This window comes from Carya illinoinensis, chromosome 5 (genome assembly GCF_018687715.1).
Source record: "Carya illinoinensis cultivar Pawnee chromosome 5, C.illinoinensisPawnee_v1, whole genome shotgun sequence".
Taxonomy (NCBI): domain Eukaryota; kingdom Viridiplantae; phylum Streptophyta; class Magnoliopsida; order Fagales; family Juglandaceae; genus Carya; species Carya illinoinensis.
In genome coordinates this window covers 30,066,100-30,138,188 of record NC_056756.1, presented here as the reverse complement: position 1 = coordinate 30,138,188, position 72,089 = coordinate 30,066,100, and the positions used below count along the sequence as shown (strand labels likewise).

At 36.6% G+C, this 72,089-nt stretch overlaps 2 protein-coding genes and 1 long non-coding RNA gene across 3 annotated transcripts; 2 read left to right on the top strand and 1 right to left on the bottom strand.

The window, feature by feature from the left end:
- Positions 1-45,233: 45,233 nt before the first annotated feature.
- On the bottom strand, positions 45,234-49,687 carry LOC122310253 (prohibitin-1, mitochondrial-like). The gene is made up of 2 exons (XM_043124134.1): positions 49,460-49,687; positions 45,234-45,512 (listed from the first exon to the last, which is right to left on the bottom strand). Exons 1-2 carry the CDS (start codon positions 49,685-49,687, stop codon positions 45,234-45,236), a joined length of 507 nt encoding a protein of 168 aa, XP_042980068.1.
- Positions 49,688-51,410: 1,723 nt separating this feature from the next.
- On the top strand, positions 51,411-53,042 carry LOC122309104 (stemmadenine O-acetyltransferase-like). The gene has a single exon (XM_043122473.1). It carries the CDS (start codon positions 51,550-51,552, stop codon positions 52,846-52,848), a length of 1,299 nt encoding a protein of 432 aa, XP_042978407.1. The 5' UTR covers positions 51,411-51,549; the 3' UTR covers positions 52,849-53,042.
- Positions 53,043-53,777: 735 nt separating this feature from the next.
- Positions 53,778-55,428, top strand: LOC122309219. The gene is made up of 2 exons (XR_006242378.1): positions 53,778-54,252; positions 54,431-55,428. It is a non-coding gene; the product is annotated as an uncharacterized LOC122309219 (long non-coding RNA).
- Positions 55,429-72,089: the final 16,661 nt, after the last annotated feature.

The window sequence follows — 72,089 nt, the reverse complement described above, 5'->3', positions numbered from 1 at the left end:
GTTTCTTCTAGAAGTGTCATAATTCTTTGTGGACTTAATACAACCAAGCCTTGTGTTGCTAATGCAGGCAATGCGCTTTAATGGCCTACTAAGTTCTCCATACTTAAAGACAAATATTAATAAAAGAAAAAAAATACCCTTTGAATACTGAACAATTTTCTATCTAGAAGTAGGTATCTAAATGTGGTGAAGCTATGCATTATTTTTGGCAAATGAGGGTGTGCTTGCAATCATAATGATAGTGAGGCTATACTAAATGCAATCATATCTTCCGATCCCCTTTGGCAGTTCAATAAGAATTATTTTTCTTGACAAGATTTTATTCTATTATATACATTCTTTATATACATATATTTATATATATATATATATATATATATAATCTTTGCACCCGACAATTCATTCCAAGACTTCATTAGTACTGATCACAGAATGGACATGTCTACTAACAAATGTATTTTTACTATATTTATGAATTCAATATGTCTAGTCCCACCTATTATCAAGAACCAAACAATATTAGTAGAAGTGACCTAAAAAGTAATATTAGAATTGTCTGGACAGAGTCACAAGCACTGAACTATTGGGTAGAATAAAAAAGAATTACTTCACCTTCTTTGCAGCCAAAAATTATGTATAGAAGGTTGTGGTAAGGATCATAGTGAGTACTTGATCTAGAGTTAGCATTGTTCATCCATAGGTTGATAGAAGCAATCACTCTTCCCTCCAAAAATACAGGCTGCAGAATTCCACCAATGTTAATTAGAAAAATAAAATTTGTGAAAAGGCTCCTTTGGTGACAGCAATAGAAATAGACAACAGAAACGGTGGAAAGAAATATACCAACCACCTCAATATCTTCCCTCAAAGATTCCAACTAGATCCTTTCCTCATTGTCAGCATTCATAATCAGTACCTGAATTACATGTCCTCAAATAATGATTCCACATTTCTTATTCCATTAGCTCCGTCAAAAGATAGTAAAAGGTTTGAACTTATATTAGTGTGATTAGAATTTCTGTATTTCAATGTCTATAACCGATCTGTATCTATTAGTATAACCAAAAGATAAAGTAATGGTGCCACTTCCTCCTAAAGAAGTGGAACTGTCACTATACTGGAGCTTAGATCATAATAAACATAAATTAAAAAAAATATGGTGCAACAATCTTGGTGATATTAGTGTCATTTGGTCTAAGATTGCTATCATCTCGTATTTCAATGTCTAAAAGACTGTAATGTCTATGTAGGCATCTTGAAGCTAATTAAGGGGAAGTGCCACTCAATCAATAATGCAGTTAAGGGACTAATCATGTCTACACATTGTAAACTCTTTAAATCTAAAACAACCAATTGATATAAGATATATATATGTATGTGTGAGTGCATTGACTAACTATATCTAATACCAATCAGCAATGCATGCAGTTTGCAATAAAAAACAACAATGGGTACTTTATGCATTGAATAACAAAATGTCCTTAGATTTGTCGGATATGCATTGAATAGCATGCAGTTGAGAAGAGTGTGTAGCCTTAATACACACTCAACACATGAAATGGGTAGTTTTACAAAAACAAAAATAAAACAAATATGATGCACTCAGAGTTGGAGCAATATTCTCATGCTCTTAAACATCATAACAATGATGTTTATAAAAAAAAATTATAAACAGAGATACATCATAACAGTGACTTATTTATTAAAAATAAATAAAAACATCATAACCATCACATCTCATGAGACAGAATAAGAACAGACCATCATTAACAAACCTGTAAGAACCTTATGAGTGAATCAAGCTTGACTGTAACATCAGAATGACATAAAGCTAAAACACGGCAGAGATATCCCTTTAGAGGACCTCCACAGATTCTCAAGGTTTGATCAATAGAGAACATTGCATATTTATAATCCCAATTGACTGCATAGAAAATATTTATTAATTGCCAAGGCAGAAAACGTTGGTTTCTAGATTCTCATTGTCCTTCCAAAATAACATACAACCATTGGGACATACTAAGATCTTCTCATATCCAAGACCTAACTCATTCATGTACTTCTTCACCTCGTACGTATTTTTAGGAAATGATGCTCCTGGTGGGAGCAACTCATTCACAAATTCAAGTAGTTCTGTGAATATGCTATTACTCAATCCACTCAAACACTTCATATTCCAGAGATGTACAATAGCACTAAACTTAGTATGTTTTGTGCACCTTTCATATAATGGCTCATCAGCATCTTTCAACATATTGTAAAATTTATTAACTCTTTTACTAGAACCTTGTCAATTTTCATTTTGCACTCCAGCCTCTCCAGCATCCACACCTATTTCAGGCCCACCCTCCACTATTTCAGGATCAAACATGGGGAAAACATCATGTAACATGGTTGTCATCCCACCAGAACCTTCATTTATTTGCTCATTATTATTTTGGGCATCAGTAGCATGGTAAGATGCCTCCCCTATTCTCTCCCCATGAGAATGCCAAATGGTGTAACCTTGAGAAATTCCATAGCTAATCAAATGATCATATACCATGTTGGACATGAACATCTTACGTAATCCACATTTTCTACATGGGCAACAAATCGGCGAATCTGTATCACAATTCTCGCATGCAAACTTCAAAAAGTCATTGACACCATCGACATACTCTTGTGTATGTTGAGGTTTTTTCATCCAACTTCTGTCCATAGCTTAACTATATAATAAATATGAAAACAAAATAGAATCAGAATGCAAGATCATCAATAATTTTAAACTTCGATTATAAATAGAATAAATTATAATACATGTAGAGATACAGATAAGAAGGATAAATTATAATACATGTAAAATAAATTATAATACATGTATTATAATTCATTATAATACATATAACACATTCAACTTTAACTACAAAAAAGAATGAAATGTATATTAGAGGGATAAAACATGTATTAATGTTCTAATACTATATTAATCTAGATTAATTCTCCCTCAACATTAATACAAAAGAGAATAAACATTTTTAGATATATTAGAGAGATATTATCTCAATTTATACCCCGTAAGCCACAATTTGTTTTTTTTTTTTCCCAAAAAACAAATATATCTAAAAATGTATATTTCTTTAATGATTTTTAAAAAGGATTTTTTTAAGTTTCTTTGTACAATATATATATATAATAACACAAAGGTTTCCTAGATACTGTGTTTTCTTGCAATTGTGATGAATATAGTGATCTTTTGTGGTTTTAAGAGAGAAATAAGATAGAACCATTGAGCACAAAATTTAACAGATTAACTCAGTTTCATATAAAGCCATGACCCATACTCTTTCCATGAGCTTTAGTGAAGAAGTATATTTATGTTTCATGCTTATAATTTCTTGTGCAATCTATTAGTAATAACTGATAAATTATCCAGTAGTTATTTCTTGTGCGAAACCCGAACTAGGAATACCATGCAGTATTTTAACAAAAGAAAATACACTGGTTTAGTGACGGATTTCTTGCATGGGCATGTAAACTCTTACCATCAGTACTTTGTTTTCCATTTTCACCAAATTTTTGTTGTGAATTGATTCGTACTAATTATATTTTTTTTTACAAATGAAAACAAAACTTTCAAAAGATTAAATGAAGGATCCTAGTATGGGAGAGAGAGAGAGATGAAAATCACGCAGTCCCTTAAAAAAATACTTAGAACTAACCATTTAATACGCTCCTATTAAACAAAACAAAACTCAAAGAACCATGAAAACTTGGGTTGTAATTGAGTTAGAGAATCTTACGTACGGTAGTGTTTGATGGTGGTGATCTGTTCTTCGATGCCCTCTACTGCAGTTGCTGGTGGCGGCGTGGGCCGTGGCTATCGGTTTGCACTATCGTTGAAGTGCTCTGTTTTGAGGGAGCAAAACAGAGCAAGATGCAGTGGTCGGCTGGTATTTAAGCAGATTGCAGTGAGCTTAAGGGAGGAAGGGTGGTGTTATTTAATTGCCGTGTAGGGACATTTCTATGTGGAGGAGGAGATGTGATCAGCCGGCACTGTGATCTTGTAGTGTGTGGAGGCGTTGCTGTTTGGGAATGTAAAACGTTCACAAAGTGAGAGTTTTCTTTCTTTCGGTAGCCCCAGCTATGTTAATGGTCGGGGAAGGTAAAACGCCAAACACATAACTGGGGTTATATGGGCCCGCAGGGATATTATTTGAAGAATATAAATTCGGCTGAAACTTTAACGCCAAACACATCAATTTGGTTGAAGGATATAAACGTCAAACACATATATGGGGTTATAATATTTTTAAGACTTTAAAACTTGAAAACAAAATGAATAACCGGGATTTAAAAAAAAAAAAAAAAAAAAAGGATCCAGTTACGGATAACCGGGTCTCAAAACCGGATCCGAGTTTATTTTATCCGCCCGGATGTAATATATAATAGTCTATGTATGGGCATATTGCATTGCTAGGATGAGCGCACTAGTAATGCACCTAGAGTTGTCATCCTCATGTATGGATTCTCAATCCATGGCCAAAAGGCAAAATTAAATTTTCAATATTTGCGAATCCTAACTTAAGGGGATCAACAATATTGAGTTAGATTGGCAATATTACAATTTTCAATATTTGAAAATCCTAGTTCAAATTTTCAATACTTGTGAATCCTAATTCAAGGTTTAGGTGGCCACAATTTGATTGCCAATATTGTTCGGTGTTGAAAAGAATCATTTAATAGTATGTTTAAATCATTAATAGTTTATAAGTATTACTATATCATTATAGTTAATAGTATCATAATTTTTTGTGATCATAAGGGTGTTGTTTTGTTTGTGCATGATTGCAGAGCATTTTATTTGACCAGTTTGTGATTCTAGAGGGTGCAAATTTTAACCTATGTGGGTTAAGCAGTCAAGTTCCTTATTATGATTATGCACTTGATTTGCTTTTAGATGTTAAAAATAACTATAAAGCCATTGTCAACCATGTGAAGCAATGAACATAGTGTCCATGAATTCCACAGTGAAACGTGAATGATACCAATGTAAATAGGGCTGTAAATGAACCAATCTATTCGATAGCCCGCCCGGTACTCGCTCAGTTAAACTCGAATCAAACTCAACTCGTGAAAAAAGAAAGCTCGACTCATGAAAAAAGAAAGCTCGTTCGTGAAAAAAAAAAGCTCGGTTAATAGAGGTTCTACTTGTTAGTTATATAAATTCAATATTAATTCTTTTTTTATTTATTTAATTTATTAATTATTAAATCTTATTCCAAAAAAAAAACAATTCAAGCTCGAGCTCGAGCTCGGCTCGACTCGAACTCTTTTGTGGGACGAGCTCAAGTTGAGATTTTAACTTATCGAGTCGAGCTTGAACAAAAATTTAATAAAAATCTTGAGCTCGGGCTCGAGTTCGAGCTTGAGTATTTTGAGTCGAGCCAAACTCGGCAAGCCAAAAACTGGCTCAGCTCAGTTCAATTACAACCCTAAACGTAAATGACAAGGAAATCATGGGTTGCGGTTCGTTTATGGTCATTGCCTCAAATATAAAGCATATGATCAAATAAATATGATAACATTATCATGTTTAAAATTGTAATACCATTATTATATATATCTTATATAGACATAAAATTATAATAACATTATCTTAATATATATAATAAAATAACATTATATATATTATATAATATAATTATATATAATATAAAAAACATTATATTATATATTTTAATTATAGAGAGGATTGAAATATTTGGACCAAATAATACTACTAACTAAGCATAATGTTAGTCAAGAAATTAGAAGGAAATAGGCCGAATAAGGAAATAGAAGACTAATAATAGCATTTGTGGTGGCGTGTTATTACATTTCCTTTTTAACCGTTCCCTCAAAATAGTTCCAAAACAAAAAAGTGAGAAAACTTAAGCGCCAACCTCACTGCCTCAAATTTTTAGGAAAGTTTAAATTTCCCTCTCAATGCTAATTAATACGCTGTCGTGGGATGGTATGTGTTTGGCATTTTATCTTCCCCATCAAGACGCTACAACTCGTCAAAAATTTAAACTCAAGCATTGGCCTCTTTTCCCTCAATGTTCGCACCAATTGTTAGCGCCTCTTTCGTTCGTGCTCTTCATTTCTTTCTATCAAGTTGGAGCTGCCTCACGTCAAAAATACCATGAAAACAGCCCAACCACAGCGTGTTGATACAACCCGACAACTTCCTCTGTCTTGCTATGCCAAAAACAGAGCACCCACCACCAGTTATACCTTAAACCGTAAATCCTTGTGTCAAGCGAACCCACCGCATGCTACCCAGTCCAACCGTAAATCACCTAGAACGGCAACCTTTCCTCAGCCATCGTGTGTTCCCACCTTTGCATCAAATGGTTGCTGCATCAACAACAACGGTCATATGTCATTTTGGATATTAAACAAGTGTATTTTATTTTATATTTCGTTTTCTAGATTTTGTTTCACAGAACAAGTTCCAGAAAGCAGCTATACCTTGTCTTCTTTGGCTTCACATCTGTTAAATCCCACCCTTTTGCAGTATCTTTGTTCTTCATTTTTCCTATTCTGTCTATTGCAGTTTCTCTTTTAATTTTTCTATTTTACATTCATTTTTTCCATCTTAACTGGTTTCAATCATACTTCTCTTCTTGTTCTAGATTGCTCAAGTTTGTACCAAATGTGGCATCAATATGGAGAATATTTCTGCTAAGTTTGCAAATTCTATGATAGCGCACTAGTTATGTTTCTCAGATTCAACTACCTGAATGGGAAAAATAAAGAACTTCATTTATTTTATTTGTATTCATAGCAATTAGATTAGATTTTGTGTTTTACTCGTACACTCCACATTTTGCTTATAGGCATGCTTACATGCTTTTAACTTAGTTTCTGAACTGCTCATATGATCAATCTGAAGTTCATATGTTTGAATGGTGAAAATAAGCTATGGCTACATGAACCTTAGTCTCATTGTTAATTGACCTCACTTGTCGAGTAAATCAAAAGTAACAACCGCATTCAAACTCGAAAGAGATCATGAACCAAATTTTCTCGTCTAGAAATTTTCCACTCAAATCACAACCAGGTGAATCAATACATGTTGGTAGCTTCTTTCAGAGTTAACAAAAAATTCTAATTTTGGAACTTTCTTGATTGAGACATGTTTCTTACTTTCTTGATTGAGACATGTTTCTTTGTGATTCATTGTGAGTTGCTTGTGAATCATTAATACATGTTTCTCTATAACTTAAATTGCCATAGATGCAGAGGCATCGGTTGAAGGAACTTCTTGATTCCATTAGAATTTTTATATAGTTATTGAATAGTCTGGACCTATGGTTCATCCCATGGTTCATAACTTAAAAAGTTTTGCCTATTTTGTTACTGCAGTGTTTCATTGTGAGCACAGTGTACGCTTTCCAGACACCAATGATCAAGGCTAGCATGGTAAGCTATTCAATTTACTTTTTAGGTTATTTCTATGTTTATTCTTAATGCTATTTCCCTGTATATTTTTTGTCCAAGTTCTTTGTGACATGCATTTTGGTGGGATTAACTACCCTGTTGGTGGGATTGCTAAGTCCTTGGCAAAAGGCCTGATTGATCAAGGCAATGAAATACTTTCGTTATTGTTGTTCTTGAGGAGATGATTCGATTTTGTGAATTTTATTTTGGAATTGACTTTCATTATTGTTGTTCTCTAGCATTCACACGTGCCCACGATATGACTGATTTTCATATCTCTTATCTGTCAAGCAGGATGTCACTTGAATTTTTGGTCTTTAAGTAGTGCTAAAGTTGGGTTCTTTCTTTCGACTAACACCTAACTCAATCTTTTTTCTTTTTGCAACACAATATCCGCTTTATTTCATTTAACATATATTACTCTTTAGGACCTCTAACATAATATATGTATTAAATTCTTTCCCAGTCGTATTTGCCACTTCATCTATTATTCCTTTAACATATATTACTCTCTTTATTAATCTAATACGACTTTTCTAATCTTTTTCAAGCTCAACAATTGTATAACAATTTCAACGCACTATTGGATAAATGTGAAGAAGAACTACCCTTGAAAGAAATGGTCCTACAGCCAATGACAAACACAATATGAAGAAGAAGAATTATCAATGAAGAACTTTCATGTGATTTGATATGTAATTTTTTTTATTATATAAATAATCACCCATTATATCATATTTATTATTAATTTATATACTGTATATTTTTTTGATTGTGGTATATCATATTATTAGAGCATTTTAAACGTCATTAATTAATGCAATGTGCTGGAAACATATTTGTAGTAACGTTTAAATTAATGACGTTAATTTAAAAAATGTGTTGGCGACAAACTAGTTGCGGTGTCTGCATTACGTCGTTAATTTATGCAATGTGGAAAAAAAAAACTCGTAGTGTCGTTTAGATAAACGTCGTTAATAAATTTGCCAAAGTACTATTAGTGGCATTTAAATAAATGCTACCAAATTATGTGATGAGCCGGCAGCGTATTAGTGGCGGCGTATAGATAATCGCCGTTAAATTAGGTCATTGGCCGTTTAGATCAACGCTATTAAATTACTCAATGTGCCGTCGCCAACATACTATTAGTGGCAGTTAAATAAATGTCGTTAATTAATATGATGCGTTGGCAAATAACTAGTAGCGGCATTTATCGTAACGCCACTATTTTAAAAGTGGCGGCGGTTAGAAAAATATCGTTAACAAATACAATATGCCGCCGCCAACATACTATTACTGGTATTTGAATAAATGCCACCAATTTATATGATGCGTTGGCAAATTACTATTAACGGCATTTATCGTAATGCCACTATTTAAAAATTTGCGGCAGTCAGTAAATGCCGTTAACAAATTCAATGTGTCGTCGCCAATGTAATATTAGTAGCATTTAAATAAATGCCGTCAATTTATACGATGAGTCAGCAATGTAGTAGCAGTGGCGTTTATGGTAACGCCGCTAGTATATGCTAGGGGATGACAACAATAAAGTGGCGGCGTTTAGAGAAACGCTGTTAATGTAAGTACTGTGGCGACGTTTCACGAAATGCTACTAAATTGTATATAAACGCCGCTAATGAGATTTACCAACACCGGCGTTTGTGCAAATACCGGAAACATGGAATTAGCGACCCTCCACTACCGGTGGACAGTTACGCTAGTGCAAAAACGCCGCAAATTAATTAGCGGCATTTTTTTGGATAGCTACCGGTGCATAACCGACGCCGGCAATTCTATCTTTTTTTGTAGTGGCGCTCAGAGCTTAAAAAACTGAACACCAAGACATACATTCATAGGATTGTTTAGTAGCAGGACTAGAGAGTTGAACGCAATTCTCAGGAAACTAGATAACTTGTGGAGCAGGCTACACTATCTCGGAACTCAAGGGACTATACCATCCCTAGGACTTAAGCTATTAATCTTTGGGAAAAGTGTTCTCAAAGTACATTCCCATGATCTACTAGTTTAACACATAGTCATAAAGGTTAAAGGCTCTCAAAACATTCATTCAAACTCAATATTAAAAATAGGAGCAAATCAATATTAAAAAGAGTAGAAATAAATATCAATATTCAATAAGCCTAGATTTGAAATGACAGCAATATTCATTGGAAGAGGAACCCATGCATTACCTGAAACTCAAGGAGCCCACATGAATTTAAGCATCAATTGAAATCCTCAATAGCCACTAGAGGTTGCCGGTTACCCCCTATCGTTTCTCCATCCTCGCAGATAATATTGAAATCACCTACAACCACCCATGGAACATTTCCATCATGACCCTCCAGTGCCTGCCAAAGATCTTGCCTCTTTTGATAATTACATTTAGCATAGAAACATTGGAAACCACTTCTGATTTGCAGACTCAAAGCATCCTGTCATAAAATTGATCCAAAATGTCAACAATATTAACAACAAATTCAACCTATCATAAAAGCCACACCGTACTCCTATCCACTCATTCGAAATATAGAACGGAAAACCAAGATAACTTGGCAGAATTGGCAATTTATCCTCTCCTACAAATGGTTCCATAATAGCAACAATAAGGACATTCCATTTGTTAACTAAACCTTTGAGTATCATCCGTGACGTACGTAAACCACCTACATTCCACAATAAGATTGAATCAAAAAATATATGAAATTTTGAGGAACGCGATAAAACCCAATGAGACTATCACCCACATGCTTTTGATGACCCATACCACTGTAACATGACCTCCATGCACCAACTTCTACATTAGACTCATACCCCCTTTAAACAACAAGCTGCTATAGTGAATCATCCTCCTCACAATCTGAAAGGTGACCATCTCAAACATCAATCTCATGCCCCCCACCCCTACCTTCTATTTCTAAAGCATCATCAATAATTCTCGAGTAACCTCCATTATCCTAAGCCATTCGGTTTTCCTCGTCCACTAGTAGAAAATCTACCATAGGAGAAGCCATCCCACCAGACGACATCCTTCTCTATATGGGTGTGAAAATCTACCACAGGAGAAGCAATCCCACCAAACGACATCCTTCTTCGTATGGGTGTCTCATCCTCTACTGCTTTGTCTTTGCTTTTACCCGCCACACTAACTAAAGAATTGCCTTTCACAAGACTCCCATCTGAGCCTACCTCCTCACACCCCTTCGACTCCACCAATAACAAAGCATCTATCACCAACGAATCTAGCTCCATCACCGCATTAGCCTCCACTTGGACATCACCCATAGGCTGGGCCCCCACCTCCTTAGCCTTCACTTGTTTGTGTATCCCCTTCTTGAACCTCAACAAGCTGGGCCACCACCAGAGGTGACACCTCAACAACTTGAGTATCATGAGCCTGAGAAGACTTGCAACAATTTTTCTTGTAACAAATCCTTGCTAGATGATTGAGCTGAAATATTGCATATTTTAGCTATTTAAAACCAATGTATTTTAAATTTATCATGACATTATTATTGGTTTTAAATGGAAAAATGGTTAAAGTGAATAAATCAAAGTTGTGATTTTAATTGATTAAAAGCATGAATTTCTGCTTGAATTCTACCAACTATTGATTACTGTGCATTCTAGTCCATAATTTTTCTTGCTTTCTATTATCATTTGTGTTTGTACCATTGTTCTCCTTGTTCTTCATGTTCATAAGGTTTCTTGAGCTATCTTTCCATCTTCAAAAGATAGAAGCACTTCTTGCCAACCCATTTTCCAATAAATATATCACATTCCTTGTGAAATCCTATGCTTCTCAAACCTTGGAAATTTAACTTAGGAGGATTCTGCGAGTTGTATATTTGATTGAATATTGCAACTACAAGAATTCCCTCTCCACGTTTGCACCAGCATTATAACTATGGCCCACTTGTGTTAGAATTTTGAAGAGTGTTGAAGTTTGCACATTTCACATTTCTTGGGTGGCTATATATCTTTGAATTGAGTCATTTGTCATTTACATTGGTTCAATCTGAACTGGGGTGCTGTGAATTAAGTGGCTAGGAGATCTTTAAATGAGATTTGAACTTCTTGAGGTGGATCTGAGATTGTTGAAAGGTTTGAGTTGTTTACAAAATCATTCTGCAAGTTTCATTATGGATGCGAGATCAAGAAAGGTTCCTGGCCCTCTGGTTGAAGGACTATATATCTCACTAGTTGGGGGGTAGCATGTGTGCACATATATATATATATATATATATATATAAATTTGAAATTTAAGATTTGTGAAATTTGAGCATCTTGGTAGAGTAGTTGAGCGGGATCATTTGTGAAAAATTTATTTTCAAGCTTAAACATAGAGCATGATTTTTGATGCATCATGTTTTGTTGATATGTGGCTTGAAACACTGGGATGTTATGCTTATTGAGATGAAACTTGATAAAATTTTTGTAGAACGAAAGGCAAATTTTGAATGACATTTTGCACATGCTTACGCTTGAAGTGTTCCTTATTTACCATTCATTGATTTAACACTGGAGAAGTAAACTGCAGGACTACCGAGCCATGCCAAAAAAAAAATGAAAAGATTAGAATAAAAAATAAAAATAAAAAAAAAAAAAAGAGAGAGAAAAGGAATAAAGGCAACTTAGTGAACTTTCCTAAGTAAAAAGGGCTAAAAACAGTTACCCAAGACTTTGGGAGTTGAGTATCCAACCTTTAAAAAACAGAGCTGGCGTGAAAACTGCTAGTCCCTTGGGCTTTGAGGTAGTTAGAATCAGCAACGATTAATCTTAAGGTTGAAAAATCCTATGACAAATCATGGCTAGTAATAAGGAACGCACAGCCAGTTTAGCTCCACACACACATTTGAATTATGAGAAATTTGCCTCAATTCTACGTGAAAGATTGTTGAGATAGTCTTGATGGGTATAGCCCCTGGTGGTTTAGTGGTAACATGTCACTTTTGTGAGAATTCAGAATTATGTTTGAATTTCGAGTTTTATGCAATGTTCATCTCAATTAATTTTCACTATTTTGCTCAAGGATTAGCAAAATGCTAGTTGGGGGGTGTGATTGAGCTTAAATATTGCATATTTTAGCTATTTAAAACCAATGTATTTTAAATTCATCATGACATTATTATTGGTTTTAAATGGAAAAATGGTTCAAGTGAATAAATCAAAGTTGTGATTTTAATTGATTAAAAGCATGAATTTCTGCTTGAATTCTACCAACTATTGATTACTGTGCATTCTAGTCCATAATTTTTCTTGCTTTCTATTATCATTTGTGTTTGTACCATTGTTCTCCTTGTTCTTCATGTTCATAAGGTTTCTTGAGCTATCTTTCCATCTTCAAAAGATAGAAGCACTTCTTTCCAAGCCATTTTCCAATAAATATATCACATTCCTTGTGAAATCCTATGCTTCTCAAACCTTGGAAATTTAACTTAGGAGGATTCTGCGAGTTGTATATTTGATTGAATATTGCAACTACAAGAATTCCCTCTCCACGTTTGCACCAACATTATAACTATGGCCCACTTGTGTTAGAATTTTGAAGAGTGTTGAAGTTTGCACATTTCACATTTCTTGGGTGGCTATATATCTTTGAATTGAGTCATTTGTCATTTACATTGGTTCAATCTGAACTGGGGTGCTGTGAATTAAGTGGCTAGGAGATCTTTAAATGAGATTTGAACATCCTGAGGTGGATCTGAGATTGTTGAAAGGTTTGAGTTGTTTACAAAATCATTCTGCAAGTTTCATTATGGATGCGAGATCAAGAAAGGTTCCTGGCCCTCTGGTTGAAGGAAAGAAGATAGAATGTCATCATCAAGGAAAGAAGATTGAATACCAACGCAGCCTGTCACATGGGAAGGGGAGCAGCAGAAGATTGTTGGCTTCAAGTTACTTCAGCTTAGAGTCATTGCTTTTGCTTACGACACGGACACCATGCAGCAACCACTCATTCGGACCACATGGACAACAACCATGCAGCAGAACAAACACAGCAGCAAAGCACTCACTCGGAACTGCACTTACACCAGCTCACACATGCAGAAAAGTGACTCACAACTTACACATGCAGACAGCAACTCATTCAGACCACATGGACATCAACCTGAACGTGCAGCAACCTGGACAGAAAGCATACAACACGTTGCAGACAAACACAGCAGCAAAGACACTCACACACCCTTCGGATAGCACTCACACATGCATGCACATGTGAAGTTAATCACATTTTTCAACAAGTTTAATTTTAAGTAACTTTCCCTGAGGAGACGATCTAGGAATTTATTCCTAATTATTACACGACATCCTCCTGCACTTGGGATAGCATTAGTGCTACTCATTTTTGAGTGAGTCAAGTTTTTGGCGCGGTTGCCGGGGAAAGTAGTTGAACTTAAATTTAAACTTGTTATTTTATTTTATTTTTCTGTACCATATTGTCTCTGGTTACTCATCTCATCTGCATCAACCACTCATTTCTACCATATTAAATTGATGTTTCATGTCATGGGTGAGAGACAGTTCAAATAGGTTGCTTAGAGTCACACCGAGTGTTGAGAGTAGTATACACAGCTTGGAGATAGATAGCTCGTCTATCTTTTCTTCGAGTGAGCCAGGTGACAAAATTGAAATCGAATCAGAAAACGTGGCTGCACCTGCACGACGCACTCTTAAGGACTATTTGCAACCCACTCGTACCACTACACCTTCATGCATTGTTTTACCAGAAAATGCACCTAATTTCTCTATCAAGCATGGCATGATGTCAGTGATACCTCAGTTCCACGGGATGGATTCTAAGAGTCCTTACCAACACTTGACAGATTTTGAGTTGGCTTGTGCTACTTTTATCACTAGGGCTATTACTAATGAATTCATTAGACTTCGTTTATTTCCTTTCTCTTTAAAGGATAAAGCGAAGATTTGGTTTAACTCTTTGAGACCTAATTCCATTTCTAGTTGGTCTGACATGCAGCGTGAATTCTTACAAAATTTTTTTCCTTTTCAGAGAACTCAGTTTTTGCAAGAGCAAATCAGCCAGTTCAATCAGAGACCTGATAAGACCTTTCAAGCCAGTTGGGAAAAGTTTAAGGATTTGGTGAACATTTGTCCACATCATGGTTTTGAATCTTGGAGGCTGGTGAGCTATTTTTACACTGGTCTCACTCCGGAATGCAAGCAGTTTGTTCAGACAATGTGCAATGGGGAGTTCTTCAGCAAAGAACCTGATGAAGCATTATCATTTTTTGACTACCTTGCTGAGAGCGCACAACAGTGGAACACTCGTGCTAATCGAGTTCCATTAGCAGCACAGCCACTAAGGGCTATTTCTGGAGGGGGCAGATATGAGTTAAAGAAGACACTGATGTTCAAGCCCGAATAGCTGCATTGACTAGAAGACTAGAAGTCATGGAAATAGAAAAAGTGAAGGCTGCGAAAGTAGTAGAAGCATGTTCTATATGTGCTGATTCAAACCATAAGACCCAAGACTGCTCGATTATGCCAGTATTTCAAGAAGGTGGGTCTGAGCCAATGCAATCAGCTAACTGGGTTAATAGAGCACAAAATCAGCCTTTCTCCAACACATATAATCCGGGGTGGAGGAATCACCCAAATTTCTCATGGAGGAATGATCAGCCTGGTCGATCCCCACCACCTCAGCAGCAGCCATTTAATCAGGGTGCTCCTCAGCACCAGTATCCACCATATCAGAATCCTCGGAGCTATCCTTATGTAGCTCCTCTTGGATTTCAACCTCATGTAGCTGCACAAAGTTCTCAGCCTTCATCATCTGTAAAGAAAACTCTAGATGACAGTATGGCACAGATGGCCAATACACTTCAGCAATTCATGCAAATTCAGGCCACCACAAATAATCAGAACACTCAGGCCATAAATGAGTTGCGTGACACTATTAATAAGATCAGCACAACCTTGAGCACCCTAGAGAAAGGGAAATTTCCAGCACAACCTCAGCCTAATCCTCAAGTATACAGACAACAACAACATCAAGTGCATAATGTCTCAGGAGACGTTATTGAGACAGCAAAAGCTGTTCTTACTTTGAGAAGTGGGAAGGAAGTTCCCCGACCTGAGATGACCATAGACACAGAGGTAGTTGCTCCAATGCCTAAAGATGCAGCAGAGACGGATGAAGTTGAAAAAGAACCAGAGGTAGTGAGACCAGAACTGAAAAAGCCTGTGAGTGCAGATGCTGAAACTAGTAAGGGATACCAACCGGTTGTTCCCTATCCTCAGAGATTGGCAGCTGGCCAAAAGAACAAGTATCACACAGAGATTCAAGAGATTTTCAAGCAAGTGAAGATCAATATTCCACTTTTGGATGCCATACAACAAATGCCTTCATATGCAAAGTTTTTGAAGGACTTGTGCAAGGTGAAGAGGAAGCTGAATGTAAAGAAGAAAGCTTTCCTAACGGAGCAAGTTAGTGCATTGATATTGAGCGAGACTCCTCAGAAGTTTGGAGATCCCGGCTCTCCCAACATTTCCATTATGATTGGTGAATCACGCATTGGGAGAGCTTTACTTGATTTGGGGAGTAGTGTGAACTTGCTACCGTTCTCAGTATATGAGCAGTTGGGATTGGGTGAGCTAAAAAAGACCTCCATCATGCTACAGTTGGCTGACAGATCAGTTAAGGTACCGAGGGGTATTGTAGAGGACGTGTTGGTCCAGGTGGACAAATTCTACTACCCAGTAGATTTTGTGGTTCTTGACATGCAGCAGCCGGTCTCCACTATTTACCAAGCTCCTGTCATCTTAGGAAAACCATTTCTAGCTACATCAAATGCATTGATCAATTGCAGAAGTGGAGTTTTGAAGCTTACCTTTGGGAACATTACACTGGAGTTGAACGTTTTTAACGCTTGCAAGATGCCAACACATTTTGATGACACAAGCGATTTGAATGCTGTGGAGAGTTTGACACCAACAGATTTTATTTGCTCAACTTCTCCCTTCTCTGATGATGACTATATCTTTCAGACACCTGAATTTTTACTTGATGAAAAAATTGATCATATCAATGAAGATGACTTTGATTTTTTTGATTGTTTTGCAGATTCTTCATTACCACTTGAAGTACAGTTTGCGGAAGCAAGATGGAAACCCCAGTTTGAAGCTCTACCACCACCAGACATGCTTAAATCTTTAGAGGAAGAAGTTCCCCAGTTGGAGCTGAAACCACTTCCTCAAGATTTAAAGTATGTGTTCCTTGGTCCTGAAGAAGGCACTTTTCCGGTGGTGATTTCCTCAAAGCTAAATCAGAAGGATGAAGCCCAGTTGATTGAAGTATTAAGGAAGCATCAAGGCACAATTGGTTGGACAATAGCTGACATCAAAGGCATTGATGCCGCTGTATGTACCCACAGAATCCATCTTGAAGACGATGCTAGACCAGTTCGTGATGCTCAACGTAGGCTCAATCCTACCATGAAGGAACTTGTGAAAGAGGAGGTGCTTAAGCTACTCGCAGTGGGTATCATTTATCCCATCTCAGACAGTAAGTGGGTAAGTCCAACTCAAGTGGTACCAAATAAATCTGGTTTGACTGTCATAAAAAATGATAAAAATGAGTTGATTCCAACTAGAATGGTTACTGGCTGGAGAATGTGCATTGACTATAGAAAACTTAACTCAGCCAGTAGGAAGGATCATTTTCCTTTACCATTCTTGGATCAAATTTTGGAAAGAGTAGCTGGTAATGCATATTATTGTTTCTTGGATGGCTATTTTGGTTATTATCAAATTGCTGTAGCACCTGAGGATCAGGAGAAAATCACTTTCACCTGTCCTTTTGGCACTTTTGCTTTTACTAGAATGCCTTTTGGTCTGTGTAATGCTCCAGCTACTTTTCAGAGATGCATGATGAGTATTTTTTCTGATATGATTGATGACATTTGTGAAATATTCATGGATGATTTCTCTATTTTTGGAAAATCCTTTGAGAGTTGTTTGCATAATTTGGCACGTATTCTCCAGAGAAGTGAGGAAAAAAATCTTTTACTTAATTGGGAGAAATGCCAATTTATGGTTACTCAGAGCATTGTATTGGGGCATATTGTTTCTTCTGAGGGTATAAAGGTTGACAAGGCAAAGATTGAATTAATATCTAAACTTCCTATCCCTAGGACAGTTAGGGATATTCGTTCTTTTCTTGGTCATGCTGGCTTTTATAGGCGGTTTATTCAAGGGTTTAGTTCTATTGCAAAACCTTTGTGCACTCTTTTACAAAATGATATTGAATTTGTTTGGACTGATGAGTGCCAAAAAGCTTTTGATACCTTGAAAAAGTCGCTTACCACTGCCCCTATTGTGCAACCCCCGCAGTGGGACCTTCCCTTTGAGATTATGACAGATGCTAGTGACTATGCCTTAGGAGCTATTTTGGGGCAGCGAGTGGATAACATACCTTTTGTGATTTATTATGCCAGTAGAACTTTGAATGATACCCAGAAAAATTATACCACTACTGAAAAAGAATTGCTTGCAGTGGTTTTTGCACTTGATAAATTCCGGGCTTATATTCTTGGTTCTCCTGTTACTATTTTCACTGATCACTCTGCTCTTAAGTATTTGTTGGCTAAGAAAGATGCAAAACCACGCTTGATTCGCTGGATTCTATTACTTCAAGAGTTCAACATCAACATTAAGGACAAGAAAGGAGTTGAAAATGTGGTAGCTAACCACCTCTCTAGATTGTCATCATCTCCTTCTTCACATGTCAGCCTTTCTCTTGATGATAGTTTCCCGGATGAGCAACTGTTTGTGGTTGATAGAGCTCCCTGGTATGCTGACATAGTCAATTATCTGGTGACTGAGCGAATGCCTTCTGAATGGTCAACCCAAGATAAGCGTCGGTTTCTATCTGAGGTAAAACATTTCTACTTTGATGACCCTTATCTTTTCAAATATTGTTCGGACCAATTGATTCGGAGATGCATTCCTGATGATGAGTTTTCCTCAGTATTGAGATTTTGTCATATGGGTGCATGTGGTGGTCATTTTTCAGCAAATAAAACAGTGGCAAAAATTTTGCAAAGCGGTTTTTATTGGCCTTCCATGTTTAAGGACGCTTACAATTTTTGTAAAGCATGTGAGTCTTGTCAAAAGTTTGGAGCCATTAGCAAAAGAAACATGATGCCCCTTTCCCCCATTCTTACTTTAGAAATCTTTGATTGTTGGGGAATAGACTTCATGGGACCTTTTCCCGTTTCCTTTGGAAACACATATATTTTATTGGCTGTGGACTATGTTTCAAAGTGGGTTGAGGCCATCGCTTGCAAAACCAATGACTATCATGTTGTACTAAAATTTTTACAATCTTTGTTTGCTCGATTTGGCATGCCCAAGGTTATCATTAGTGACGGGAGTTCTCATTTTTACAATAAACCATTTTCTACACTTATGAAGAAATATGGTATCACACACAGAGTTTCTACCCCTTATCACCCTCAAACAAATGGGCAAGCTGAATTGGCAAACAGAGAGATAAAAATCATTCTGGAGAAAACAGTAAATCCTAATAGGAAAGATTGGTCGATTAAGCTTATTGATGCTTTGTGGGCTTATAGGACAGCTTTTAAAACAAATCTAGGGATGTCTCCCTATCGATTAGTTTATGGTAAAGCTCGTCATTTACCTGTTGACATTCAGCATCGAGCTCTTTGGGCCATAAAACATGTTAACATGTCACTTGATGAAGTTTCAGGGTTGAGAAAATTGCAAATCAATGAATTGGATGAAACTCGTCGGAATGCTTACGACAACGCGCAACTGGCAAAGGAACGCATGAAAATTCTGCATGATCAGAAAATTCATCCAAAGCATTTCACACTTGGCCAGGAAGTTCTTCTTTACAACTCTCGCTTGCATATTTTTCTTGGAAAGTTGAAATCCCGATGGAGTAGGCCGTACATTGTAAAGACCGTTCATCCTCATGGCGCGGTAAATATTGTCAATCCGAATAATGGTAATAGCTTCATTGTCAACGGACAATGTCTAAAGTCATTTCTGAAGGTCTTTGATCCACATGAAGAGATCTTGCTTGTGCAAGACCCCAGCGGAGTGCTTTAAGTTGTTTTTCCTTCTTTACAGTTTTCTTTACTTGCTTTGTTTTTATTTGTTCTTTTGCTTTGATTTTATATTTCATGTTGATTGTTTGTTTTGCTTGCTTAGTTCTGTGCACTTTGTTTTCTTTCGTTCGATTCATTGAGGATTATATATCTCACTATTTGGGGGGTAGCATGTGTGCACATATATATATAAAAAAAAAATGAAATTTAAGATTTGTGAAATTTGAGTATCTTGGTGGAGTAGTTGAGCGGGATCATTTGTGAAAAATTTATTTTCAAGCTAAAACATAGAGCATGATTTTTGATGCATCATGTTTTGTTGATATGTGACTTGAAACACTGGGATGTTATGCTTATTGAGATGAAACTTGATAAAATTTTTGTAGAACGAAAGGCAAATTTTGAAGGACATTTTGCACATGCTTACGCTTGAAGTGTTCCTTATTTACCATTCATTGATTTAACACTGGAGAAGTAAACTGCAGGACAACCGAGCCATGCCAAAAAAAAAATGAAAAGATTAGAATAAAAAATAAAAATAAAAAAAAAGAGAGAAAAGGAATAAAGGCAACTTAGTGAACTTTCCTAAGTAAAAAGGGCTAGAAACAGTTACCCAAGACTTTGGGGGTTGAGTGTCCAACCTTTAAAACACAGAGCTGGGTGAAAACTGCTAGTCCCTTGGGCTTTGAGGTAGTTAGAATCAGCAACGATTAATCTTAAGGTTGAAAAATCCTATGACAAATCATGGCTAGTAATAAGGAACGCACAGCCAGTTTAGCTCCACACACACATTTGAGTTATGAGAAATTTGCCTCAATTCTACGTGAAAGATTGTTGAGATAGTCTTGATGGGTATAACCCCTGGTGGTTTAGTGGTAACATGTCACTTTTGTGAGAATTCAGAATTATGTTTTATTGCTTTTGTTTGAATTTCGAGTTTTATGCAATGTTCATCTCAATTAATTTTCACTATTTTGCTCAAGGATTAGCAAAATGCTAGTTGGGGGGTGTGATTGAGCTTAAATATTGCATATTTTAGCTATTTAAAACCAATGTATTTTAAATTCTTCATGACATTATTATTGGTTTTAAATGGAAAAATGGTTCAAGTGAATAAATCAAAGTTGTGATTTTAATTGATTAAAAGCATGAATTTCTGCTTGAATTCTACCAACTATTGATTACTGTGCATTCTAGTCCATAATTTTTCTTGCTTTCTATTATCATTTGTGTTTGTACCATTGTTCTCCTTGTTCTTCATGTTCATAAGGTTTCTTGAGCTATCTTTCCATTTTCAAAAGATAGAAGTACTTCTTGCCAACCCATTTTCCAATAAATATATCACATTCCTTGTGAAATCCTATGCTTCTCAAACCTTGGAAATTTAACTTAGGAGGATTCTGCGAGTTTTATATTTGATTGAATATTGCAACTACAAGAATTCCCTCTCCACGTTTGCACCAGCATTATAACTATGGCCCACTTGTGTTAGAATTTTGAAGAGTGTTGAAGTTTGCACATTTCACATTTCTTGGGTGGCTATATATCTTTGAATTGTGTCATTTGTTATTTACATTGGTTCAATCTGAACTGGGGTGCTGTGAATTAAGTGGCTAGGAGATCTTTAAATGAGATTTGAACTTCCTGAGGTGGATCTGAGATTGTTGAAAGGTTTGAGTTGTTTACAAAATCATTCTGCAAGTTTCATTATGGATGCGAGATCAAGAAAGGTTCCTGGCCCTCTGGTTGAAGGAAAGAAGATAGAATATCATCATCAAGGAAAGAAGATTGAATACCAACTCAGCCTGTCACATGGGAAGGGGAGCAGCAGAAGATTGTTGGCTTCAAGTTACTTCAGCTTAGAGTCATTGCTTTTGCTTACCACACGGACACCATGCAGCAACCACTCATTCGGACCACATGGACAACAACCATGCAGCAAAACAAACACAGCAGCAAAGCACTCACTCGGAACTGCACTTACACCAGCTCACACATGCAGAAAAGTGACTCACAACTTACACATGCAAACAGCAACTCATTCAGACCACATGGACAGCAACCTGAACGTGCAGCAACCTGGACAGAAAGCATACAGCACGTTGCAGACAAACACAGCAGCAAAGACACTCACACACCCTTCGGACAGCACTCACACATGCATGCACACATGTACACAACAGAAAGCATACAGCACGTTACAGCAGACCAGCCTCATTCAGATAGCACACAGCTGGACCCACAACAGCTCACACATGCAGACCTTTGGACAGCTGAAGCAGAAAACTCACATGTGCAGCAGCTACTACAGCAAGAGAAGAAGACTCACACATGCAGAAAAGTGCAAAACCAACAAAGCACATGCAAACCATTCGGACACATGCAGACCAACATGCACACATGCACATATGCAGCACGAAGGGCAGAAACAGAGAGTTATTTTTTTCCCTTCTTTCTTTTTCATTCGAGTAGTTGGAGCAGCTAGAGATCAGCTATTTATTAGCTGGTAGCAGCAGCAGGAGGGGGAGTTTTTTTTGGAATTGTTTTATTTTCATTTAGAAGACCAGCGGCAGCAGCAGATTAGTTCATAACTTTGAAGTTTTATTTTGTTTTCTTTCTTTAGTTTTAGACGTTGGGCAGCCAGCTTATCTTTCTTGCACTTTCTTTTGGTTTTTCATTCGGCTACAGTTGAGCAAATGAGTTCTTGAAGTTGCACTTGTTTTCCCGTTTGAATTTTTCTTTCCGTATATAGCAGTAGGGCAACCTTGAGTCTATTTTCCTTCTCTTCCGTTTAAGTAGCAGAATTTTCATTTCATTTTCTTTGACTTTTCTTTCTTAAAATAGATTGGGCAGTTTTTGTTTTTTCCTACAATGCTTTGTTGTTTTAAGAATTTTTATTAAGTATTAAGAATTGTTTTAGAATTTTATCTCATTAATTGTAATACCTTAATTTCTTTTAAGTGTGCTAGTTGGTTTCATGCAACAAGAGAATTGTTTTAGAAGTTTTTAATCAAGTATGCTAGTTTGTTTCATGAAATAAAGGAATTGTTTTAGAAGTTTTTAATTAAGTGTACCAGTTTAATTTATTGCAAGAAGGGTTTGGTAAAGAGCTTTTGTTTTTGTTTTAGTTGGGTAATTTAATTGTTGTTTACTTATTTCATGTTATTTATTTTTATTGTTTCATTAAGCTTTCATTTTAATAGTGATTATAATTGTTATGGTTTAATTTGAGAATTTGTGATTTAGATACAATGATAAACCCTAGAATATTGATTTTGAGGCTTTTCAATTTTCAATGCATGTTTTGTCAATTACTCTCTAATCTAGTTTAATTCTTAATTTAGTTTTATTAATTTCTGAATTTAATCTATTAGTCATTTACATTCCAATCCGACAATCAAAAATCTAAAAATATGAATCTAGTTCATGACTAGTAACCTCTTCCATCCATTGCACATATCATCCTCTTGTTTTCTCTTTGTGAAGTTTTTCACATTTTTCAACAAGTTTAATTTTAAGTAACTTTCCCTGAGAAGACGATCTAGGAATTTATTCCTAATTATTACACGACATCCTCCTGCACTTGGGATAGCATTAGTGCTACTCATTTTTGAGTGAGTCACTAGAAACCTGCTTACCACCCTCCTGTTTGTCTAGTACACAACAAGATCCTGCCATCCCATTATGCACACCACTTCTGTATCGCTTTGGCGCCGACATTTAGAACAGTATATGCCCATCTTCTCATAACGAACAGACTGCCAACATTTCTTGTTTACTACCACAATTAGAAATCCTTGGACCAATTTTGCAAATAAATCAACCTCCACACAAATCTGAGCACCAATCACCTGAATCTTATTCAACGTCACATTATTAGTAACAAGATATCTACCAAACCTGGTAGCTAGAATTTGAAGACATTCCTGACGATACAAATGCAGGGACAATCCTGGCAAAAAAATCTACAAAGCCACCATGGAAGGTTCATCAACCAGGGAAAAATCATTGGTCCAAAGAAAAATTCAGAAACTGCACCCCGCAATCACACACTCTTCTCGTGCCCAACCATGAACAAAATCCCACTCACTTGTCATATGCACCAGGATGTGATAATCATCCATGAAGCTAACTGTAGGAATCTTTGAAAGTCCCCATGTTTTGGCAATTGCTAAATGAACCGCATTAATGGAAGTTCTCACACGTAAGAATTTCAATACCAACGCAAACCAAAATTCCTCCGCCGCTTTAGACATCTCTACCTCTTTAAAAACAAACCCCAACTCACTATCTACATCAACTGGATACCTCATAGGTATCTTGAACCCCAAAGGATTGGTTGTCCGAGACAATGCCTGACTATAGGACCTCGTGGTAGCCCCACCATCCTTACCACTAATCTCAACCCTAGCACCACCAAAATCACCATCTGACTGAGACCCTCTTTTGGCACCAATGGGCCTAGAGGAGACACCATAGGCAAAACCCTAGGCAGAAACCTAACGCACGTCGCAATCGAGAGCATCGAGAAATACGGAGCAAAAAATAACTGAGAGCGTCCTCAATATTCACAAACTATCACACTATTTGCAATCACTTTCAAACAATCAATTTTGACATGAGTTCCCCTACATTAAAAAATAAATAAATTAAAATTCTCCTAACCCAAAAAAAATATCACCACTTTCTAAATTCATCAGTAACCGCTTAAAAATCATTGGAATGGTTTCTATAAAAATTGTAATCTCGCCCAAATTAATTCTAAAACACAAGTCCAAAACACCGAAAAGCATTACAACCAGCTTTTGAAATAAACCCAGCCTCAAAAACAATAAGCCCAACACTAGTTAAGCCCGATCCACTTAGGCCTTAACCAAGTCCAATTAAAAAGAAAACAACTTAAACCAGTCTAACAAAAATCAAGCCCACAAGAGTCCAAGTCTAGATGAAAACTAACCTAACTAACTATTGGAGGAAAAAACCGTAATTATACCAAAAACTTAAGGAGGCTTTACGGAGAAGAAAAAAGTATCGCACGGTTTAAAGGGCCTCTTTGTAATTTAATAACACCGGTATGTAGTAAAGGAGAACCTAAATCAACCTAACTTTCTAAAACCAGAGAGTAGTGCAGCCACTTACAAAAACAGAGACACTGTGAGACTCTGGGAGATAGGGCACCGTAAACTGTCATTCCAGGCGGCCAAACTAAGCCAACGACGGCGGCCCTTGCGTGTTGGCAAAGCTGAGAGAGAGAGAGAGAGAGAGAGAGGGACTCGACGTGGCTTACCGAAAGGCAAACAGCTGGGGTGACATGAGACGACGCGGAGGTGATGACGACGACTCTAGGCTTCAGCCGTGCAAGGGGCTGAGATCAAAACATGTGCTCTGTTTCAGGGTAGAAAAATAAAGGGTTACTGGGCAGTGGAGAGGGAATCGAGAAGGCTATTTAGTACATGTCTAAGACAACTCCGACGTTTCCGACGAGGTGTTTCCGACGTGTAGAGCTCTGTAGAGGAGGTTCGCGTTTGCTTTTGAGTGGATGACAACTGGGCTGCAGCGTGGGGTTGGGCAGGTGCTGGGGCCACGGAACGGCGAATCTGGGTTGACGTTAGCTTCGGAGGTGGAGGACTCTGGTCGATGGCTTTGACTGAGATGAGAAGGACAAGCAGCAACTTCGTCTAGGGTTGAGGATGATTAAAACATGTCTAAGACTGAGTGCTAACATGAGGTATAAATAGGTGAAAAGAAGACCAAAATAAAACCCTAGAAATGAGAGAAGGAGGCGTGCATGCAGTGGAAACTTATGTGATGGAGCCAGGCATGCAGTGAGAAAAATCGTATGCGAACCGTGATCAATAGTGTGTGAAAGGAAGTCTAGCATGGTTGGCTTGGGCTTTCTCTCCTAACTTCTTGGGCCCCGACAAATCCGAAAATATACTTGTTCCATATATACTTCTGCCCAAACCAAGATTTCTGTCCAACCCAAAAATATTTAATGAATTTAACTAAATTGACAAGCTTAAAAAAAAATTAATATCCACTAAAAATAAAATCTTACACCCATTGTCTCTTAAAAAAAAACAGCTCGCAATCAAAAGTGGACTTTCCATGCCTAAAAACCACAAAAAAATAAAATAAAATAAAAATAAAAAATAAAATTTGGAAAGCAAGCTTGGCTAGAACCGGGTGTTATAACAATAGAAAGACTTAGGTGTACCAATGTCAACTTGATCACTAGACTGTGTGTATATGAGTATTCAATACTTGATTGTTGGAGAAAACCTTGGCCATTATCTCGCTTTGTACCATTCAAGCTCACTATTTGCATTGCGTTTGATGCAAAAAACCCATTTGGAACCAATGACCTTGCGAGCGGCATGGGGTGGAACCAGAGGCCACATTCCATTTTCTAAAAATGCATCAAACTCCTTATTCATGGTGGCATACCACTTAAGTGATTTTGCCATTGTCTTGTAGCAAGTTGATTTGGTATTGGTAGGCGGCTGCGTTTGGGTACTGAGAGTACCTGAGGTACCCTCAACACTTCTCACTACTATTCATTACTTGATTATTACTTTTCACCTACTTTTACTTCTATTCAATACTTTTCACTTATTTTTTTATTACTATTCATTACTTTATTATTACTTTTCACATATTTTTTTACTATTATTCACAACTCTTCTCAACACTTCTCAATACCCAAACTCATCTCTAGAGGGTTATGAGCAATAGGCATCAGATAGAGCCATCAATATAGCTTTTGGATAGATATATATTGTCCCTAGAACGAGTGATCATGGAATGTCGAGTAGTGATTGGCATGGTAGTACTCGTGGGAGCTAAAGGTTTGAGGTCCGAGTCTTGTGTGGGTGGAGTGAAATTAGCAGGCCCAATGTGAGTTGTTGATTTGCTTGAGGATTTGCCTTGCAAAAGTCACATATGGCATGGGTTGAACATAGTTGCATGGGCCAGACCAATGGAATGGAGATGGGAGACGAATCAAGAGCTAGGCTAAAGTTATATTTTTAAGTTGTTAAGGGAAGTCAAACTGTTGAAAGACAATGTCTCTAAGAAGATTATAACATTTATAGGCTTTCCATTTCAAACTATACCCAAGAAAGACACAATGAGTCCTAAGTGGAATGAGGCTGGAGTTTGTGTTTATTGTATAGATTGAAGTTGAACCAACAAGCACAACCAACGACCCTTAGAAAAGAGTAGTTCGGAGAACACTTAAAGAAAAATTGAAATTAAGAGACATTCAACAAAGGCTTAGGCATATGATTGATGAGATAACAAGTGGTGTGAAAGGCATCATTCTAAAACTCAAGAGTATGGCTATGATAAAGAATGACAAGTCCCATCCCAATGATGTAAAGGCATCTGCATCTGATGGAACCATTTTGTTTATTTGTATATGGATAAGAGAAGCGATGGGAAATGCTAAGGGAGGTAAAAATTCTAGATAGAGGCCGAAACTCACCACACCAATCAAATTGAAGTCGTTTAATTTTGCAATTGAGAAAGCATTCTGCATAAGGTTAAAACTAAAGAAAAACATTGGTGAAATAACTTTGGTAAGAAATAGGGTAGAACAATGTATAGCGGCCATAGGAGTCCAAAAAAGTAACATAATAACTTAAGCCAGTTTTTGAGATTAGTGGACCCCGAATATCACTAAATATTTATGCAAGTGGGGTATAGGCTGCCCAATTACTTGACTCAAATAAAGAAAGTTGTTCACTTTTAGAACTTAAACATGCTGGACACGAAAAATTGTGACAATCCGATAAGGTGAGAAGAGAAAATTGAGACAAAACATAACAAACAACTCTAAACGCTGGATGGCCCATCCTTAAGTACTGTCCTTGAGAAAGAGAACTGTGCTCCTTGACAAAGGGAACGGGTGGACAATCTTTATTGGAGACTAATAATGTGTAAAGTCCATGTCTACTCAGTAGGCATGATAAAGTTTTCTCTGTTGCCTAGACATTCACAACAAAAAAAAAAAAAAATCCCTATGGATGAAATTCAAAAAATGTGTTAGTATCTATGGTAAGTCTCTAAGTAAGTTTTTCTTAATGTAAGGCACACAAAGAACATTATGGAGAAGGAAAGAAATTAGGTGTGCTCAAACAGGTTGTGCCAAAGTGTTTGATTGGAAAACCAATACCATTACTGATGTGAATCAACTTAGATCCATTGTGCTCTTCAAAGTTGACATTCAAATTGGCCAAATAGGATGTAAGTGGTGAGATGCATCAGAGCAGGGGTACCAATTGTTTTCTGAGTTCTACAAGGTAGCTATAAAATAGGCTTGGATGCTTGAAGAAGAATATCTTTGATAGGATTCATTGAAGTTGTGATAACTCCAAAGGGTTGTGTGCCCTATTTGGTTGCACGCTTGGCATATGGGCTTCGAATCAAAGAACGAAAGGTTCCATGACCATGCCCTCGACCTCGAGAGAGCCAGAGCCACGACCACTAGAGTTTGAGAATCAACTACCACGATCACCTCGAGAACCAATGGTGTAGGCAACAACATTGCCATCAGCAAGAGACAAATCAACATGCAATTGATAATGTTCAAAGTGAAGCTCATGAGCAAGCATATGACCATAAAGATGTTCCAATGAAGTCAGATGGTCTCTGGTGGTGACTAACATCACAAACGAGTTGTATTTTAGGTCCAAGATCTGCCAGCAAGAAGGAAATAAGTTTGAAGTCATTTAAGGGCTGATCTACAATAGCAAGAGTTTCGACCATGCTTGTGAATCTATGAAAATAGTGTGAGATAGAGGTGTTTCCTCTTTTTAAGATAGCGGGTTGGTAGTGTAAATTCATGGAGCATGCTCAAAAGGAGGAAATAAACTTGCGTTCAAGGGTACTCCATACCTACCCTTGAAGTTGTGCATTTAGGAATGTGAGTGAGAATGGATTTTAGCAAGAAGGAGTTTAGGGAACTAAGAATGAGTTGATCTTGCATAATCCATGTGGTAAAGGCCATATTGGTGACAAAGGGTTGGGCTGGTGCGGGAAGAAGAAGAAGAGAAGGGAAGGCAGGGTGTGGAACCGTCAATATAGCCAAAGAGATGAAGACACTTGAGGTATGAGGTGACCTGTGCCTTCCATAGAAGATAATTGTCTTGTGTAAATTTGATTGTAGTGAAATTTGGAAGGGGGTGCCAAGGGGAGGGAGTGTTTAATGATATGACTGGCCGAGAGAATAGAGGGGATGAAAGATGGATTTAGAGTGCTAAGAATCAGCTTGGTCTTCCATTGAAAAAAAAAAAATGACATGAGTCGATTGGCTCTTGATACCATTTCACACTACAACAAATACTGGCTTTTTCTGTGAGGCATTCTGGTCGAAATAACCAAGTATTATGTGGGAATAATATTTTTTCCCACCAAATTTCTTGGTGACACGTTGGTGGCATATAATTCATGGACAATACTAGTTTATCCACCAATACAATTAGTTGGTGGAAAAAACATCCTTCTTCCACGGTAAGAGGTGGTGTAATAACTTGCAGCCCTTCATGGCAAATTCCGTGAACAACTCAGCTAAGGTGGTGAAAGGTACATCATTTGTCACCACACTAACAGTCCGTAACATTTATTAGCCATTAGACATTTGGTGACATGTTTAGTCGTATAAAGTCATTACCCACTCTAAGCGTTATGACTTCATACCTTATGGGATGACTTGATCTGGTTATAATTAAATTTTATTAACCTCAGTTCTTGTCGTAATAACTTATGATCCACCAGTTTCCATGGTTGGAAATAAGTGTTATAGATGATCCAATGTCGTAGGAAAAATTTATTAGGCATTTGTTGTGGACGTGACAAATTATGCTTACCATTATACTATCTGGTGGCAATTAATATAATTTTCATAGGAACTATTAGTCAAAAATAGTTCACTTTTTGTGAGAATACACTTTTTTCCATCATTTTCATTGGTGACAGCGTGGTGGCATATAATCCATGGACAATAATAATTTACCCTCCAAAAGGATTTATTTGTGGGAAAATCTATATTTGCGACCACAACTTCACGCGGCATGATCATGGCACCCCAACACATATAATAAAGTTTAGCTACCAGAAATCGACGTGAGAATAGAAGATATTTGATGATTCTGTTTGGTGGTCATTACTTAAAATATAATGATTTCCAACTACTTCTGTTACCATCATTGGCATGGTGGGAAGATGCTTTTTACCCATAGAGCATGGCGATTTTATTTACAGGAAATCTACTTTTGCCACCATGCATGTACTGCATTAAACTAAATTGTGGAATGCAATCCCCTCCGGTTTCCTCACCAATGCTACTAGTATTCATGAGGCGTACTATACAACAATTTGATCTCACCAACTTTCACTGGTGAAAACAAGCTAGTTGTCATGATGAGTGGTAGTGTCTAACCTTGTTATGCAACATATATCCCAACAATGCATACCAAATCCCAGTTGAGTACGTCTTGCTCTGCCAAATATTTACACTAGTAAATCTTCATATTCTCCTTAACCTTTGCAACACTTTTAGAATACCAGGGCAAAAATGGTACATAATCCCTGGACATTCATTGAACCAGCATTATATATACAAATCTTCCAACATTATAGATTAATCAATTAGTTAAAGGCCATGAATCGTATACATGTTTGCAACTCAAATACCCTTACATACATGATGAAATATATATTCCCTCTCCAACAGCATCAATGATAACCAAGAGGGCCATATATGACAATTTACTAACATAATTAAAAGGGCTTCTTGCTAACAGTAGTGTTTGACCTTACAATCTAATTCCAGTCCCTGATTCCACACAGCATGTTGGTAAATGATTTCCTGATAATTAGACAAAAAGAACTATGTCAGCAAATAACAGAATTCTTTCATGGTATGACATTCATTAAATGGTAGCTTGCTTCTATACTAATTGGTACCAGCACTCTTGTACATAATTAATTAGATCAAGAGCATATACAGATTTAAATATTAAAATTCTACCTATAAGTTGCAGCATTGGAAGGAAAATGTCATCATGTTGTATTGTGCTTTCACATGGAATTATTACTATATACCTAACATTCAGGAGTCCATGCTATTGTAAATCTTGCAGTTAATTCTCTTATGTTTATACCATCTGCTATAGTGTCATTACAATCTATAGCCTTTAGACATACATATGTGTATATATCCCAAAAGCAGGAGGCCAATTGTTAATTTTTCCAGTAGCGTACCAATCTCCTAAAAACAATTTTAAGAGCTCTATACTAAGACTTACCATATACCATACCAATCGTTTTTATGTTAGTATAAACCCTCATACTAACGAGGAACCAAAATATCTATCCTATCATGACCCACTCTGTTCAATTGGGCCTTTATATCTAATTATTTACATGTATCAATAATTAAGACTGCTGATTATCCTGAAATTATTAACATAGATACCACATCTTTCTCTTGGATACTATAATTGTGTTACACAACTATTTTGGTTCAGGTGAGACACATTTAAATTGCACTAAGCAGAACATATAGCTTTGATATATTCCAAGGACATACTCAGACTTGTGTCCTGACCTAAGTGCATTAGAGTTAGAGAGACCCGATTTCTTATTTAACATATAAAATAAGAATAGAAGTTTTCTTATCTTCTAACTACTTAGTATGAATTCCATGCCTGCACCTTATCTAATACCCTCTGTTTAGTTTATTAAAACCTAAATCAGAGGTGTACGTTTTGAGGGTGTGTGTGAATATAGATATTGACTTGTGGATATTACATAGGTAGTTCTCTTGCAAATTTAGATTTTGCAACTACTGTTATTTATTTCCCTTACTATTGAAGAAATACACCCCTAGTAATTACCTTTTTCCCTGGTTATGTGCTTTATCATGAAACCAATTACTGCAACCAACATCCTCCATCCATATGCACTGAAATCAGTCTTCTCATTCTACTAACCTGTATTTTTCAAAAGAGTTTAATCAGCATGTATGTTTTTGTATTTGCAGCCTAACACACATAATCCAAAAATAAACATTATCCATAATAACTCGAAGTAATTTCAGTACTTACCCTTTCATTCTCTTAGTAACAACTCATCAAAAATATAAGCCATCATTTTACTTTTCCTACTGTATTCATTAATACATATCCACCCTAACTATATTTGTATAAGTTACCAAAATAACCTAAGTTATGACATAAGTCCATGGCCATGGATTTCTACATGACATTTAAACCCTATCCACTAAAAAATGGGCATGTCAAACTGGCCCTCCACAAAAATATACCCCACAAAAAGGCCATTCACAAAAAAGTTCCCAACAGTGTGAGAAAACTAATCATCTCTCTAAGTCTCTCTATGAGACTCACTACCATCGAGTAAGTCAGTGTTCCGATAGCTCATTAAGAGCTTCTCATGCTCTGAGAAATTCTTTCTCAACTCTACAATATCACCTAGCATAGAGTCTAGTTTTGCCTTGTACATTTCTGCCTCAGTCTTGTTCCGTGCATTCTCCTCTGATAGACGAATATATGCCCTACTATTCTTCATTGAAGGAGATGGGTCCGAAATCACCATGTGACCCCTCCCTACTACATATCCAGGTCTGTTTCCCAATACCTCTTTGAACACACTCTCAGATGCCTCTTCAATATCCTCCTCAAATTCCTTTTCAGCTAACCTCTCCATCATAAGATTCTGGAAATAATTAGATACATGACAAATCACCTAACTGTTAAACACCCTCACGTGACCATTTAAATATAAAATGAAATTAGAAACTCCCTTACGTAATTATGTTCAGTGGCTGCATTGATGAATTTACCGTTTCGAGTTGACCAATGTGTTTCCTTATAGAAGGCTACCATATTCAGTGCTGCCTCCCGCTGAAACACACAATTACATCAAAAGTTAGATACATATTTTACTCATTAACTGATTATGTTATACCCATTGCTTAATTACAAACCTTCTCCTCTAAAATGCATATAAAGGATTTGCGGCCACCAGTATGCTTGACCTTCAATTTTTGTCTATTTGAACTGTTTCTCATGGACTTCTCCTGCATTTGTTTCCAATTACTTAGTATTTAATTTATAAATAGTGTCTAACTCAAATTTTATATTAGGCAAAGACCATTAGGTTCAAACCTACTAAGTAACAGAAGTGCGTAAGACCATTTTCTGAAAAGAGGCATTTTAACTAACTTCTTAATGCATCTAATAAAATCCCAAACTGGTCTACCTTGAATGCTGCACTTGCCTAGTATTCACATAGCTTTTCCCATACACATTTCTCCACCTTGTCCGTCCCACCACATACGGCCTCTTGATGTGATGCATATTTTAAATAAATTTGATGCAGTACATAATGATAAGCATTGTACTTATCTGCCAAATGCATGGAAACCATCTCACGATGGTTGTCTCTATCCAGTCAAGAACAAAATCTGCCTGCGAGATACACAAAAACAAACCTGGGTTATATATATGAATAATACACAGTGTATTTACACCAACTGAATATATATACCAGCTTATTAACTTTGTTCTAATAGGTAAAAAGACCTACCCTAACACGATCTATCAGCTCTGTCTTCTCGTCTTCAAGTACATGACTTCAACTAACATGCCTTGTGTCAGCATGTACTTTAATTATCTCCGTTAGTTGTCTAGTGAATAAGCATGCATTCTCACAAGATGGCCCCCAATGACCATCTTGTATAACCAGAGGTATCTTACGCACTTTCCTCATTCTTTCAGATAGCGTGCCCTTCGCTGACCTTTGACCTCTTTTCTTAGTAGGTGGTTCTACATCAAGATATCAAATTGAGTGTAAATTCAATCAATATATATCAACTATTGCTACCCAAGTGCACACATTAGAGTACTTGTATCTACACATGCTGAATTTACCAATATGTTATTCTGCTCAAGCACATAACTGGATATTTGTTAGGCATACTTATATTAGGGACAACAACCTCTTCAACTTCTGCTCCACCCAATGCCCCTTCTGTCCCCGCCCCTCCTACATCCTCAGTTAAATCATTTGGTTCCGGCTCGTCCCACAACATGGTTCTCGGATCCGGTGCCTCTGCTTCTCACTTGGCTGCGGCATATCTCAGCCTTCCATGTCTGACTCGCCCCCCTTGAAACTTTATTGTTCTCCTCATCTTTGGCTGTGCTGGTGGTTGGAAATACCTACTGCTTCTTTAGCTTGCAACCAGGAAAAAGATTGCTTTGCTCAACAAAATGTAGCTAGTTTTACCTCTCAAGATCATGTTACTGGTAGAGAAAGGTTGACATTTATCTAGCTGGTGGCATTATCATTTAATTATAGGACTTATGGCCAGATAAATCACATCAGGACCTTGTGAGATTGTTGTCCTGTTTTTAACCCCATCATGTAGGGCTTTCCCTAATTCAAAGTAGGCTAAGGAACACCGAGACCCTGCTTCCCAATCCTTTAAAATAACACATCTTAGGGAGTTTTCTTTTAGACTTAGCTTTAAGAACTGTGAAATACTTTAGGCCCAGGAACCATCACAACTTTGAATATGATTCAAACAATGCATACTAACTGTTGACCAAATTAACCAATTTCAAAAGTTCTAAGGGTGTTATTCTCTAATTGATATATATACTTCATTATTGATATTACCAGTTGTTATACTACATTGGAGTCAGTAGTTTGATCTTTGGCAAATGGTGATGTTGCATCATTGAATATAACAACAGCCTTCCTCTAGGTTTGTTTTAATACATCCATCTTATAGGAATAGTATAAGTTCTACATGTCTAATAGTATACATGTAAACTAGAATTTGTGCTGACGGCTTCTAATTATTCAAATATGATAGAACAAGATTAGAGCCAACATCCCAGCCTAATCTTGAAAACCAAGAAAGCTTAACAAGAGACTCGATCAAACCAGGTATAACCAGTCCTTAGTTTAACTAAATCACGACATTCTTTACCAATGGTAGAGGGAGGAGTTCATACAAATCATTTAACAGGATTTTTTTCAGACTACAACAAATATAACTTAAACAACCAGTTTTCAGTATACAAATAATGCAATATATGATAACAAGCCACTATCCAAATTTAACTTCATCACGTTACACATCTCATCCAGCATGCACATATGTAATGACAAGCTGAAAAATTCAACTTTTTAGAGTAGAAAATTTTAACCCTGGTTAAGGCTGCCTAAACCAAGCCTTAACCAAGTGTTTGTGTTCTTCAATGAAAAATCCATCAGGTTGTATTAGAACTACCCAAAACAAGCATAAATGGAATGAGGGATTTATGCTTCAGACTGCTTAAGACGCCTTTATCAGGGGGAGAATCACATAAAGACTAGTCATTTACAAGGTGTACCTACTTGTAGCTCTGGGTTGGGCAGCAGAGGTGAAGAGTAGAGCTTTGTACACCTTTGATCACCCGTGGGCAGCTTCAAACTGAAGAGGAAAAGCTCTGTCTTCTTGAATACTTACAGCTTCAAGAAGTGCAAAAAGTTGTATTCCCCTTTCAGCTCTTTCAAAGGAAATACGAATGTGTTATCTGTGCATGTACTTGAACTGAGGCAGCTTGTAAGCATAGTTTAACCTCAATAGTCACCAGAGATCTTCTCATCTCTACCAAATATCCAGCTGTCAACTTCTTTAGTACAACTCTGCACATTAGCTGTGCTGTGGCCCTCACCAGAGGCGCCACTTCCCAGCCTAAATCAGCCTCCAGAATTTCCTATCCCGCCCTTTATTAAAAACTTCTCCCGCCTCCATCATACCAATTTTGAACTTCATTGATTAACTTCAACTTTTTATAGTTTGTTAGCCCGTGTGTTAAATATAGAGGCCTGGAAGTGATTTATTTCTCAATCTTTATAAATGGTTATTCGCTTGTAAACGGTTTAAAACTTAATTCCAACAACTATAACTCTGCATATGTGTCATCTTAAATAAATTGCTGTAACTTTATAAATCCTCATTAATTGCAAATTTCAAACTCTTTACATTGAGGAATTTGTGCGAATTTATTTGTTTATTTCTCCGTCTGGTAGTGTTAGTGAATTTGTATAGAGATATGCTTTATACAAATTAGACATCTTTAACCCAGGTTTCTAAACTTTCAGAGGTGATAGGTAGCATTTGCACACCTTTATTTTGCAAACTCTGACTTAGGTAAAACAGAGTTTTCTTAGGCTTCCACACTCTTCATACTTTATAATTTCTCATACTTGAATTTGTCAAAGTATCGTATTTCTAGATCCAATCACTTAAAAAGAAGTGGAATATTCCTGCTATGTTAAATGCCCCTTTATCAATTGTTGGGTTAAACTTCACATTTCCTGTCCTAAATTAAAGTATGAAGCTCAACATGAAATTCAACCCTATTAAGGACATTTGTTAATGTACTGTTACTCTGTTTATTAGTCATAAGCTTAAATCCTTTCTTTTCCTAGACAACTTCCTCAATAGCAGTCTCTAAATAGAGCTGGAACAAAGCTCACAGTTGACTAAATCATGAATAGCTGCATGCAGTGTCAAAACTTGCCAAAAAGCCCCAATCTTCTAATCTGCATGCTGGATCGAGTATAGCATGAATAGTATGACATTAAGATTATCCTATTTTTTTTAATCTAACTTCATGATCTTAATGCTGATAGATATATTGAAAATGTAGGCAAGGAAAATGAGCTGACCCTGCAGTATATTGTTCAACCAGATCATGCAATTTGGTCTCTGCATCTCATCATATGCTTTCATCTTGTCAGTTGATCTTAGATATGAAAGCATCTCATCACTGCCTTCATGTTGTCAGTCTTTTAGAGTACTCTATCTAAAAGACTTAATCAATTAACTAGGAGGTAATTACAATTTTACTTTAACAAATCTGTTGCCTTAATTATTAGCTTTTACCCTCAAAGCCTTATACAAATTTGATCAATCATGTTAACATATTCATCCATAAAACATAACTGTTATGTTTATCCATTTAACCTAAATGTCTATGATTTTAAATGGTCATCTGACAAAGATTTGTCAATTACTGCACTTAGTCCCCATCATATAGTAGGTGGATTAAGATCCCATCCATTGTGCATACATGTCAACTTTTTACTACCTGCATAACATTTCCTGCCCCAATTGTTATCACCCCAATGCTTCCTTCTTCCACTGGACAGTACAGCTACACTGGTATGCATTTTAACATCTATGTTACTCAACACTGCTGCTGATCACATACCACATATGTTATCCTTATGCAGTTTACCATGAACTTCTATCCATATAGATTAATGAATGGTAGCTATACAAAGCTACCTTAAATTTATCATGTCTCTAATTTCCAGTACCAGAAATTAGAGACAGCAACCATTTAGTTAAAGTTGTTGTCTTCCTTTTTCACTGGAGCTAAGATATATCATTGCCATCTATATATTCATTATGCATCAATTCTTAATCCTCTATCAGTGGAAGGAGTCAAAAACTGTGTTTATGCCATTTCAATATATTAACTCTTTTAGGTTATTAAGGCAAAATGGATTTCTAGATGGGTGTGTTATTTCAGTTTTTAATTTTTTATTTCTTTCAGGGGAGAAAATGAATAGGAAAACACACCCATCTTGTGTTAGTCTATCAAAAATGCTTGCTTGAAGAGAGACCTTGTTGCATCCATCTGGGAGAAAGTGGTTTGGTTATGACCAAGGATATTCCAACCGCTGATAGTTCCTGCACATGGAAGTCAGCCAAGATATTAATTCAACAGCCTTTATAATTCTCTAATGTTGAACAATTTATATACCCTATGTTTTATTTGCAGAAGTTTTTATAGGAGTAATGGCTTTATCCCTACCATAGTTGACCATAATAACCTTCGAAATCTTTGTGGAAAAAAAAATCCCAGTTGGTCTTACTGCACTTTCCACTATATCTTAGAGGAAAAAACTGACAAGTTTAATTGATTAGTCAAATATATAACAATTGGACTATTCTCTGCAACAAACATCTAGCAATTTAGCTTAGTATGAGATATGCAGCCTACAAACTAATTGTACTAAAATTGATACATTCCAAACGAGCAACCAACATTGTTATAAGATAGCACAAGCTTATGAGTTACAAAATTTAGAGTACCCAATTCATTGTGCATTGATTGTATATAATTAAGCACATTTAAATATATATAGTGTTGTCACCCCGGACACCCATCACTTGTTGGCAGTTCAAAGGAGATCCAACCATTCATTATGCAACAAATCCCTACCATCGGCACGAGCTGTTGTAGCGTATACCATATTAGCTTTGAAGTGCAAGCACTTAATCTGCACACAATAAGGAGTTCCACTATGAGTTACTATCTACTTCCATGAATAATTTAACAAGTATATTCACCCTCTAAAATCCTCAATAAATGCCAAAATACAATAATTTCACCATGCTTCCACATACACGTAGTTGGCAAATAGTTTGGTAGATTGGGAAAACAGATTGTTGAATTGATTAGAATGACAACTCTATTTTCAACTTATCAACTTAAAGGTTACAAACTCACAACCATTTCTACATTACCATCATCATCATCTGTCTCCTCAGTGGGCTGATGGGTGGTGTCGTTATTGGAGTTATCATTGGAACTTATGTCGTTCAGTGTTGCATCATCGTCAACTGGTTGGGACGGGCCACGAGGCGAGATGGAAGTTGGATCAATGGCCAAATGCTCCTCATCGACTCGGTTAAGTGGATTGGGCATGGCTTCATCGACAGCAAGACTAGGGGGATAGTTGTTCAAATTCCCCCCCCCCCCCCCCCCCCAATCTACATCAAGGTCATCCCTTGATGACTCATCATCATCCAGCATCTCCTCAACTTGGGCTGTTGTGCGAATGTTATAAACATTCCTACTTATAACCTTTTGCACGACATTTCAACTTCCTACCAAGATCGGACCGGACAGATAAAATACTTGCGTTGCTTGGCATGCAAGTGCAAAGGGCTCATGTTTATACCATTGCCTATCTATATTCACTATGGTTAAGTGGTCCCTAACACGTATCCCCCTTCTCGGGTCACCAACGTCATACCAAGTGCATTGAAATAGATAAACCTTGTGCCAACCCATGTAGCGTATTTCTATTATATCATATAACACACCGTAGAAGTCACAAGGGGATCCCTGATGCTCTCCATGAACCACCACCCCGCAGTTTTGAGTGTGGTGATACCTTTCTCGCTCCTTTGTATGAAATCAAACACCATTCATTATGCATCATGCATAAGATGCGACCATCGATTCTGGTCCACATGCTAATCATATAACTCATCAAAAATCGTCGTTGAAGCCACTGCCCGTTTCTCTCGAATCTATGGTCGAAATGGACAGAAAAAGGAAAATTCGATGTTTTCTCTTATATTATTTTAAATCAATAATATTACAAAATGTAGCTATATAAAGCAATATCCAGGAGATAACATTTTACGCGTGCTCTAAACCATGCGTGAATTTGACTCTGGTGCCTAAGGTCGATGTTATGAGGGTCCTCTTCTTTCATCTTGTTATAGTGATCCCTATGAAGCTCAACATGGAATTGTTACAATGGAGAGTAGTAACATTAGATATCAATTACTAAAGTAAGTAATTCAAGATTGATGTACTTACTCAATGTATTGCTCAACCTCTGAGAAATTATTAAGTATATACCATCGGGCCTTGACCATTAGTGTGTCGGCTAATTTATGTGAGTACGCAGTCCCCAATGGCCTAACCTTTTGTGAGAAAACAGATAAACTTGCAGCATTTCCCGACTCAGTCGACTCAATAGGTACATCAGTATTGCGTTCCTCTCGATTATATTTAGTTTCTATATCATGAAGGTACATAGAGCAAAATGTGAGGCACTCGAGATGCACATATGCCTCAACAATTGAGCCTTCAGGCGGGCTCTGTTTTGGACGTACTGCTTGAACTTTCCTAAATACTTCTCAAAAGGGTACATCCATTTGTATTGCACGGGTCCTGCTAGTAGAGCCTCTTATGGCAAGTGAATAGAAAGGTATACCATGATATCAAAAAAAGCTGGATGAAAAATCATTTCCAGTTTGCAGAGAATGATGGGAATATTAGCTTGAAGGTGATGCAACACTGATAAGTTTAAAGTTCGGGAACATAATTCTTTGAAAAATGCACTCAACTCTATTAAGGCTTGACACACATCGGCCCGTAAGAACCCACCTATAACAACTGGCAATTGACATGATAGTCATGGCTCTTCATTCCACTGATCTTTCCCTCACTAGAATTGACACACCGGGCAATATTCCATGCAAACCCATCAGGGAATTTTACTTTTGACAACCATGCACAAAAAGCCCTTCGCTCATTTAAATTTAACATGTAGCAACCAATACCCATTCTTACAAACTCGCCATCATGTTGTAAATGCAATTCTTTCCTTATTCTAAGATTTTCCAAATCCCTACGTGCATTAGCAGAGTCCTTAGTTTTCCCTTCAATATTCAACAAAGTTCCCAACACATTATCGCTACTCGCATTGGCAGAGTCCTTAGGTTTCCCTTCAATATTCAACAAAGTTTCCAACACATTATCGCATATGTTTTTTTCAATATGCATGATGTCCAGGTTATGTCTCAAACCCAAGGATGACAGTAAGGAAGCTCAAAAAATATGGATTTTTTTGTCCAATTTAGATGATTGGGCATTAGTTTCCTCTTCGAAGAAGATTTACCAAACTGAAAATGTGACACCTGACTTAATTGTTCTAGCAATTCTTCTCCCTCGACCCTTGATGGTTGGAGTTGGTGCTCTTCATACCCATTAAAGGCATTTTTCTTGCGTCTCCAAATGTGATCTAGGGGCAACCATCGTCGATGACCCATATAGCAGTGTTTGCGGCCATATACCAACCATTGAGAATTTGTGTCAGATGTATAATACGGGCATGACAACTTGCCCTTCGTGCTCCTACCGGAAAGATTGGCGTATGCGGGGAAGTCATTGATAGTCCAAAGTAGCGCTGCATGCAACTTAAAGTCTTGCCCACTGTACGCATCATAGGTACGAATACCCTCTACCCATAACTCTTTCAACTCTTCAAGGAGAGGACGCATGAACACATTAATATCATTACCTAGTGACTTCAGGCCAAGGATTAGCAACGATAAAATAGTGTATGGATCTTTCATGCATGCCCAAGGCGGCAAGTTGTAAGGCACAAGCAGGACCGGCCAAATGTTGTACGGCCTACTCATGTTATTGAATGGGTTCAACCCATCACTTGCCAAACCAAGTCTAACATTTCGAGGATCTTCGGAAAACCTCTCATGTTTGTTATCAAAGTCCTTCCAAACCCTAGAATCTAATGGATGTCGCATGCATGTAGGATCTTCAACACGGCCTTCTACATGCCATCTGATGGCCTAGGCTATCTTCTTTGACATATGAAGCCTCTGCAATCGTGGCTTCAGGGGGAAATATTGGAGAACTTTTCTTGGTAACCTTCATTGGTGAATTGTGCTTTGTTCCCACCTAGAAGATTTACATTTAGGGCATTCATCTAACGATGCATTTTCCTTCCAAAACAATGCACAATCATTTGGGCAGACATGTATCTTCTCATAACTATACCCCAATCCACGCTCCAAGCGACGGGCATCGTTATATGAGTCAGGGAAAAAGGCATCTAGAAATGCCTCTTGCAATAGCTTTATGACCATATCGAAGGACTTCACGATCCAACCACCAATGCTCTTTATGTGAAGAAGCTTGACGATGAATGATAGCTTTGAGAACTTAGTACATGAAGGATAAAGTGGGCGTCGTGCATCAGCTACCAACTCCTCGAAATTAAAGTTAGTTCGACCATCAAAGGTCTGATCTTGATCATCTGCATCTATGTAGCCCTCATCATTAGAATGATGATCCATATAGGACCCATGGAGGATGTCATCTAACATCTCGTCTAGATCATCAATATAATCATTTTCAGAAGATATATCAACTTCTTCATCGGTAGAGAGGGCAGCAGAAAGGAAAGGGTCATCTTCTCCATGGAATATCCATTCCGTATAAGTTGGATCAATACCTCTGAAGAACAAATGATCCTCGACTATACAAATGGAGTGGAAAGCTCTATTCCGACATCTTCTACATGGACACATAATCTGATCAGTGTTAGGAGTGTGGGCTAACACCATGAGAGGAATTGTCTAACCCCTTCAGCATACTCAATGGAATGCAATCTATCTTCAATATGCATCCAAGCCTTATCCATCTTATGAAGCTGACCAGGTAGTAGAAAAGAGTATGTTAGTGTATATCGTGAAATGGGTGTGCATGGAATAAGTTGGTCCTACTTTCAATAGTAGGACTAGCATAGTTGCACATATTTCATAAAAACTACCCAAATGCAAGGATCTAAATAGGTAGCCGACATTAAATAGACAAAATCAGTTAATAGTTGGATTTATTAAGGCGAAAGAGCAAATAACTAAATAAATAAACGCTCTTGGCTGGTTGTGCAGTGTAGTTACTATATGGGAACAAGTTAATTGGCACAATAGTGATCAAAAGAAGGTGTTAAAATTTTAGATAGGTTTGTGTTCTTCCACAAATGTTAAGAGCTACGATACTTTGGAACAATGAGTTGTCATTCGAGTCCCTTTTAGTGTGTTCTAACATAAAACACACTATCTAAAATCCCATTCACAATACTTAAATTGAAATGTAACTTATCAGCATACAAATAACGTTTAAGGTACATGGAGAGCAAAATGGGATTTGGAGGGCAGAATTATGTTACTTTAAGTATAGGATAGTAAAAAGACCAACTTTTTTGCTTGTGTACATGATGAATCAACATGGGAGGAATGATGGTTGAAATGGTGACAAGGAACTACATTACTCAGAAAGAACACGTTGAATGTTGAAACACTTAACCGGATGGCAAAAGGGACTGTAAATAAATTGAGCTAAAATGATTTATAGTGAAGTCACGACCTTTTTTTGGATATCTCATATAATTGGGCGACTTGTGTACCGTCTTGTTATATATATATATATATATTATATAACAAGATGGTTGTATATATAAGTTGCAACAAAATTTTAATAAAATATATGCCAAGGACATAAAGAGATTTTCTGTCCAAGTATCTTTCACAAATTCTCTTCCTACTTTGCACTATTAGAACAACGATTGTTCAACCAATCCTAGTGATAACAACCATCAATTATAGCCTGCCTAATAAGTCCTGATATGAAGGAAGGTTGAATAAAATCATGGTCTGATAAGAAGTGTATATAATACATTTGGACTGATAGATAACCAGTGAATACAAGGCTGATTTCCAAGCAATGTAAATGAATGTAAATGAAGATATACCATCCATATCTTGTATTTATATTCAAGTAAAGGGAAGAAGTAGCTACACTTAATAATTTGTTAATGATGCATCAGAGTCAATATGCAATAGAATATTGCAGATGTAGTAGTTGTATATATAATCTCTTACTATGGGAAATTGGTAATAGCTAACGCTGTAAAGTGGTAATGTGTGTATGCCTCTATAGCATTTCCAGATATTTGATATAAACCTATTGAATTATCATTCATCTGCAGGCTACATGCATGCATGATGTTCAAAGAAAGCATTTCAAGTACACCACATTTACATGTTATCACCTGACCAAATGAAATCAAAAAACCCAGATATCAGGAAAACCCATTGCCATAAGTTGGATCCAGCCAAAATGTATCCCAAGCCAGTATATGTCTAATATAAAAATATTTCTAGTTGGTTAGAAATAACAGGTAAATACTTCTAATGGCTTTTATTACAGGCTTATATGAGTTGCTAGATTGCTAGATATGGCATGGTAAAGTTATGGACAAATAAATAAATGTCCATATGTAAGGCATCTGGACATTTTATACCATGGTCACATTTAAGCACATAATGAGTGGTAGGGCAACATGAGAGAATCTCAAAAGTATGGTTCCAGCAAGTACAAAATCAGGTCAAACTTGAAGAAGGAGGTAAGGGCTAACACTCTTAAGGACATGACAGGAGACACTGACACCATTACAGTATATTGTTAATTTGAGATGATAGGCTGAAATTAGCACTAAGTAAGATTTAGGCAATTCGCATATTCAGGGATAGTTTTGCAATCACATCTTCTATATATCTATATATATATATATATATATATTTATATAAGTATATATAGATATACTTCTAACAAATATCGTACGGGATAGGACATAGTGAGGTGTTTATACAAGATTAAAAAAAAAAAAAAAGATAGTGAGGTGTTTGTGTTAAAGAAATTTTGACAAGTATTATAGCCAATAGCTAGCTAATAATGGTAGATTAGGCAACCATATCCCAACCCTGGTTAAAATTAACATACAAAATATAACTAAGTTACCATCGGGTTATGAATTCACTATGCATTAGAGTTATGTTCTATTAATACATGAAAGATAGGTTGCTTTCATCAAGAACACCTATCTAGCAACATAAGCTAGAAGGAGACGGGTTTCATTAATTCCTACCACTGAGACAACAAACAAAGGTTCATATACAGACTACTAGGACCAGATGAAGCAAATTATTAATATACAATCAGTTGAAAACCAAACATAAATTTAATATCAGGTAGACTGCATATGCACTGCAGTCCCATACTAACCATTATCAGATGGGAATGCAAACCCTACCTGATAATGGTGTGGATAAAATTAACTCTCTCTAGTCTATCGATCTCATTTAGGAATCCCAAACATGACTGGCAAATCTCGCTGGTGGCATCAGTTAGCTTCTATAAATGCACAAAAATAAGCCAATAATGAGTAAGGCACACTTCCCTTTTAATCAAGGAAGAAGGTGTAAATATGATTCATATGCAGTCCAATAGTCTAAACCAGTTCACTACAATGACATCAGGAGAGAACAGAAGTCAAAATTATTTCATAGACTAGCATTCTCTATGAGATTTTTATATCTAACTACTTAATTAAGCAGTCTCTATAACATATGATAGAGACTTAGCAAATAAAGACATGAGAAATCTTGCACCAAATTTAAGGCAATATATAAACTTTTACATCCAATTCTGACTCACCTGTGCTTTGATAACAACAATTTTTCTTGTATAGGAGATAAATTTTCGAAGGAAAATTTAACCCTCTCAGCTTCTTGGGCAGACCAATTGGTAGGCTTCAAAAGAAGCTATAAACTCCACCAAAAAAAGTTAAGCTTCCCCTCTTTAGATCATCCAACGAGTAGAGCAGAAATTGGCTGCTGTTGCAGTTGGAATTTCTCGAACATTCCTACTGACAGCCAACAAAAAATAGAGGGCTTTATCATTAACAGGAAAGTTAGATACATCATTAGAGCCGAACTGGTTATTTAATATACTGCAATTGAAGTATCCTTTCCTTCTACGGACGATGAAGGAAAGGATTATATATTTACAGGGCAAGACCAATTCAATGAGATGTATTAATATAATTGACTAAATCATGGGAAACAATAAACTAATCTCAATGCAAACAAGGGATGGCAAATATTCAGACCATTATCACCGACCCAACAAGCTAAGTCATAAAAGGCAATGATGACTTAGATTGATTTTGTTCATTAGCCAAAATCATTAGATCAATTTGGAATTGGACCTTTAAAGAAGAATAAGCCTTGGAAATCACCTCTCTCTGAGTAATAAGTTGGTTGGCGTTATACTGAGCAACAACAGCACTCATAGTTTCATTCTTAATTGAAAGCAGGACCCAACCGTTATAATTCTCACCAAGGCTTTGATAAATTGTTGGTAACTGGTCTGGCACAGGACGGGTAAGAAATCGAAGCCCAATTTTAACCTGTACATCAAAGTAAATTTAATTTTTAGATATAATATTCAGGAGGAATATTATGCAGCCCTAGTAAATAAATGCATACCCTCATTCTACCTGTAGAAGCATGAAAAATGAAGTCTAAACTCGAATAATAACAGATGGCCAAACACTAACAACCTTTATATCATTTCAATTAGTGTAAAATTTTCACCATACATCTAAGCATAGGTACATAACTGTTTCAATTTAACAATACAGCACAAAACCCCACACTATAATAGTTGCAAGGATGAAAAGGGGATGTCGAAGTAAGGGGCCTGAGTAATTTTTGAACCCATATGACTAGATGCAAACATCTAGTCTCACATCAAAAGTTAGGAGCTAGAGGACTCGTGTAACGCCCCCAAGTCCCACATTTGGTGGAGGAGGCATGATAGAGGTAAATATGTATTGGTAAAGGTGCAAGGTTCATCAAAACTTGCATTTGGTTAGTTACTAGGTGTAACTAGGCTTTATGATGATTATGGAGTTCTGCCTACGACCTGGTATGCAAGCTTTATGAAGTGTAAATTACATCTGCATTTGACATTCCTCGGGTCATTGCAAATGTATTAGGGCTAGTTTTGTAACACCATGTGACGTTAGGCACTCAATGCAACATAAGAACTATAGAGATTTTTCTAAAGTCCTCTGCATCCTACATTAGGTAGGTGGAGTGTAATAGAGCAAAATCAGTATGATAGAAGTGCACTGAGTGAGAAGTCCAAAAACTAGATTACCTACTAGATGGAAATGTATTTGTATAAAAATCTAAATAGGTCCAATTACAATATTGATAAGCCATTTGGAGAATAAGCCAAGATGTGGGTTAGCCCTTTCTTGTGTTCTTACAACCTAAGACCAAACAATAGTGCAGTCAAACGAAGTCAAGCTGTCAATGGTTGAATGGTTTAAACATGACCAAAGGGATTAGCAATTGACAATACTATCTCCTATCATTTATGTATCATGGATGCATGCATGGATGTACTTAAAAACATCAAACATATTTGTAATTGATTGGAATGCAATGTCAAATTTTTTTAACGTGTACACTTAATAGAAGAGCCATACTAGTAAGGACAACGCCCTCACCTATCTAGCAAAATAGATTAACATGTTGGAACCAATCCCCACACACCAATATTTACATAAATAACATATACAAATCTGTACATACAATGCTTTCACAACAATTGGGGCTACCTAGTCAGTAGAAATTCCTGAGCTAACTTAGGGGGCATGGTTATAAATTATCACCAATTATTTATTGACAATAAGAAATAATTACATGAACCAGATTTCCCAAAGACAAATCGTAAGAGAAGTAGAGAAATCTTACACAATATCTTCAAAGTCAGCCCAAATGGTGCCCAATCAAACCATTAATAGAGATAGAAGATGGAGGGAGAAGAATGTGAGGCTGACTGTGTCTCCAAGCCCCGAGAGAGAGAGGGGATGCACCAGCTAAGGGCTGTCCAACAAATACTGGAGGCTAGGGCAGTTGGTAGGAAATTTCTTCTCACTCTGCTTCCATGCACGGGTTAGGGACGACTAGTATACTACTGGGGGAGGACGCGATTATGGTGAGAGGCGGTGAGGTAGCAGGGCGAGGGTGATGGCCGGTGGCGGCCACAAGTTTGGAGGGGGGGGGGGGGGCGGCGGTTGGGAAAGAAAGGAAAGGGGTGGGGAAGAAAGGAAAGAGAGTAAAGAAGAGACCCGGTATCGCGGGGGTATAGCGGGATTATTATGTGGGAATTAATTCAATATGCATTAACTGATGGTATATTTCGTGGGATAAAGATCAAATAGCTTAGTGGAAAACAATAAATTACTCACGAGGGACCATCTGCTGGGTAGCCATGGGCTTTGCGATGATGGATATTTCATGGGAAAAAAATTCCCTCGTGGGTTATAACTTTTAACCCACGATGAACTAAAATTTTTGTAAATTTTAATTCCCATTAACACACAGTAGTGGGATCAAAAATATTTTTCATGATTAATACCCCTATTACCACTACATTATTGTCACCTAAGGAATCTCATGATAAAAGGGTGGTTTTGTTCCCATGCTTTATTTTGGTGACAATTAGCCACTATAAAACACGATGTTCTGTCATGGAAAAAGAACCCGTGACAAAAGCCAATATTTGTTGTAGTGTCAAGGTATGGACTTAATTGAATAATTTTAGCTCACTCAATTTTGGTGCATCGTGTATTATCAATAGGAATCAGTTACAATGCTTGAATAGGCCGGATTCTAAGAGATACTGGTAGATGATGCACAATTATACAAGACTTCATATCTAAGTCTAACTATGATATGATTGGTTAATCATCTGGTTGAACTTTATCTTGTAGATGCAGAATATCTTGCTTGGTAGGATCTTTGGGAGTGTCCTTAGCATTTGGAAAGCATTAGATGAACTTGGCCAACCGTCTTGTAAGAAGAGCTTGGTCATGGCCACGACTGTTGAACTAGGTGAACTGCAATTACCCATTGTGATCATGTGTCAATCAGATTTGGTTTCAATGAGTTAGAAAAGGAAAAATGAACCGGTGCAACCCACGGTGACTTTGAAGGCGATGGTGACAGTGTGGACGAGGAGGTGATGATCAATGCAAAGAGGGAGGAGCGGATCGCAGGGAGGTGGATGCCATGAGTTTAGTTCCCTTCAGTTTTTATCATGTTATGTATGCATACTTCTACAAATGATTTCATGAATGATCTTTTTTTTTTTTTTTAATAACAAAGTGGACCTTTTATTCATCAAACTCAAACATTACAAATTCGAATCAACCTACATAGCTTGGGAAATACATTCAAGAATTGAGTCCCACCAAATAATAAGATCATCAAGATTCCATTCAAACTAAGCCAATACGTGAGCAACTCCATTAGCATCACGTCCCTTATGATGAAGAGACCAAGTTGGAAACCTTTAGAACAAGTTTTTGATTTCTTGAACCAAGCCACCCCACAAAGTTGTAGAATATCCTTCCTTTTCCAATTCTTGAATTGCTAACAAGGCATCAGACTCTACACTTAGTTCTATAATTCCTAAAGGTATGCATAGTTGCAAGCCCCTTAAGATAGCTAGCAATTAAATCTCCATTGGATTGGCCATAACTGCTTCTGATTCACTAGCAGCAAATAGCACATTCCCTTCATGATCACACAGCACAGCTCCAACACCAAAATTTACATTGAGCACTAAAGAGAGCTCCATCAACATTGAGTTTCAACATGCCTTTAGGGGAAGGTTGCCAATTGCACTTGTATTTTTGTTGAATCTTTATAGCCTCTGCTGCTGCATTATGTTCCTGGTAGAGAGTAAAAGCATGCTTCATGACTTGCTCAATCGATAGAATATTTCCTTCATATATTCTTTGATTTCTTCTATACCAAAATCCCCATGCTAAAACAAACAACATCCCCAATTCTCCTTCTATTCTTCTTTTGATAACAAATATGGTCATTTGTGTAAACTACATCCTAATTGTTGCTTCTTTTATAGAAAGAAAAAACTACACCCAACAGTCAATGGTATAAGGACAATAGACCAGTGCATGGTTTAAATCTTCATCTTTTGCTTGACACCATTGACAGCTAGCCTCATCTATTACTCGTCTAGTCTTCAAGTTTTTAAAGGTTGGAAGCATATTTTTACACTCTCCATACAAACACCTTAACTCTTTGAGAAACATGCATTTTCCAAGTATGCTTCCATACCAGTTTGTCTTTGCAGCACTTGAACTTTCAGCGTCCTCTCTGTTTTGCTCCAAAGAACTAAAAAAACACAAGCACTTTTTACACTGAAGATCCCACTCTTCTCATGCTCCCATATAAGTAAATCTGGCACATTATTTTATGGCAATCTTATACTTAGCACCTCATTTGCCTTTCTTGCTAGCAGCACACTTCTCACCTTCTCAATACCCCAACTGCTATGATCCTTCTTGATAAGAGAAGCTACCATCTGTAAATCAATTGCAGCAGGTATGTCAATCAAATTAGCCAACAGCTTATGGTTTGGAAGCCAACAATCAATCCATATGTTTATAGACAAACCCTTGCCAACCCGCCATCTACAACCTTTTAATAAACTATGCTTAGTTTCCCATATGCCTCTCCACACATAAGGATTAGCACCCATTCTAGATTCTATAAAACTAGATGTTGGAAAATATATAGCTTTAAAAACCTTATGAAGAAGAGTGGAATCATCATTCATTATCCCCCAACCCTGCTTAGCTAGAAGAGCCTTATTGAAAATTTGAATACATTTGAATCCCATGCCTCCATCCAGTTTTGACTCACACAACTAAACCAACTTAAGTTTTTCTCTTCTTTTCTTTGACCCCACCAAAAACAAGCTATCAATCCGTCGAGGTCTAAACAAAGTGACTTAGGTAATTTAAAACAACTCATGGTATAAGTAGGAATGGAAAGAGCCACAGCTTTCAACAAAACTTCTTTCCATCCTTGTGATAAGAGTTTTTCTTTCCATCCTTGTAATTTAGACCAAACTCTATGTTTTAAAGCAGAAAATGCTTGATATTTACCTCTTCCAATCATAGGTGGCAACCTTAAGTATTTATCATAGTGCTGAAAATGAGTGACACCCAAAACTGCATGATCTCCATTCTTTGAGTTAAGGGAACATTATGACTAAACAACATAGAAATCTTCTCAATATTATTATTATGTCGTGAGGCTTTCTCATAGATATCAAGCCTATGTTGCAAAGGTAAACAAGATTGCATAGTAGCTCTACAAAACAGAATACTATCATTTGCAAATAAGAGATGATTCAGTTTAGGAGCCCCTCTACATACTCGAACCCCTTCAATCTATTGATGCACATTTGCCTTGTCCAGCAAAGTTATAAGGCCCTTAGAACAAAGTAGAAAGAGATATGGAGAAATGAGATCTCCTTGTCTCAATCCACGAGTTGGAACAACTGGTCCCTTAGGCTCACCATTCACGAGAATTGAAAAAGAGATAGTTGTGACACAAAACATTGCCAACTGAATCCACCTTGAATTGAAAACCATCTGTAACATCACCTTTCTAAGAAACTTTCACTCAACTCTATCGTAAGCCTTACTCATATCTAATTTCAAAGATATAAAACCATCTTTTTCCTTTTTCTTCTTTCTAAGAAAATGCACAATTTCATAGGGTTGAGTGACACCAATTCCAACAACATACTAGAATTTTTGATAAAAAAAGAATAGGGGCCATACCTTTTGGTCCAGGTGTTTTTGTTGGATCTAGTTTTGAATGAGTCATAAATGTGCATCTTCTTCAGTACTATTTCTTTTGGCCAAATTTCTTGTAAGATTAATAAAATGAGTGGGGCCCCACATGCAAGAAATTAAATTGGAAGTGTATGGAACAAGTTCTCTTTTCCCTGAAATGGCTGATTATAAATATATAATATAGAATACCATATAATATTGTAGGACACATTCAAGTATGAGTAATGTTACATATAGTCATTTTTGCGCACTCTCTGCGCACTCCACTGATATAATTGACTGGATTAATTTTTTTTAATACACAATCAATCATATCACTGGAGTGTACAAAAGAATCTGCAAAAATGACTGCACATAAAATTTTTTTTCAAGTATTGGCAAACCATGCCATTAACCTGCATTGTACACGCAAGCAACAACTACGAAAATGATGATTGAGCAAGTGGATGTGTGTGTGGTGGTTGTCACGTCTTATATATATAATATATATAATTATTATCCCAGTATTTCAATTTTTCTGATAGTTTGGATACTCCTATCGATCATGAGCTGTAACCGAGAGGCAATTCGCTTTATTTTATTTTATTTTATTTTCTTAATTATCTAAGCTTGCCAAATGCCAAGTCTATATAAAGTATAAACGTCCCTAGCTAGCTATTGATACAGACCAGTCGAAGGGCGCACACAGAAACATTCCCAAACAACAACAAATAGAAGAGCGCTAGCCGTTTAGATTGGTGTAAAATTAAGTACAATGGCCACCTTGAGAATTGAAGTTATCTCCAAAGAAATCGTCAAACCTTCTTCTCCAACCCCAGATCACCTCCACCATTACCAACTCTCCTTCAATGATCAAATGGCTCCCCCAGTTTATAATCCTTTGGTTCTCTTCTATGTCTCGGTTGAGGGCACCAAATTCAACGTCGTTGACATATCCAACCGCCTTAAGAAATCCCTCTCCGAGGTCTTAACACTTTACTACCCACTTTCCGGACGCACCAAAGACAACAGTTTCATCGACTGCAACGACGAGGGCATTCCTTACCTTGTAGCTCGAGTCAAGTGCAATATTTCTGATGTTATTCAGAACCCAGTACCTGGCGAACTCAACAAGTTAGTCCCTTTTGAACTCGACGCTCTCACTGATATATCCTTTGGCGTCCAACTCAACGTGTTTGATTGCGGTGGGATTGCCGTTGGAGCATGCATCTCTCATAAGATTGCAGATGCGTTGTCGTTCTTCGTGTTCATCAATACCTGGGCAGCAACTGCTTCCGGAGATGCCGATATAGTTTCTCCGCAATTTGTAGCCGCCTCGCTTTTCCCACCGAAGAAAATACCTGGGGTTTTTCCCGTCGGAGTTGGGATCACAAAGGATAATATCATAACCAATAGGTATGTGTTCGATGCCTCGATGATTGAATCTCTTAGAGAAAAATACTCTGCCAGCAACGACTTTGAGGATCAGAAACCGCCATCGCGCGTCGAGGCTCTGTCGGCTTTCATTTGGAGCCGATTCGTGGCCGCCACTAAGGATGAATCCGGGCCGCAAAAGCTGTACGCAGTGAATCATGCAGTGAACCTGCGCCCGAGATTTGACCCTCCACAACCACAATCTTCCTTCGGCAATCTTTTCTCCCTTGCCATAACAGTTCCGTCACTGAAGCCTGGGGAAGCGGGTCCTGATCTTGTGCGCCAGGTGAGAGCTCAAATAAGCAAAGTTGACAAAGATCACGTGAAGGAACTCCAAGGAGGAAGCCAGCAATGGGATTCCATGAGGGACCGTGCTGCAATGTTCATGAAGGGAGAGATGGTTACGTTCAGTTTCACAAGTTTGTGCAGGTTTCCTCTGTACGAAGCTGACTTTGGTTGGGGAAAGCCTATTTGGGTTGGGTCGCCTGCTCTGAATTTCAAGAACTTGGTTTTCTTCATAGATACCCCATCGGGTGATGGAATAGAAGCGTATGTTAGCTTGAAGAAGGAAGAGATGGCTAAACTCGAGAAGGACGAGGAGTTCCTCACTTTTGTTTCTCAAACTGAGGAATTGAAATGAAAGAAGAATATTAATGCGCATTCTCAAGTTTGAGTCGATACCCCTTACTGATCATCATCCGCTGTATTCTATTTTTTTTTTTTTTTTTTTTGGAAAAACGTGTACTGTGTTTCTCAAGTGTGATTATATAATCATGTTTGCAGGTTTTTTCAATAAATATTGTAAGGAGCGGCGACTATGCCGGCTTCACTGTACCGCTGGGGGCACTGTCTAATAATTTTTTTATTTTTATTTTTTAATCACTTTTAATTAAATAAAAAAAATTATTATTATATTTAAAATTATTTTTTTAATCATTAAATAAAAAAAATAACAATATACTATTAGGGTGTACATAAAAGACACAGCAGCATTTCTGTTATATATATATATATATATACACGACTTTTTGGTCATCATCAATTGATGACAAGATAATATTACATTTATAAATAAAAATTATAAAAATAAATTCATTATAAATTAACAAAAAAATATATATATTGAATTTTATTGTTAATAATTTTATTGTTTAATTAATTACATCGAATCATATTATTTTATAAATTTACTTTTAATTTTTCTTAATCATGTACGCGTCCAGCTAGCGCATGATGCCCGGCCGTTCTGCACCATTTTGATGCCCATGGGCATCCTTGTAAATCTGCAGGGAACTGTATGGTACATGGAAAGATTTAGGTTGTTGTTGAATTAAATTAAATTTATTTTAAATTTATTATTGATAAAATTTATTATTTTTTTAATTATTTATAAAAATATTAAATTCATCATAAATTATTTTATATATTTTAATTAAAAAAATTAAATTCATCTCAATTTAAAAAAAATTAAATCTATCTAAATAAAATGTATAAATATTATTATTTATAATTTAACTAAACACATCGACGAGATATCTCGATATGCAAACGAAACGTTAAGGTTAAAAAAGGTTATAATATAAGAGGACGCAAGTATATAACTAAAGGCCTTGGCTTCCATGATTTCATGATCTTCCTTCCACATGAGACGTGACTCCTAAATTAATTAAGCTCAACCCACGTCTTTTATTAATGATAACTGGCCATTTACGCGTTTGGCCGCCACAGCTTCATGGCATTCACGAATTTCTTCTGAAGGTCAACCGTACTGGCGGCCTGAACTCCCGTTTTATCTATATCCATAGATCTACTTTATATCCCTGCTTTGTTTTTCAAATTTTGGTTCTATCTAACTGGATGAGTACGTTTTTGCCCCTGGATTCATTTTACTTTTAAAACAACGAAAATCTCTCTCTCTCTCTCTCTCTGAGTCGGCAACCATCTCTCTGTTTCTTTCTCTGTAATAAGCTGCAACCCTCTCTTTTTCATTAATTCACAGTCGTCATCCTCCTTGTGGACAAAAATCATGGCAGAAATCATTGAGGTGTTGGTCTCTATCATCGACTTGCAGTTGGCCCCATAGTTCTTTAAATCTGTCGCAGATTGTCAGCCCTATTCTCTAGATCTAATTTAGATCAGCTCGAAAGCATGTGCTCATATTTTTTGAATAAACATCCGAGGGAAATGAATTTTTTCTTTTTTTTCTTTTTGTGTATTTGCAGGTGTAGTTTGTGTAGATCTCAGATATTTAGTGGAAAAGGACGCCATGGCCAACTGCAAAGAGGAGGTGAGGATGAGGATGGAGGGATGTTCGGTGATGTGTCTCAAGGCTCGTCATTTCACAACATCTGAATTTTTTTCCCGATCTTTTACTGTAACCCTATAGTTTTTCTTTTAGCTTTTCTTTATTTGGTTGTTTGGTGGAGAAGTGGTGGATTGGGGTGGCTCGAGTCGTGGAGGCCCATTGTGGCTCATGGTGGCACTGCAAGCGGCTTTGCGTGGCGGCACCATTTGTGGCTACACGGATGTATCTAGATCCGAGAGGGAGAGAGATCCTAGGGGAAGATAAAGAGATTGCCATGGGTGGTCGGCATGGGGAGATTGGCATGATGGCATTCCGGCCGATAAGGCTGGGGCCAGTGGATGGCTCACGATGGCGATACAAGGATCTAACAAATTCTGGGAGATAGAGAGAGTGCTTTGGGTAGAGATAGGACCTGTGGGGGAAGCTCATCATTGACGACGTGCTCGTGGTACTGTTAATTTGAGGCGACAGTTGATGGATGAGGTGGCGTGAGGGAGAAATTAGGAAGAGAATTGGTGTGTTTTGGCATGACTGCTGGGAGAGAAAAAGACGGTCAAATGTTAGGGGGTTCAGCATGGGGTGATGCCGTCGATGCTACGGTGGTGGCGGGTAAAGGAAGGGGAAGCTATGTGGCTAGGGGAATCAAGGAGAGAGAGAGAGAGAGAGAGAGAGAGAGAGAGAGAGAGAGAGAGAGAGAGAGCTGGACATGGAGGAGTAAGAAGGAAGAAGAAAAGAAGGGAAACAACTAGGGTTTGGTGGGTTTTAATTTAAGCCATTCATCCTAAGGTTTTTAGATCTAATCCAACAATCATGACATGATTTAATCATGAGATTGAGCTACTTTTTATTTTTATTATCACTTTTTTTTTTCCTTATGGATGGACTTAAAATTGAATAATAGTATTTTTTATATTAGATTTTATCTATAAATCATTTTTATTAATGTGGTATATTAATTATTGCGATTGAAAAATAACAAACAAAGTTATTTTCTATTGTTGGATAGTCCATTCTGTAATTAATAGGCGGAATCAAAATGATATTGCTTGTCATCACCTCCATAGAGGTTTTTTTTATTATCTCAAATCACCAACTCAAAAGCCGAAGACAAAGGAAAGTATAAACATCCGAAGCAATTCCCTCCTCTCCCACTAATGGTGGGTCCCGTGTATTTGAGTCCAGAATGTTTCAGAAGGTTTTAGTAATGTAAGTATGTTAGTCGATAATGGAAAAGTAGAAATGGACAAAAAAGTCAGTCGATAAAAAATGCAGGGACATACTTGGAAATCAATATGTTTAGAATTTGAGAATAAAAGCAGGAACAAAATGGAAAGTGAAAGGGAAAGTAGAGAAAGTGAAAGGGAGAAGGTCCACCTTTGTTAAGTCTTATTTTAAGTTGTTGAGGATAAAATGGTCTTTAAGTAAATATTGTTATCATTTTATTTGTTTGTTTTGACATGTAATAAATGAAAGTGATTTGAGTCACTTTTTAAGCTTAAAAGCTAATCATATCATACTCACGGGACTGTAGAACAGAAATTAAAAAATAAAAAACTTAAAAAATCATCAATTCACAACAAACCTAGAACAAAAATTAAAATAGAGAGAAAATTTGTAAAAAGTGAACCAAGCACTCACAGGACCCTAGAACATAAATTAAGAAGAAAAAAAAAAAAAAAAAAAACAAACCTGTAAGAGTGGCTCTACCTTTACAGAATTGGGATCCAAATTTGATTATTTTAAACATTAATAGTTAGAAATTTAAAATGAAGAAATTTTTGCATTTTATTAATATCTTAACAGTGTTTATAATATTGATTGTTTCTTTTAAGGAGCATTTCATTTTGAGAAGCATTTTATTTCCTTCAATTCTTAATTTAATAATATCATTATTAAATTATTTGAAACTAAATACTATAATATGTAAGTTTAAAATTATCACATTATATGTCTATATCAACCCTAATATGAAAATTAATATAAAAAATTAGGCAAAAAAAAAAGGAAATAGTAAATGAGGAGGCGAGAAAAGAAATTTAAACAAAAGTTAAACAAAACGTAATAAAAAGTGAAGAAAAAAAAATAAACTTTACATATAAGTCAACATTCTATTTAGGTATATAATTATAACTGTTAAGGTATTGTTTTCTTTCTTTTTTTAAAAAAATTATATACGAATGAAAATTAGAAAAATTGGGTTTAATTATTCTCTCTTTTGTCCTGAATTCCTTTCAAACCTTTATTTTCTCTCTCTTTTGTTTTTTAATCATCAACAGATGCTTCTCATTCATTCATAAATAACATGCATCAGTATCTGCAAGTGTTTACAATCAACTTCAAATAACCTATTGCTCGGATTCATTATACAACATGCTCTCTCTACCAACAATAGCTTCAATATCTTCAGGACCCTCTTCAATCCTACGACATTTTCCTTTCATCCTCAAAGGCGTCTTAGCAAGTTCATGAGCCATAATGTTACCTTCTCTATAAATAAATCCAATAGTCCAGTCTGGTCGATGAAATAGAACGCTTCTGTGTCTTCTACTAGCTACCCCCTGTGTCTTCTACTAGCTACCCCATCCATGCACAGGCAACTTCCTTTTCATATATCCCTTTTATTACTCTTTGAGCATCTCCTTCAAACAACACGTTCTTGGCATCCAATTCCACCACTAGTTTTATTGCCCTCCATAAAATAGTAGCTTTAACTAGTTCAGAACTTCCATTGAATACCTTTGAGGCACACATTGAAAAGAGAAGCTCTCCCTTGTAATTTCTTGCAACTATACCCATGCTCAATCTATTATTTGTTGTGTCTATAGCAACATCGAAGTTAACATTTGTTACTCCATTTGGTGGCTTACATTTAGCTTCTTTCCTCCTCTAAATATTTACTTCCCTATTCTGCTCCGCCACATCTCTAGGTTCTTAGAGGATTTTGAGACTTGATAAAGCAAATTGTATAACTTTGCTTGGACTATCAAACTTACTCTAAAAAACCACTATGTTGCTTCTAGTCCATAACCCTCTAAGAATCACATCAACCTCTTCTAATTTTGTTTCTTTCAAACATGCCTGCATTTTGTCCCATATATGGAAGAACTCAATATCCTCACTGTTCCACTTCTGACGTCCACTTTGATTCTCTGCCCACATGTCACTTGTTGCTGGGCAAGACCGCAACACATGCTGAATTGTTTGTTCTCCCATGCAACAAATTGGACAGGTAGCCTCTTCAACTATGTTTTTCAGATATAAATTTTTCTTGGTAGGTAAAATGCAGTTCAGAGCTTTCCACATAAACTGCTTTGTTGTGTTAGGAACATACAGCCTCCAAATCCCCTCCCATACTTGTTTCTATGATTGCCTATTAGAGAACTCTCCATGAACTTCTTTTCCATGTCAGTACCTAAATGATATGCACTGGGCATAGAAAATCTTCCATCATTGGTGTAGCCCCAAATGACTCTAACTTCACCCCCATTTCTACTAAGTGGTAAGCTGCAAATTTGAATAGCTTCCTTAAACACTAAAGCATTAACTTTTGAGTTAGCAAGTAGGATGTTCACTAGTGATCTCACTTTAAAAGTTACAGCTTTGGGAAGCCAGTTATGATTCCAAATAGATATGCTCATACCATTACCAACTCTCCACACCATGCTTGCTTTCAACAACTCTTGTGCTGCCAGCAAACTCCTCCACATAGAGGATGGTCTATAAATTGAATGTTTCTATAGCATTTTTACTTGAAAGCCTTAGCTGCCAAAGTATTTACATTCTGCATCAACATACAAACTTGCTTAGTAAGCATAGCCTTATTAAATATTCCTATATCCTTGAAACTCATACCACACTCCTTTTTATTTTCACCCATTCTGCCCTAGCTCTTCCAGTGATTCCTCTTCCTACCTTTTTACTACTCTACCAAAACTTTGCTAGCATAGAATTAATTTCAAGACATGGCCTTCTTCGTAACAGAAACTCATTCATAGTATAACTAGGAATAGATTGTATAACAGCCTTAATAAGAACCTCCCTTTTAGCACTGGATAGAAAAGAATTTTTTCAACTATTTATTTTCTTCCATGTCCTCTCTTTGATACCCTTGAAAGTATGGTACTTTGATCTCCAATCCTTGTCAGGCAGGAGACCAAGATACTTGCCATAGTCCCCACATAATACTGCTCCTGCTTCTTGTAAAATTTCTCTTTGTGAGAGAACACTTGTATTAGAACTGAACAAAATTGTTGCTTTCTATCTATTGAGGGCTTGACTAGAAGAGTCTTCATATAACTTCAAAATATCATGAATTGTCTTTCACTCTTAGTGCTAGCTTTACTAAAAATCACACAATCATCATTCCATTAGGTTCAGCTGTACTCAACAGTGAGTTGAGATCTTCTACACTTAAGATGAAAAGGTAAGGAGATGGAGGGTCTCCTTACCTCAAGCCTCTTGTTGGTATAAATCTCTCACCCACCTTTCCATTTACCACAACTGAGTAAGTGACTGATTCCACATATTCCATTACTAGTTGAATCCATTTCTCACTGAATCCCAACCTCCCTATTATTGACCTCAAAAACTTCAACTCAATCATTTCATATGCCTTTGACATATCGTGGGCCTTTAATTGATGATTTTCAAATAGTCAGTCGTCCGTTGCTTAAAGTAAAAGATTGCAAGATGTATAATAGTTGGGATGTGGAGATGTTGATCAGTTTAGTGGGCCAAGAGAATGTGGATGACATCATTGTAAGGGGGGTTTGATGTGTTGATTTGGACGAAGCATGAGAGTGGCTATTTTTCTACTAAGTCAACTTGGGATTGTATCCGCATATGTGGTTCAAGTATGGAATGGCATTCTTGGATAAGGCATAAGCTGCTTCCTTTGAAAATTTTGATTACTATGTGGAAAGCATGGAACATGGCCTTGAGTGTTGATGATCGTCTTCAATGTATTGGTGTTCCAATCGTTTCTCAGTGTGATTGTTGTGATGAAGGTAGTTATGAAGATAAAAATATGTGTTGTACAAAGGGGCTTTCGCTACAAAGGTGTGCGACATTATTGTAGCACAATCCTTGGTCTTTCACTTAGTCGTAATTGGCTGGAAATGGTGGTGGCTTGGTTTTACCATGCGTCTTCCTCTTCTCAAGTGGCGCTTATTTTGGGCTTTTTACCTTCTATTATTACTTGGCATCTTTGGCACAGAAGATGCATTGCCCATACTACTAAGATTGAGCATATATTGCGCCTCCTGTAAAGAATCTTCCCTTATTTCTTCCTTCATCCACACTTCACTTATTAACTTCTCGTACTCTTCTTCTTCACCCCACGCAACTTCATATCTAAAAGGAATTCTTTTGACCTTTTGAAAAGCAGTTCTGCTACCAACTGGAGAACAACAAGGGTCTGTGCTTAGAGCTTCTAGCTACTAGAGTTTCTAACTTTACTGAGTTGAAATAATCCAGCTAACCTTTATTTGCTACTCCTTTATCCAATCTTTTCAATGTAAAGGTGTCATCTTTATGTCTGTTACTCTATGTAAATTTTGAGTATGTCCAACCAAAGTCAAATAAAGCCCCCCCTCTTTAAGGCCTATCTAAACTTGTTCATCTGAGCTTCACTTCGAATATTACCTCATTTCTTCTCATCTTGTGATAGGATCTCATTAAAGTCCCCATAGACAAACCAAGGAATGTGGTCTAGGGGGTTTAATGACACCAACATGTCACATGTTTCTTGCCTCTTACTAGAGTCAGGTGTCCATAGAAACCTGTAAACTACCATTCTTCTACATCCTGATTAGTTTTAATTCTTGCATTTATATGAAATCTAGAGTAAGATTATATTGTCACTCCTATCTCTAGTTTCACAACAAGACCAATCCTCCACTTCTTCCCATAGGATCCACCACTAAACAGCTTTTAAACTTTAATTTCCTCTTCAGAAATTTCCATCTATATTTGTTAGACTTGGCCACCATTAAAAGAACTAAGTTTGATCTCTTCTCCTTCACTATATAGTGAAGGTCATGAACTACTTGGGGGTTACCAAGCCCCCGACAAAACCAACTTAAGGTTTTCATTGTTCTTGGCGATGCTGCACAATAGCCACCGCAAGTTAGTATGTGTACTATTATAATCCCCCTCTCTTCATTACCCCTCATTCTTTTCCTACCTTCCTCACCCTCATTGAAATCATCTTCATCTATTAGGCCCCTTTTCTTAGGAAAATTCAAACTACCTTTATCAATAATCATACCTTTTCCAAGCACATCTTCCATCCTCCTTTGTTTTTGTGAACCATACTTCTATTGTGGGCAGAACTTCTAGCAGCAGGTATTTCGGTTTGGTATTCTACATGGACTGGGCTCAACTTGCTATTTAATCCAATTCTTTCCCTTCTTTTGTCTTGATTGTCCTTGAATTGGTCTAAATCCAATTCTACAAGAAAAGCCGTTTTTTCCTAGAGTGGATTTTCGTGGGTAAAACTATGAATTTCGTGGGAAAAATTCTGTATTCACAAATTCTTTCCGTGGGAAGTTCGTGGCATATAAGTCACAGGAAAAAAGTATTATCTCCCACGAAAACGATAATTCATGGGGGATAGATACTTTTCCTCACAATACATTCCGTCACAAAATCCTTCCAACACTCATGGCAAAAGGCAATTCACTTTATCTTTTGGCTCATGGGAATTGTGGTCTTCCCACGAGAGATGTTTGTGGATATTAGTATTTCCCACAAATTATTTATGTGGGTAATTTGTGGTGACATACGTCTGTGCTACAAGTCGTATGTTTTGAACCCACCAAATTTCTTCGTGGAAACTGTGTAAAACCCATGAACGGTTATCGTGGATAACATGAATTTCATCATAACTGGTTTCATTTTTCCCCACACACAATACTCGTGGAAAATATGTAATCTCCAGAAAATCCTTCGGATGAAAATACTCGTCGAATTTTTAAGTTTTATAATGTGTGAATTAACTTACTAGCATTATATGATGTTATCTACATTAAAATTTAGTTGAGGGATATGTAGAGGGGGTTGTCTCCCCTTGTCAAGCCTAAAGAATTGGTGGTGCATTTTTGCTCACCTTTAATAAGAAATATTCTTTACAACCAAAAGCGTAGTATAGCTATCATCAACTAAAAAAACCATTCAACCTATAGCATAAACAAGTAATACAAAGCTCTGCATATATATATATATATATATATATATATATATGCAGAGCTACAGATTGGCTATAGTACTGTTCTATGTCACTAGAATGTGAGGGTTCAGTGGTATTTGCAGCTTGTAAAGTATGTGATACAAATACTGTAACCTATCCATAGCAGCTATTTCATGTTTAAACAAGCCTTAATAAAAATTCTATGTAATCTTCTTGGATACTGCTACACAGCTTTCTGAAAGCTAGCTGCATAACACAAATCTGAGTAGCTTGTGTGGTTGTATACCTTTTATTCGAATTAAATGTAAGCGCTTCATTTAAGCAATAAAATTTTAATTTGGTACGATAAATTAAGTATCAGAGCACGTGGAGAAATAGCAGAATGAGGGATGGCTACCCCCCCATAAGGGAAAAAAAGAACTACTTCTCTAAAAAATTGATTCAAACTTCGTCCATCAAAAATAATGAGTATTGGAAGGGGAATTTGGTAACATTGTTATGTTTCTAAGAGACATCAATACTTCTAAGACATCATGATATAATAGCAAAACCAGTAATTTACATACTAGCAAAAGCTAATCAAGTTAATTTATATACGAGCTATAGTGTTAGCTGAATTTAGCAAAATAGTAATGGACCTAAAGTTATCTGAATTAAGCTTTCTAAAAAGAATTAGCCCTTGTTGGAATTATGCTTAATCGTAAATAAGTCACACTAAAAGGTTCAGATAAAACTTTTCTAGACTCAACTTAGATATCCCAAATATCATCTCCTCTGCAAAATTTAAAAACTAATTTAAACTTTAAGGAGCTCTGCAGAAAACTGAGTGTAAAATTAGTAATGACCAAGTTGGGGACTTATTTGCATAACTGAAACTGAATAGTAGAGGCTGATTCAGTGAAAAGAGCTTAAATAAGGGTAGAGGAAAATCAGTTAAAATGAATGTAAAATGTCACCATTTTGACAAATTTGACAACTATTAGATTGAGTACATGTTTGGGATTGGGGTAGATAGTATTCGAGTATCTTAAGGCTAAATACCTCTCTAGTAATAAGCCATACTAGAGAAACAGTTTTTTAATAACCAATGATTTCCTCCCAAACATGCATATAGTGTCCAAAGTTGAAAAATAAGGAGGAAAGTGCCAGGAACAACACTAGTAACCAAAGTTACTAGTGTTGTTGAATAAACTTATGACGGTATAAATTAAGTTACACTCTAGCTAAAGGTTGTGAACAATCACTTTCCTATCATATCCCTGCATATGCATGAATCTACTATATGCATAGAAACAAGGGTTACACAACCTATCAGTCAATTAATGGTAGTTTACAATTTTGATGGGTAATGACATGCATGGGGTGTTCATGCTAGCATATTAGGAATACGACTAATGTAGAAAATATACTATTGCATACCTAGGAAAATTGGATACCTTGGAATCTCTTAGCTATATGTGGTGAAAGTGTCTCAACATACAAACAAAGGTCTATCGTTTTGACCAAAGCAAATGGACTTTAGGTTCTTTAGGCTAGAACAATAACATCTCAAAAAAATTGAGATGTCATCTTCAGATATCAAGATGCAAGCACTTGCTATTAAAGGTATGTGGATTACAAACCACTTCATGGGAGAGGTATGTTAATCACCAATGCGTGTAGTGTCAACTTTGTGTACTCATAAAAAAATAAATTCTTAGGAATTTAAAATACTTTGTGAACACAATATCATTCCTGAAGAGGGGAAGAGTAATCTGACCTATCTCTGCTTTGTATAGGTCACTTGTGATTATATAGTTTTATGACTTTAGCGCCCTTCTTGTGTCCCTACAAATAACAATTAGTATCATTAGTTTTTCAGTAAAAATCCTTATATTTAAGAAGAATAGCAAGGTTATTTTCTGAAGCAGAACAGGGAGATGGTACTTCCATTCAACCAATGGAAGTCACAAACATCATCATTTCCAAACTAGTTTTGGTAGTAATAAACATGTCTTACAAGATAGAGCAATCAATAAACAGAAGAATGAATAGGAAGGACAAACCTGTAAACATTTATTAAAAACACTCAAGAACTTGTGGCTCAAATAACAAAGGAAATGGTGAAGTTTTGGATGTTTCTTGAGTTAAATTAGCAACCTTTAAGGATGTGAATGGTAGATATACGAGTGACAAACTGTCCAGTGATTCACACATCCTTGCAAAGGGTACTTGATTCATATCCAAATTATTGTACAAGTTTGTGGGTATGCAGCTGCAAGCATTTCTAAGATACAGCCAAATGTGCTTTCTTCACATATCATACAAGTGATACTGGTAATGATAGGTAAATATCATACAAGAACCCCTAATCATTATTAACTTACATAAAAAAAATTAGAATTGTCCAATGTGTGTGGGATAATGTGTGTTGGAAAATTAGAATCGACACTTATGTGTGTGGGATAATGGAACAATGTTGCTGATTCTTAGCACAAACAGGGCAGATCTCACTACCCTGAGATATAGAATCATGTAATTCCAGGTGTAAAACAGTCATAAGCCTGATTCACATACCAAATAGCCTAAAGAGATAAACAAGATCATCAGATAATTACTTATTGACCTACGTGATGCGACAAAACCAACTTCCCAAATAATTAAAGAAGCTGCAGGTGGAATTTCACAATGCAAGAAAAAGCTACAATCTTGGTACTAGCCCTCAGGAACCAGAGATACACACGCATAGAAATCTCTTCCAATAGGCAAAGAGAATTACCAGGGGGGAGAGAGAGATAGAAATTTGAGAAGAGAAATTAACATTAGGAAAAAGATGTAAGAGAGAGATTACCCTTTATTCGAGAATCCACGAAAAGAACAGCGTCGGCATGAGTGGCGGCAACTGGCTACAGTGAGGTTCCAGGAGGCGAAGAAACGAGAAACCACCACTGGAGTTTTCCGGAGAAAATGTGGTGTTGAAGGGCACAATTTGGGCTACGAGGTATTCGGCCGTAGATTTAAGAGAGGGATTTGCTGTATTCGAGAAATAGAATCTAACACTATTTGATTCTGGCCGTTCGTGGCCGCAACTGGTGGTAGTGAGGTTCTACGAGGCCGTTTTCCAGATAAATATCGACCGGATTTTTCCTCAGATGATGCGGGGTTGAAGGGCACGATCTGGGCGTTAGGGATCTATCAGGTGCGCGCAGTTTTGAAGGGAAAACGATGTGGTGGAATGTTTTACTATTACCGAAAAATATTAACATATATTAGAGGTAAAAATCCACAAATTTATTAACACGAATACTATCTCCTCGCTTTAATAGGTCTTTGGCCATGACTTTTCACCCATCGCTCGTTTTTTGGTGATTTCCGTCAATACCTTTTGCGACGGAAGGGATTTGTCCTAACAGCTAGTATTTCCCACAAGCGTTAGTCAAGGGATAAAAAAATCATGTGAAAAAAGGCTTTTCTTGTAGTGTCAGCATCTACTCCTCCCTTCATATCTTTCAAATTTGTTATATTCTTCACTCCCTCTGAATCCTCCACATCAATAACCTTCTGTTGTTTGCTAACTAAAGATTCAAAACTTCCTGCCCCACCCAATATCATCATCCAGAGATCGACTTCTACTACTTTGCTTATTGAATTGCCTATATATTTGCCCTCCACATACTCTGTTCATGTATGTTAATGGCAAATTGTGAAGTTGAACCCAAAATTCTTCACTATCAAACATGATCTTGCTCGGCAGAGAACCATCAAATAACTTCAATGCAAACAGACCATTATCGAACAACCATGGTTTTCCAAATAACACTTTATACTTATCAGCATTTGTAGCAAACGTAACTGTAAATACATTTTGCCCCACAATATTGAAACTTAGCCGATTTACTTACTCTCCAGATCTTTGCCATTACTGAAGAAATCACTTCTTTGCTCACGGCTCGATTTGTAAACAGCTTCCCCACCAAACTACAATCACCTTTCTCCTTGGTTTCAGTCACCCCTCTTCATCTAATTCAAAGACATTGGACTCAACCTTTATTAGCCTTAATCTACTCCATTTCTTCTGAATATCATCCATCATTTGCCTAAATAATTCCAGCCCAGATGACAAACAATGGGTTCTACCTCAAACTTCACCTCAACTCCTTAGAGAGAGACAAGAGAAGACTCAATTTTTTTACTTCTATTTTCTCTTTTGAGTTTCCTTTATAGTTTTTCTTTATTAATGTCATACATATTTAGTTTTTGGTTATATCGTGTGTCTTTTATTTTTTGTGGCTTTTTGTTACTATAAGTACATAAGGGCAAATTTTGAGGATATGCAAGTCGTGGGACAACCTCTTCTTAAAGTAAAGGATTGTAAATTATCTAATTGTTGGGATGTGAACTTAATTGTGTGCTTAGTTGGTACGGATAATGTTGATGGGATTTTGGAGACTCTAAGAAATAGCAAGCCGAGCTTGGATGTTTTGATTTGGACAAAAAAGTCCAAATCAAAATAGGTTTTTTTTTTTTTTTCCACTAAGTCAACTTGGGATTGTGTTCATATCAAGGTTGCAACTTAGAATGGCACTCGTGGATGTGGCATAAAAGAACCCCCTCTTAAAATGTCTATCAATATGTGGAAGGCTTGGAATATGGCTTTTAGTGTGGGTGATCAAATTCATTGTATTGGCCTCCCTATTACTTCCCAATGTGATTACTGTGAGCATGGTAACTATAAAGATCAGAATCATGTACTTTTTGTAGGAGATTTTGCTGGTAAGGTTTGGCATTACTTTGGAGCTCTTTTTGGTCTCTTGCTCGGCTGCAACTGGAAAGAAACCATGCAGATTTGGTTTCACCGTGCGAAATCCACAACTCAAGTGGGAATAATAGTAAGGATTTTACTGATGAAGGCAATTAGGAGCTCACAGTAAAATCAAAGGGAGATTTTTCATCAAGATCAAAACATTCAATTCATCCATAAAACTGATAGTCAATATCTCTAACAACCCCCATGTCTTAACCACTGCAAGTCTAATATCATCAATCGAATGGTGAGATTTCGTAAACTTCATGACTAAAGTGAATCGAAAATCTTCTGCTACCTTTGCCATTTCTAGTTCTGGAAAATAAAGCCAAGTTCCCCATCGATATCAAATAGAAACTGCAAAGGCAACTTGAAAGTAGGAGTCTCCGCTGAGCAAGACATTACCGGAGCGTAAAAAACCACCCCCAAACCACTCGAGTCAACTGGCCCCACTAATGGCAAGGCCATCAGAGGGGCAATGCTCACCAACATAGGTGAACCCTAGCAAGAATGAAAACAGAAATTGAAGCAAAAAAGGAAACTCTTGAAATCACATAATCGCCTTGATATCATTTCTCATATCATCAGAGCTCCTAATCCAATACTTCCTCTAGGGTGTGTGTGGGTTTCATGCCCTTCTTGAGGCGAAATATGCATCAAGGATAAAATAAAAATTAATTGTACAAATCCATGTAGAAAATCTAGAGAATACTAACAAAATAGGGTGTGGGTGGGTTCCATACACTACCACATAGTTGGCATGAGGGCCCCACTCAAGGATAATCAAGGAAGCATGCTGATGGTATAGCGGAAACTAGCTTGACTAGCCCCCAACCCATTAGTGAGATGCATGGCAATGGTTGGTAGTTAGAAAGTAAAAACTCTGAGATTTTTCTTTCTTACAAAAAATAAAAACACAAGGAAAATAAAGGGAAAGGAAGAAAACAAAAAAAAGGAAAAAAAGAATTGAAAATTAAGTGAAATGATTTAAAGGAAAAATGTATCATACAAGAAAACAAAAGGTCAAAAAAATGGGCATCCAAGAATTCCGATGGTTGGTAGGGTGAAGACGTGTGGCCCTCATGCATGGCAATGATGGCACTTGAGGGGTCCATATAAGGGTAGGTGGTTGGTAGCTAGGATTAGGTGGGTTTGGCGGAGTTTGTGGAGGACACTCCTTGGTGAGAACATGTTTGTAGAAAATGGATAGGGACAATAGATCTATCTAACTTCCAAAATTCAAACCAACATGGAGAAAATTAAGGTATTTCAAAAGCATTCCCAACACCCAAAATTAGTAGTATTGAATCAAAATTAGGGATGAAATTGAATCTAGCATTTAGCAATAATGTTCATTTTTTTTACAAAGTTCCATTTCTTTCCTTCTTTTTTATTCTTTTTATCTTCTCTCTTCCGTCAAGCATTCAACATTTTCTCCAGAAGATATCTTTTTATGCATTATACATGATACAAGTTCGATCAAGTCCGAAAAACAAAACAAAAAGTAACAAGTTACTTAAACCCAAGTGTTTTCTTTTTCGGTGGGGGGTTGCAACCTTAGGGTTAAATTTTAACAAAATAGGTATGTGCTTAATTGTTCAGGATCAAATTCCATACATTTTAGTCCATTCTGGCCTTATTCTAGTATTTCAGCCAAAATATGGGTTTGGTTCAAAATTTGTGTACGTGACATTTACAAAAAGAAAATGAAAAGTGAGGACAAATTGGTGATTTCAAAAGTTTGTTTTATCCAAAGCCCATTCTTTACCTCCTTCCCAATGAGCTGATGACCACCTAATACCCTAAAATCAAACACTCTCTCTCTCTCTCTCTCTCTCTCTCTCTCTCTCTCTCTCTCTCTCTCTCTCTCTCCGTGTATGCTTTTTATGTTCATGAGTATAGATAGTGCTTTTGTGAAGATTTAAGAAGTGAGAACTATCATAGAAAAACAAGCAGAAAAAAATTTGGCTGGAGATAAGCTCCACAAACAAAATGATTGGCAATTTTTTATTTAAAGTAAGTAATTATTGCAAAGAATACATATATATATGAACCTATGCTTTGGATGTCTATCTGAACAAAGAAGCCAATAGAAAATGAAAATTGAGAGTGAGAGTGAGAGAGTTAGAGACAACGATATATATAGTGATCTTCTTCAAACAATGTACAAACACATCTTCCTTTTTTTATGTACTTCAAATTTGTTGAAAAGTAAGAACAAACTAGTAATTTCGAAACTTTGTTTTGTCCGATGACCATTATTTTCCCCTTTCCAGATAAGTTGATGACCCGATACCCTAAGATCAAAGTAGATATCTTTCTCTTGTTGTATGCTTTTTATGGAGAGTATAGTGTTTTTGTGAAGTTTTGAGGAACTGTCATCAGAAAGCAAGATGAAAAAAAACTAGCTGGTGATAAACCCATGAACAAAATGATTAATTATTTTTCTTTAATAGGAATAAATTTGTGATTGATAAGTTTTTCTTTAAAGCGAGTAATTATTGCCTATAATATTTCCTTTTAAGGGAATAGCTATTCCGAAATGGTACTCCAAATGTACCAATATCGAAATATTGCATTTCAACATCTCAACCGAAATGACAATCGAAATGTAATCCAAAAATTTGCCTAATACACCCACTTAATATTTATAGAGATGAAATATGCTTCAAGGATAAAATAAAAATTAAATTATACAAACTCATGTAGAAAATACAAAAAATACTAACAAAATATATGTGTGTGGATTTCAACCGCTGCCACATAGTTGGCACGAATGCCCCACTCGATGACAATTGGTGAAGCACGCCGATGGTATAGATGAAATTAGTTAACTAACCTTCAGCCATTAGTGAGGTGCATGGTGATGGTCGGTAGCTAGAAATCAAAAACGCTGAGATTCTTCTTTCCAAAAAAAATAAATAAAAGCACAAGGGAAACAAAGGAAAAAAGAAAACCGAGGGAAAGAAGTAATGAAAATAAGTGAAATGATTTAAAAAGAAAAAGGATCCAATAGGGAAAAAAAAAACAAAAATAAGCATATCAATTGTTGCAGATGGCTGGCACGATGATGACATGTGGCCCTCATGCACACCAATGATGGCACTTGAGGGATCCACATGAGGGCAAGTTGTCGGTAGCTAGAATTGGGCGGGTTTGACAAATTTTATGCAGGACACTCCATTGGTGAAGAACATGCTTGTAGACCATGGACATAGACAATAGGTTTATCTAACTTCCAAAATTCAAACCAAAATGGACAAAATTAAGGTATTTCAAAAGCATTCCTAACACCCAAAACCGAATATAGAAAACCACTTATAGAAACTGTTTTACAGTAGTACTAATCCAAAATTAGGGATGCAATTGAATCTCTCAATAATATTTGTATTTGACAAAATTTCATTTCTTTCCTTCCTTTTTTATTTTTTTCCTCTTCTTTCTTCAACCAAGCATTCAATCTTCCCTCTATATGATATTTTTTTACGCACTATACATGATACAAGTTCAAGTTCAAAAAATAAAACAGAAAGGAGCAAGTTACTTAAACCCAAGTGTTTTTCTTTTTTTTCTTTTTTTTGGGCAAGGGCTTGGCGCTTTAATATTAGAAGTTAAAAAAATAGGGCTGTGGTCGTTTCGAATCAAATTTTGTAGATTTTCGTCCATTCCTACCTAATTCTAGCATTTTGGCCAGATTATGGGTTTTGTCCAAAATTTATATACGTGGCATTCTTAAAACATTTTCAAAAAGTGAGGACAAACATGTGATTTCAAAATTTTGTTTTAAATGGCACCCATTCTTTAGTCATTCCTGATGAGCTAATGGCCTGATACCTTAAAATCATACTCACTCACTCTCTCTCTCTCTCTCTGTGTAAGCTTTTTATGGAGAGTAGAGATAGTACTTTTTTAAAAATTTAAGAAGTGAGAACTATTATAAGCAAGTCTGCTATAAAATTGGGTGCAGAAAAACCCCATGAACAAAATGTTTAATTATTTTTTTTAATAGGAATAAATTTATGATTGGCAATTTTTCCTTTAGAAGGAATATTATTTCCAAGAATATATACGTGAATGAGTTCTGAGGGAGAAGAGAATAGGAGTCTCAAAGAACCTATGCTTTACATGTCTATCTGAACCAAGAAGGCATTAGAAAAAATGAAAATGGGAGTGAGAGTTAGAGAGGACTATATATGTCGTGATCTTCTTCAAACGATGTATAGATATATCTTCTTTATTTTTTAGTAGCTAAAACTTTTTGAAAAGTGAGGACAAACTAGTAATTTTAAAACTTTGTTTTCTCTGATGCCTATTATTTTCCTCCTTCCCAATGAGCTAATGGCTCGATACCCTAAAATAAACTAGATATCTTTCTCTCTCTTTCTCTTTGTCTATCATGTTGTATACTTTTTGTAACGCTCTGGTCCTGCAAGAGTCGGAGAGTTACTTCCTGAAACTTAAAAATCACATTTTATTAAAATATTTATAGACTCCAAAATTTAAAATCATCAGAATACTACAAAATCTCTCAATAAAATCTACAAATCCTCATAGATCTTCTATAAGTAACCCAATATACCTAACTAATCATTTCACCCATGCTCTATAATCCTGATCATTAACTGAACTATTTCCAAAATCATCTAAAAATTATTATGGAGATAAGGGGTGAGTTCTCAACAACTCAGTAAGTAGAGAGCATATATTAGTATGTAAACATGAGCATTTATAGAAATCAGAATGCAAAACAAAACATTTTCCCTTTCATTTTCAAAGTGTGGAAGCAAAAAAATGTTAACAAAAATAAGAGCAAAGATTCAAAAATAATTTCATTCAAAAATATCCTTTGGCATGGCATAAATGATCATCATCATCATATCATAACAACATCTCAGAATAGAGGTTATGTATAACCCCCGTGATAGGGTTGTGCATCTGCAGATAGATAAGCATAACATAATCACTCTGTCACCAAGGTCCAAGGTGTGCACTCAAACAGAGACCACTATTATAACCCGTGGCAAGGCCGTATCCACTATTCGGGCAGTATCCACTTTTCGGGTCGTATCCACTATTATTACCTGTGGTTGGGTCGTATCCACTTTTATAACCCGTGGTTAGGCCGTATGCCACTATTATCACCCATGGTGGAGCCGTAACTGAACAGAGTGTAAACATAATCAAACTCAAATTCAGAAAGTCGCGCCAAAGGTTTTTAAAAAGTCACATGTTATCAAAATAAAGCACTGAACAAAATCATATCATCTTCAAAATCAAAATGGATTCAAAGCATATTCATATAATCATGCACAAAATTTTATATTCCCTCTTTTTGCATAATTCAGAAAATAAAATGTCAAAAATAAGCTCATGTCTACACCAGTCACGATAAAAATATTTTTTCTTGCATTAGAGTTCATGAATAATACCGAACAAATAACTGAAGTTATTTTAACATTTATTTTCAAAAATAAACATGCATATTTCCTAAAATTAACCCCGTTTTATTTTCTTTTTATGCAAAGTCTAGCATAGGAACCATACTTACCTGAACTTCTTAACTTTTCATAATTTCTCCACAATGGTATTGAAAGAAAATCAATC

Coding starts and splice junctions, on each gene's coding strand:
- LOC122310253 (XM_043124134.1), bottom strand. CDS start 49,687: ATGGGTGCTAATCCTTATGTGTGGAGAGGCATATGGGAAACTAAGCAT. Junction 45,513..49,459: donor GCAGTTGGGGTATTGAGAAG/GTGAGAAGTGTG, acceptor TTTGATGTACAG/GTTAAAATTGGGCTTCGATT.
- LOC122309104 (XM_043122473.1), top strand. CDS start 51,550: ATGGCCACCTTGAGAATTGAAGTTATCTCCAAAGAAATCGTCAAACCT.